The sequence below is a fragment of the Acipenser ruthenus genome, chromosome 18 (genome assembly GCF_902713425.1).
Source record: "Acipenser ruthenus chromosome 18, fAciRut3.2 maternal haplotype, whole genome shotgun sequence".
In the NCBI taxonomy this organism is placed as follows: Eukaryota; Metazoa; Chordata; class Actinopteri; order Acipenseriformes; family Acipenseridae; genus Acipenser; species Acipenser ruthenus.
Window position 1 is genome coordinate 3,408,231 of NC_081206.1, and position 60,948 is coordinate 3,469,178.

The window sequence follows — 60,948 nt, forward strand, 5'->3', positions numbered from 1 at the left end:
TACTGATTACAGCAGCACCTATTTCATTTTAAATTTTATTGTATCTGTTTTCACGGAAATGGTTTCCTCATTCTGAAAGCAGTAATGCTCCAGCACTGGGCAGAACTAGACCCCAAATCGCACAGTCCTTATTTATGACTCCTCTTTACAAAGCATGTCAAACTACCAGGTTAAGTAACAAAACCAGAGCGTTCCACGTTGGCTAAACTTTTCTGATGAGTGATGGATGAAATCTGGCATTAGTTTTTTCCCTGGTTTATCTGCTAATGTGACAATATGGCACAAATTTTTCTTTGTCATTTAATATTGGATAAAATCCATGATCTGAGGTTTGTGATAGATGTACTGACTGGAACACTACAGAGCTGAAGAAATGCTCTTGACATTACATAATTATTAACATATTGCTTCAGCTGTATGTTAATAAGTGTTTGGAATTGGTACATTCCTTGACTTAACCAGATGAGCTAAACTCCATTCCACTTGCCTACCCACTAAACCGGGATATGCAATGTTACTGGCAGTGTGCATTAATCACTGGAAGATAATATTAGTGTTAGTTTTATTAAGTATTACTATGGAGTTAACTCATACTTTTTTCCAAGCAGTAGTTTTAATCCCCAAATGTTTGTTTCTCTCAGATCTCAAGTTCTACTTATGTTCTTTAAACGACTGTAAAGTTGCACAATATTTTGCTGTTTTCGTTTAGAAAAAATCAATACCAATAAATCAGGTTAACACATTTATTTTTTTAGCATTATGGCATAAGGGATAAAGAAGCTGTTTGGCACAATAATTGATTCACCACTTTGTGTAGCTTAGCCTACTTAAAATGACTCCAATTCAACTAATAATTCAAAATGGGATTGCCAAATGGCATTGATGTTCCACCTCCAATTTTCAATTTAACCACGTTAGTATTAACAAGTTTAATGCTGACTTTCAGAAAGGAAAACAACCAATTTGCTGTTGCTTATTGTTTAGGGTAGTCAGTAAATGGGTGTATAATTGCCAATGGTATGTGAGCTTCTTACTGGCCACAACACCACAGATGGCCTGTAGCAAATTGAACAGATGATTGTATTATTACTTGTACTGTGATACTTGAAATGTATTTGCTTACGATTGTAAGTCGCCCTGGATATGGGCATCTGTTAAGAAATTAATAATAATAATAATAATAATAATAATAATAATAATAATAATAATAAAAAAATGACACGACTGCCTCATAAAGGAATTTCCCAACAACCGCAACCTATATGAGTGTTTACCAGGAATGCTTTTGTGGTGGATACGACAGGGTGTGCTTTTATAATGCCAGTCATCATTGCATTGTTAGTGTGGATTGGAAGTCTAATAGCATAAATGTATTCTAAACACCTTCTATTGTATTGGGGATGGAGTACTTTTCCTGTGACCTTGATTAGAATTGTATCAGTAACGGTACCACTTTTAAATTCTGCTAATGGTTCGATCCACAAGGTTGTGTGTGAAATCCAAGGTTCTTGGATCCATTGCTATGATGCAACTGAGAGTTTTTTTAAACAGTACAACTCTTGTTGCAACCAATCTGTATTCCCTCTGTGCAAGCATTCCAGCCATACTGTGTCAAGATAAAGTGTTGATTTAAGTGTGGAACATTATTTGTGAAAGCTCAGACTTGTCAAAGTGAATGCATTCATCAGTATTACTGTAAAACTGTTGACCAGAGTTGTTTTGATTCTAACGAAAGATCATTCTAGTCCTGTCATGCAAGTACAGTCAAGAATTTAAATAACATAGTGTTCCTTCGAAGGGAAAAGGTGATCCTCTTGCCACCTTTTATTAGGAACTGGATAAGGTTTCCAATAAATAAATATTAAACAAAAAAAACCAGATATGCACAATGACCAACTAACATCTAGGCGTTAAGCTGTGGGTTGCCCATTGCAGGAAAGTTGCAAAAGAAATACCACCGGTTAGCTGTTAACATTCCACATTATTACCCTTACTAACATTTTGGTGCTCGAAAATTTAGTGTGCATAAAAAGTGAGGCACCATGGCACTTGTACAGCCTGGCACTGTGCTGAAGCGTGCCACGGGAGCTCTCCCTGTAGCTTTTCAAGCACACCTCATGTACACACATGATCTGGCATTGCCAGCTGGTCCAGCTCCAAATGATCAAAGCCTATGCTGAGTTGTCAAACATCCTCATTCTAGATTCTTCCCCAGAGAATTCCAAAAATGGAAAACCTAGATACAAACGTTGCCTGTGTCCTGCCAAGTTATCTTACTGAGTCTCCGGAGTTTATTTTGTAAATTCCAGCAGGTTACCTGATTTTTTATGAAAAATGATCTGGGTCACTGAGCTTGAGAGAATGCAGCTGGATTAAGTGGCTATGGGTTACTCTTCAAAATGCGTGTGCATTAACTGCATGTAGTTCCTACTGTACATGCTCTTGACACACATGCGGGTGGGATTAAAGGGTTTCCTATCAAACACTTTTGTTGTAAGTACATTAATTGAATAATGATACAACACTTTTAAATACATTGTAATTATTGTACCTGTGTGTTTAAATGTATCCAGTAGTTGTGGTATAAAGATAAGCTATGCAGAAAGTTCATTATTACCCCCAACCCTAGAGTTGATTTATTATGAAGAATTTGTAAATCTAAAAAAGCAAAAATATTATTTAACAAGATTGAATATCTCTGATGGAAGCTTTAGCCAACAACTGCTTGTTTTTATCTCCAAACTCTTAGCTTCATTTTGTGCTGCAGCTTTCAAATATGAAACATACTGTGCAGTGTGTGGCGCTGTGTCACTAAAATGAACTTTAGTATAGGGTAACATGATCGCTCAGCAATGATTGTTGTGTAATTAAGGAGGGACTGTCCATATTCTGGTGTTACTCATTTACTGTAAAATCCATCATTTTTATATCGTGCATCCGTGTTTTAATTCATCGTTTTGATTGTGACTATTGTAATCAAGAAAATGAAAAACCAAATCTCCACCAGCCAATTAGGCTACCCTCTCCCATTATCTACCCTCTCCCATTAGCTACCCTCTTAGATGATCTACCCTCTCACATTAGCTACCCTCTCCCATTAGCTACCCACTTACAGTGTTTTCGGTCAATGATGAAAAGACAAACAAGCTTCTGAAGTGCAGATGTTTATTTGTATTTGATATATTTTAAGGCTGTAATATAATGCAATATATATATGAATATAAAAATATATGCAGAGTCAGACATTTTAGCCCATTTACCTTTTTTTTCTGGAACACCTCAATAAAATGCATGCTAAGGAATTAATATTACAGTTTTGGATCAATGATTTAATAACACTTGTGATGGACAAGATTGCGTTTGTGTTGTAATGATTCTCAGACCAGGGCTTTGACAGACAGATTACCTTTTCAATTTTATACAGTATACAAGTGTTTTATTACTTGGTTACTTGATCGATTTCTTATAGTATAAACATTTAAGACACACTGAATCAGTACAGATTGAAATGTACCAGCAAAGGTTTCTTCATGATTGACCTAAGTAAACATGAAAATAAACTTTTGGTTTTTATACTCTAAAGATTACAACAAAAACAGAACTATGTATCTTTCAAAGGCACTTCATTATCTAACACAGAGCTAAAAGTCATCATTCTGGATTTGGTATGCTTCCATTTGAAATTCATTCATTCTTTCTTTCACATTTTGTTGTTTCTTGTAGTTCATTCACAATAGAGAGCTACAGCGGGGGATATAAAATATACAAACGTATCCTTATTGGCATAAATTCTTAAGGCGAGTGCTAGAGCACTCCTGTCAGAAAGAGTCTAAAGAAGACTCTTCACATGAAGCTAAAAAAAAAAATTGTCTAAACAAAACTAAAAAACTTGCAACTGAAACCACAAGCACTGAAACTGAAATGCAAATCACATTTTGAGCATGCTTACTCCTTAGAAAAACACTTCACTGAGAAAAACAGAACATGCATTTAAGATTACATTTTTTAAAAAAGCAGATTTAATATTAGTGAAATTTGTAAAATGTAATAAATGTACACAATATTCACTTAACATATTTTGAAAATAACCACCAAAATTGACACACTAATTATTATTAATTGCATGAAACATTTCTGGCACAATAATAATAATGACATAAAACACACACCCAGAATCAAACACAAGGTATAATGGTGATATTGATTCCAGATGAGTTATCAGCACTTTAGATATGGGTTGGGCAACACACACACACACACTGTTGAAACAGTTTTAGAGCTTGCTGAGATTCACAGTGTGAGCATTGTTACTGTTACATGATAGCCTGGCTGCAATTTTACATACATAGGCCGGTGGGGTATTGGTTGATCAAATCAACACTTTAGTTTCTTAACATTTTCTACCCTGGTTGTAAATATCACAAATTTGCTTCAGAACAAAACATACAAATGCCACCCTTCTTGTTTCTGAAAGGTTAGGGAGTCTTGTGATTTGGTTCACAGTTTAGCGCCCCCTCTCTTCTTCATGTCTTGCAGCTGACAGCCTATTTGCCGATGATGATGTTCTTGTAACCCTTGACATCACGCAGCTTGTTGCTGTTGAAATCCACAACCAGCTTCCTGAGCCCTGACTGCTTTGGGGTGAAGTACACCTTCACCTTGGCCTCCTGGCCAGGGCTGACCGATGCAATGCTAAAAAGAGAGAAAAATAAAAATATTACCTGATCTACTTTGGCAAGCCAAATGGTCATTTAGAGATCTCACTGCATGGCACAGTCCTGCATTTCTGTATTGGAGGTAACTTACGGTTCTTGGATTGCCTTTCCATCAGTGAGGTTGGCCCCCTCCACACAGAACAAACAGCCTTGCAGCGGCTCAGACAGGGGGTTCTTCAATGTGATCTCGGCAGCCAGCTTGCGGTTCTGTTTCGGTTCACCCAGTATCTGAAAAGAAACAAACAAACTACAGTTTCCTACCTTGAAGGACCAGCAAAGTAGACATTTTAATAACATAGCGAATGAGAAGGACCTTATTCAGTGTCATGAGACTTGAAGACAGGCCACATCATGAGAGTGATACGATCATTGCACTGATACTGCACTCATTAATATCACCAAGCAGTCTATTTTAATAAACCTCCAAACCTCTGTGAAATTTGTTGGAAATGAACAACATTCTTTAAAACAGTAAGGTTTTGTGAATAGTGATGTTTATCCAGGAATCTCAAAATGTTCATACTTCAAGTTGAATCTGGGTGTGGGTATTAACAATGCATCTACCTTAATTTTAATCTCGGGGTTCTCCAGATAAATGTCCCTCACTGCCAACGTAGCATCCTTGGTTTCATAGTCGATGAGAAGAGCTACCAGCTTGATGAGGTTGTCCTCTGTTATGGCTTCACAGTACTTGCTGTAATTTAGTCTTAGGGAGATCTGCTTCTCTGAAATCAAAGAAAATCAGTTCATTTTCACAGGCAAGATCTTTACAGCATGTACAACAAACATGAGATGTTGTTTGGTACCAATCTATCCCACTCGTATAGTAAAACAAAAGGTTCAAACCTTTAAATAAAAATGTATATGTAATCAAAAATACAAAAAGTTAGTGGGGGAGCTGGAGGTTTCAAAATAGTCTCTCATTTCTTTTTTGCTGAAGTCTGGGAAGTCTCAGTATGACATTGGGGAGAGTGTATTGCAGTGGACCTCACCTTCGTTAGGTGGGATCTGCATATTGAGCAGGTCCTTCATGCCACACTCTTCCCCCACAGTGCTGTTGTAGCGGGCAGCACGGGCACAGAACATCAGGCGGCACAGCTTGGGCTTGGGCGTGTTGTTGGTGACAACTGCGTAGACATCGAAGTCACACCCATTCCTCATGCCCTCTGTCACCTTGATCTTGAGGTGCAGGCCTGGTGCGGGCTTTGGTTTCAGCAGCATGTTCTGGTGGTTGGCTTTCTCAAACACATGCCTCTCCTCCTCAGAGCCTGGTGTAGAGTGAAATGTATAGGTAATCGTATGAAAGAAAATGTGTTGGTTATGCTAAACCAGTTTGCTGGAGCTGACACTGGCATAAGTAGAGTTGTCCACTTTGCCTTCGGATTGGAATGATAGATTGATAAGGCATGTGCAGGAATGAATGAGGAAGTAGAAGACATGGTAAACAATCAGCCACAGTAACCCTGTAAAAGAGAGTAGTTTGTGGTTGGTTGCACCTGAATGGAGTCACAGCTGAATAACTAATTATTATAATTAAGAGAACGACAACTGTGTAAATATAAAATTAATATGAAACCATTCTAAAGTGCTTAGCATTAGCACTTTTGAGGATGCATTTGGAGGAACTGCCCCTTACCTTCAGGGTACTTGTATAAATGTGTGATGTCCTCTCTGCCGTCTTTGCCCACGCTCTTGGTGCTGATGCTCTGGCCTACCCGATTAAAGAAACTCAACTTCTCCTGGCTGCCGTCTTTGCGCTGCATCCAGCACACCACGTCTGCATTGACCTCTGCAAACACAAAGGGGGCGTCGTACTTGAAGGTCAGCTCTCCTTCCTTTATTGCTTTTACTGAGATAGGCCCACAGCAGAAAACTCCTAAAGAGAGGGAGAGAGAACAGGATTTGCGGCTGATAGACTGTATTGAAAGTAACCGCTATACAATCTAAAATGAAGACTGTATCAAAGACTTTTACATAAAATGTGGCATACTTTTTTTTTACAAATACGTTGCAGACAAACTGATCAGGAAATTACCCGGGAGCATAGTTAGGACTGCAGCATTAATTCTTAAACCAGCTATTCAGAAAACTCTGTAAGCCTTGTAATTCGAACGATAAAATCGGTCTTGCCGTCTTTTTTTCTGGGACGTTCAAGGAAACTGAACCTGTCCTGATTGGATCAAGTGGAGCTAAAACATTACCTTCACTTCTCTCCTGGGGGGTCGGGTCACTCGCCTGCCATCCATCAAACCCTGGTTTGAGGTCTGGGCGGGTCATCCAGGACTCTACCCAGCAGTGGAAGTTCCTGCAGGGGGTGGTAAACAACGTTCACTGTATTGTAGGGTCTCCTATACTAAAAAGTGGGGGCGGGTACACTAGTGGCTTCGATGGTTCAGTAGGGGACCTAAAAAACATGTGGTGGATAAACTTGATAACCCACAAACATATCAGTTAACAAAAAGTGTATTTGGTTGCTAATATGAAACATGTATAGGCTAAAAATAAATTAAAATATGGGTCTTCAAGTTCTTCCAGGACAGCCCTCCTGGATCTTTCCTGCTTCTATATCAGTGTAGACTATGTCTGTGGCTATGTATACAATTAATTGCGACCTGTGTTGAACTTTAACGTAAATATTTTGATAGTGCGTTCCACATGCAATGTAAGCACTGAGTGAGAAGGATGAGCATTCAGAAGGAATTACATCGACAGTAATTAGCAAGTTGGAAGCTACATGAAATAGAAAGCGGCTAAACATTCAGCAAAACGTTTTATAAATACAGAACTGTGTGCTTCATTCCCAAAGCTCTTTACATCATTATTTCTTGAAGGAAAACAAAAGCAGTCTTCAATTTTTAATGTAGTAAAACTTTAGGGTTTCTTACCATATAGAATCTCGAGTTTTTTTGATTATGGTCCCGTTTTCATCATAGTAGCGCTCAATGATCAAGTTGCTGTTGCTGTCGTGGGCAGACAGGAAGTTTGTGACAACACGACTGGGGATCCCCAGAGCTCGCAGAACTGTGAGAATCAGATTGGAAAATGGCATTTAAAAATATCACCGTCGGTTAGAAATGGTCATCTTATCACGGTTCTGCTTCAAGAATCTGATGCAGAGCACCGGTAATGAAAACATTGTACCTGTACAACCGACTGCAGCGAACACCCAGCACTGGCCGTACTTGACTGGCTGGCAGGCCAACCCAGACCAGTTCCGGAGAATCTCCACACTGCCATTCCAGCTCATCGGGCTCACCCCGTCAGAGCAGTCACCCCAGTTGCCAGCCAGCACCCCCTTATCATCATTGCAGTTTATCTGGAAACGAGAAATCACACCTGCATTCCACTGGCTTCCATCTCCCAAGATCCAGTAGAAAGTGGCACTGATAGAAACACCTGCCACTTGTACCACGCTGTTTTGGGTTTGTTTTACTGTCTTATTGTGATGGTCCCAGATCGTTGATATGTTACTCACCATCACGTGTGTTCAATGTGTTACTCACCATTGCGCTCACCACCCTGCTCACATAGATCGGGTCGTTTCTTTTGGAGCAGTCCTGGTCTGCGTTACTTAAGTATTTAGGGTTCATGTCCAACAGCTGCAGGCAAGCATCCAGGATGCCGGGTTCAAACTAGACGAGGAGGAAACAGAAATACACATCCCAGTGAACGAAAGTCACAGAAAGACCTACATTCACCCTAAAGATGTGTTCTTGGCACGGTCATATTTGAAAACGAGACTGGTTTTTTTAAACCCATGTATTGATTTCTGAGGTCAGAAAGCGAAATAAATTAGTTAGGAAAGGCATCTCTTCCTTTGGGTGATATTTTTAATTAGGTTTATTATGACTTGAAAAGAAGCGTCACCAGAATGATCAATAACAAAGCAAGTTGGTGGTGTGCCTACACCCTGTACTCGAACCCTGATACCTGTCCGAAGTTCCAGGCACAGTGTGTAATGTGTTTTTCAGTTCCGCGGAAGATCAGTCCATCCTGAGTCAACACATACTCTTTGAGCTCTTCCTCGTCCTCCATGTACACGGAATCACCTGTAGATAAAAACAGCAGAAAGCAAGGTAGTAGACAACATGTGACGTTTCTGTTGAAAGCTTTGTGCTTGTATTGTGTGTGCCGTATTGATTAATGTACAGTAATGCTCTTCTGGCTGGCCTGCTGAAATCGGCCCTATTGAAACTTCAGCTCTTTAACAATACACTGCCCACATATCCAGTCCACCAAATTTCCACTGGCTTCCAGTATAATTCTGAGGTGTCTGTGTTAAGTTATCGGAACATTCTTGGCTCACTCCACAGTAGTCTTCAGTAGCTGATGTCGCTCCACTCTATAAATGCTCTGCGGTCTGTTAATTCACCTTTGCCAGCAGCATAAGCTGGTGGCAAACCTGCTTTCACATTGAATGAACTAGACGTACTGTCTAATTTAAAGGCTGCACCTCTACCAAACTAGAAAAGAATGTTACCTGGACACCAGGGGTTAAAGAGCAGGATGAAGTCTCCGAGCCGGGTGCTGCCGCCCTGCGTCATTGTCAGCGAGTAGCGGCCAATCCTGGCGTCGGGCGGAGAGCAGATGGACAGGGACACGGTGTTGCCTGAGTGGCAGGACACCGCCGCACTCCACTGGTTCAGATCGACCGCGCCCGAGAGGGAGAACTCTGCCTTGGTGCCGGCTGACTCGCACGGGCAGGGGCCTGCAGAGTAGAGGCAGAAAAAAAGAATGAATCACTGTTTCTAATAATATTCCAGTAAAAGTAAGAGAACCCGTGAAAATATCTAATCTGTTTGTAATAGTGGTTTTGCACATGCATTTCCTAAATGTTTCCTCCAGGATCTGGAGACTTGCTGTACAAAATCGAATTATGTAAAATCCATGCTCAAAGCATCTACAATACCGATATTCCAGCACTGACATTGGGTGATCAGATCTAAGGAAAATCTATCAAGACCCGCCACCTACACAATAATACTTTTTTCCAGTCTCTTTCTAATGTTGGATACAGTGCTGTGTATTGAGGCTGGCAGCATTGGTTATTTATGTTGGCAGTCTAGACTAGCCAGACTGCTTCAGAAAATGTCGTAATTTTAACAGAGAACCGACACGTCAGTCAAGTGAATTTGAGAGTTACTGGCTGAATTTGAACATTGCAGTACTGGAAAGAAACACAGGAAATGATGTGACTGTTTTGATGAGATCTTATAATATTTAATGTCAAAAAACAGTTAAACAAAGATGACATTAACTATTACTAGTTGAACAAATGCATTCCAGGGCTATAGTAATAACCATTTAAGGCTAATCAGTAAGTCTACAACTTTCTCAGATGAGCAGCAATGTCATGTTACATTTGTGATCGCTTACAGTATACTGCCTTGTTTATCTGCAAGTGGAGCCGGCATACACTTCACTTTCTATGAAGTCACCAAGCTTTCTGACCGGAGAAACGTTGGTAACCATTTCACCATTGTGTTCCATTCTCATGGCATGGTACTTGTTACTGCTTCATGGCTTCTCTAGTGCCCCGTTCACAAATCACTTTTTTTGTTTTATGGCATGAACAGCCGACAAATGTGAAGAACACCTAAATGTATTAAAGAAGCCAACATATGCAGGTCTGGAAATAAGACTCCAGTTGCATAGCAGTTTCACCCATTCCAGGTTTTACTACGAGCTTGATAAGCCACAGCCACTTCCTGATGTGTTTCCTGAACAGTAACTTATGAGTTAAAGCTTTTTGATCAGAATAAAAAGCACCTGGACCCAGTCCAGCTTTTGTTATTGATGTTATGATAAACTGATGGGCTATTTTCTCACTGGGTCTTGAAGTTCACAGTTCATGCCTTTCCGGTGGAAGCTCTCAAAGCATGTATGTGTTTATACTTATTTTCCACTGGAGTATCAGTGGGGATGCCAATAATTATATATATATATATATATATATATATATATATATATATATATATATATATATATATATATATATATATATATATATATATATATATATATATATATATATATAAATAATATAATATTCTTTTTTTAAAGAGCCTTTTTTAAAATTAATTGTTTAGTTCATTCCAATCTTCATATTCTAGGTTTTAAGAAGGTGGAGATATGTTTACAGTTAAAATTCTGCTACAACATGTGTGCACTTGTTACTGCTTCATGGCTTCTCTAGTGCCCCGTTCACAAATCACTTTTTTTTGTTTTATGGCATTAACAGTCGACAAATGTCAAGAATACCTAAATGTATTAAAGAAGCCATCATATACAGGGATGGAAATAACAGGTTGCATAGCAGTTTCACCCATTCCAGGTTTTACTACGAGCTTGATAAGCCACGGTCACAGCCACTTCCTGATGTGTTTCCTGAACAGTAACTTATGAGTTAAAGCTTTTTGATCAAATTGTTTTTTTTTTTTTTTCTAAGACAAAATCAGGAGGGCAAGCAGTGTTCCACTGTGTTCACCTTATTCTTTGAAGCTCTCCAGAATAAAAAGCACTTGGACCCAGTCCAGCTTTTGTTATTGATGTTATGATAAACTGAAGGGCTATTTTCTCACTGGGTCTTGAAGTTCACAGTTCAAGCCTTTCCGGTGGAAGCTCTCAAAGCATGTATGTGTTTATACTTATTTTCCACTGAGACTGGAATATCAGTCGGGATGCATATTGTTTCCTGAGTGCAAACATTCTGCCTATATATATATATATATATATATATATATATATATATATATATATATATATATATATATATATATATATATATACGTAGGGCAGCTGGCTCTTTGAGCTATATATATATATATATATATATATATATATATATATATATATATATATATAAATAAATAAATAAATAAATTTAAAAAAAAAAAAAAAAAATTATATAAAGTGTTTTTAAAGTTTTTAGTTCATTCTGACCTTCATATTCTAGGTTTTAAGATCCTAAAAGGTCTCCTTTTAATTTGAGCTTCCGCAGTATTGTGAAAGGTTACCTGTCTCGGCGACAAAGCTGAAGGTGGTCACGCCAGGCTGGAATTGCCCAGAGCGGAGATGCAGGGTGATGGTGAAAGGCTGGCCCCTCCTCACAATCAGCCGATCTCTGCCGTTCAGGTACGTTCGGTGACCAAAGTTGTTTATCTCGCATTCCAACTCGCACCTCTCAATGTCCAGAGCTGTGAACCAGAGAAGAAAATAGAGCGTCGGTTATGGGCATCTGTATCGGGCATTGTCCAGGATTTACCAATAATATCTATCTCATCTAAAACACCTTGAGGTGCTTGTCATGAAATCAGCCACAGGAATGTGCAAGGGGATTAATAAACAGCTGTTCAGCATTACTGTGCTGCTGTTGGGGAAGAAAACATTCCTAAGTGATTGTGAGGAAGCTAATCATCAGGAGGTGCTGTGTGCCCCACAGAAAGTGCATCATTAAACAGGCACAGAAGTGGTTTATATTCAGAAATAAAATAGTGACCGTGTCCACTCTGCACAATATTTACACTATTTTGAATCCTGTCTCCTGAAGCTTTGCATAAACGTGCTAGTGAAAAGCAGGCATTCTAAAGCTGTAAAGTCTGGAAAACTCTTGCTTAATAGAAGGGCTTTTATATGTTAGTCAAACAGTTTCCAAGCCCCATGCTCCTGCCAGTGCTGGCAACGAGTGCTAGGTATATAAACAGAATGTTTGTTATTTAAAGACTATATGCAAAGACTTGAATGGTTCAACAGAACCTGTTTGAAATGATGTGCAACCCTTTGATACACAATTGCATTTCAGTGTTGAGCATGTCAAAATAGTGTTATGTTAATGAACCAAAAGAAACTGTGCATTTGGAGCTGTGGTAGTAGCAGTAGTCGTAGTCATCGTCTCAGTAATTGTTTGAGAGTGTAACCAAAAATAGAAAAGATACTCTCTTTGAGTCTCTGGTGTGGCGATGATCAATCACCCTGTCAGCACCACAGGTAGCGTGATGGATGAAGACTTTCGCCAAAGTGCACAGCAGACCATGATAACATCACACTGTTGTCTAAATAGGATTGGCGCCTCTGGCATTGCAGTAGTTGATGGAAAATGAACAAATAAATACAAATGCAGGTGAATGCTCTAGGCTAACTAATATACCATAGTGGCCTAATGTCAAGGTACCTCATTTTTGGAACAAGGTAGTTCTCATTTATTTGAATTGCTAAATTTGAGCTTGCACTCCAACTTTGAAAAGCTGTTGTTTCCATTTGTCCTCCCAAAAGTCTGTAAATCCAATGCAGAACAAAGGATCCCGATGATACAGGATCAACAACACGGCTAAGTAGCCTTTTCTATCAATATCCAGCCAGCACCTTTTTGTTTTTTTTGTTATCAGAAAGTCAGTCCATTTACACTATGTTGTACTCGGACTGTATACAGCACACTTTCATTAAATAAAATCATTGTAAAACAGTCGGGACGGGGGGACGGGGGGGGACGGGGGACGGGGGGGGTGATAGTGAAGTTATTCCTTGTTGTGCCACTAGAACACTGCAGTTTGTAAAGCTGTAAATACTGTATCTGTGAAGCTCAAAGAAGCTTGAAAGAGAAAAAATACCCTAAACTTTACTTTGGGTTTTTGAAATTCTCAGCTTTTTTTTTTTTTTAGTTCTGCTGTTATAACATCTTTCAGTTCAAGGACATAAATTATGAAGGCTCACATTTCACACTGCCTGATAAGGTTGGGCTTTAAGGTCGAATTTTAGCAAGAAAATGAAGGCTCAGGGGAGATCTACTGTGGTGCTGGAAAGAGCAGAGGAATCTGTATTGATTGAATGCTTTAATCCTGGGGCTGGGAATGCAACTCCCCTGGGGTTCATTAGGTTTGTAATCTGCTAGCCCTTGGAAAGTTACTGATTGGAGTTGCAGCTGACGTTTTTAGGGTACCTAATCAGTGGGGTTTAATTGTAGGTAATAGAAGCTGCAGGCACTGTGGCGGCTGGGCTTGCAGCACTGCAACGCAAAGCAGATTGCACAGGGACCGATTAACCCTTATATACGTTTATCATAGTGAAAACACACAGTAATAAAGCACAGTGAAAGCATAATAAAGTATAGGTAAGCTTTGTAAAGAATAACGAGGCATGGTATTAATAAACATGGCAAACCAGGGTAAAAGTTGGGAGAGAAATGCTAAACAACAATTTAAATTCAAAACGCTGCAGCTTGCATTTAAAATTGATAACTTTTTTTTTTTTTTTTTTTTTTTTTTTTTTGGCAGGGCTAGTTTTAAGTAAATATTAAGATAACACCAAACCCAGCTGCAGGCAGCTCACATTCAACTGTTTACACTTTAGCAAAGAATTATACACAGTGACAAAGTTTATAATCTACAGATGCACAGTACATAGTATTTCTTGCTAACTGGCAATAAATAATCTAGATTGTATACATTTGTCTGTATTGGAAGTTACCGAAAAAAATCTTAAAATCGATTTGTTTTGTTTTACTTTTACAATTCAGTTCTGTTGCCTCTGTATCGAGTCTGTATGATTTTCCTTTAGCGGTCTCACTCTCAAAGCATTTTTAAATTAAATTCAGCGTAGAGTGATCTATACTATACTATACTGTTCGAGACACTTGCCTAGCAACCCATTTTAGATAGTTGTAGTTTGCCTTTCAATAACATATTAACACATTACCCCCAGTTTTTAAAGATGTGGCGGCTGTCATTACAGACAGCTTTCCTTATTATTTTAAATGTCACTTCTGTGAGCTAAACTATTTTTCGAGAATTGCTTTGCAGTAATTTTAGCGAGTATTTGTCTTACAGTATATGCGTTTCCAGACCAAACTGTAAACTGCATAATAGTGCAGAATTAATACATTAATTTTCCATGTAGAGTTTTACATTGCATTGAAAAAAGAAACGTTTCCTAATTAGAAATAACTGACATACAAACAAAAGTGAAGTTTACATATTTTGAAACACTTTTCTATAATACCAAACATGCTTGTTGCACAATTAAAGATTATAATAATAATAATAATAATAATAATAAATTATTATTATTATTATTATTATTATTATTATTATTATTATTATTATTGGTTAGAAAATGAGTAAATGAAACGGTGACTAAAATAGTTGAGTACCCCATTTAGTCAAATTAACTTATGAACTTAGTTTTTTTTCGTGTCTTCTGGTATATGCTATATTGGTGGCATCAGTGTTAGTGTGTATTCCTCTCCACAATGAATCCCTGCTTCTCTCATAGCAACGCACAGTCCTAGGCTGCATTATAAATGCTTCCATCTTCATAATTAACATGTATACAAAATACCCGTTTTTAGACCCCAGGGAATTCGGAAACAACACGCTTCCCACAACCCTTTGGCTCTTCAAACATTCTTCAGATATTGCTTATTTTCAATTTCAAATCGTTGCCTTAAAAGGTATTTTTAACGCGCAAATAATCATATCCACAACGAAACGATCACGTTTTCTTGTTTTTAATACACTCAAAACAAAATAAATCTTTTAACCACGCGTTTGAATTATATTCTTTAGTTCATTGCAAAAGCTGTATTAACTACATATCCGAGCTGAAAAAAAGTCTTCAAATAAACAGTGCCAGCATTATTACGATGCAAGCTGTCCCTCCTAAATAAACGTGGATCCAAAGATCGCTATTTATATAACTTAGTTAAATATTTTCCAACAGCTGCAAACAGATTATTACTGTGTAACATGCACAAAATTTGTATAACCTTAAAATTAGTCTATTCCCATTTAAAACTGATTTGATACGTTTTCAGAAATAAGCAAGTCTTTAGTTTACTCACCTGCCATTGTCGTTATCCGAGGGTGATTTAACTGTTTGTTCTGAACTACAGTAGGCTGCTGCTTCTGTACCTTGCAGGACAGTGTGGTTGCTGTGCTGTTGGTTCCATTCATTTATAGCTTGAGTCAAACACGTCACAGTGCTGCCAGATGTATACAGCCCATTGAAATCCGAGAAATGCATTAACCAACTTCTTCCAAGAACACCTGTCCAGCTCTCCCACTTCCGTCCCACAGCCCACTCGTGTTTCCTAGAAAATGACTTTTAAAAAAAAATATGTTGTTTATTCGCCTACTTTTACAGTTATCCAAAATAGTAACAGTGACCTCTAGTGAATAGACTTGACAATTGTCACTTCTCGGTAATATTTAGGATTTGTGAATTACAGTAGCTTATCCTATGGACTGTATCGATGAATAAAACTGACTTGGCTTTAGGCTTTTTTTTTTTTTTTTTGCCAAATTGGGGAAGCAAAAAAAAAAATAGTAGTCAGGTTTGAAAGTTAACTCTCGGCTACTGCCCGCAACTTGTATATTATCTGCATTAGGAGTATTGTTCTCATAACAAAAATACAATGCAACACAAACTAGCATGTGGTTCCATTATAGCAGCGACTTGATTCATTTTAGAATGCGAGATATTTCATAATTCTGTGTTTTGGCAGATTTTGTGGGAGGTGTAGGAATAAGTACATCCTTTAATTTAATTGTTCAGGGACTACCAGCGGTGTTACTCTGGAACCCGGATTTTTGCACAATGAAATCACACACTCTCTGAATTAAGAATTTGACTAAATATAACTGATTTCAAGGCATTCTTGAAAGGCATCTGGCATACATGGCCAGTGTGTTGCAATACATCTGGGAATAAACGAAAAACATATTTTGATTTAATTTTTCGAGAAATAAATTAAAGCCTTTGTTTTTCCTAGGAATGTTAATTTCTTTTTAATATCCTTAATGTTTAAACTTTAGGATTTAAGCACTGTTTAAAAACGTTATCCCTGTAAGGAATCTTTGTAACCAATCAGGAAAACGCTAAATTGTTCGATAGGCCTATATTTAAATAAATACAAACACATAAGAACAGACGAAGTAACGGATTGTAATAATGACCAATTAATTTACATAAAATGCATTTAACTTTGTTTGAATACACACCTATGAAGGCGTCTAGCGGCAACGTGTCTGCCATTTAAAAAAAAAAAATTAAAATGAAGAAATAAATCAAGTTGTACTTATTATATATAGCAGTTTGGAGTAGTGGTTAGGGTTCTGGACTTGACCGGAGGGTCGTGGGTTCAATCCCAGGCGGAGGACACTATATAATATATATATAAAATTAGTGACTTTACTGATGGGCGCATGAATTGGAACACCTCAATAAAATGCATGCAAGGAATTAATATTATTACAGTTTTGGGTCAACGATTAACAACACTTGTGACGAACAAGATTGAGTTTGTGTTGTAATGATTCTGACCAGGGCTTTGACAGTCACAGTAACAGACTACCTTTTCATTTTTATACAGTATACAAGTGTTTTATTGCTTGGTTACTTGATCGATTTCTTATAGCATAAACATTTAAGACAGGCTGAATCAGTACAGATTGAAATGTACCAGCAAAAGTTTCTTCATGATTGACCTAAGTAGACATGAAAATAAACTTTAGGTTTTTATACTCTAAAGATTACAGCAAAAACAGAACTATATCTTTCAAAGGTACTTCATTATCTAACATTTAAAAAAGTTAAAAGTTCATAAAAATCAAAGGTCATCATTCTGGATTTGTTATGCTTCCATTTGAAATTCTTTCTTTCTTTCTTTCTTATTTTGTTGTTTCTTGTAGTTCGTTCACAATAGAGATCTACAGCGGGGGATATAAAATATACAAACGTATCCTTATTGGCATAAATTCTTAAGGCGAGTGCTAGAGCACTCCTGTCACAGAGTCTAAAGAAGACTCTTCACATGAAGCTAAAAAAAAAAAAGTTGTGTAAACAAAACAAAACAAAAAAAAAATTGCAGCTGAAACTGAAATGCAAATCACATTTTGAGCATGTTTACTTCTTAGAACAACAATTAACTGAGAAAAACAGAACATGCATTTAAGATTACATTTTTAAAAAGTAGATTTAATACTAGTGAAATTTGTAAAATGTAATAAATGTACACAATATTCACTAACATATTTTGAAAATTAACCACCAAAATTGACAATGTTTAAGTACTATTAATTGCATGAAACATTTCTGGCACAAGAATAATAATGAAATAAAACACACACCCAGAATCGAAAACACAAGGTATAATGGTGATATTAATTCCAGATGAGTTATCAGCACTAGATATGGGTTGGGCAACACACACACACACACACACACACACACACACACACACTGTTGAAACAGTTTTAGAGCTTGCTGAGATTCACAGTGTGAGCATTGTTACTGTTACATGATAGCCTGGCTGCAATTTTACATACATAACCCGGTGGGGTATTGGTTGATCAAATCAACACTAGTTTCTTAACATTTTCTACCCTGGTTGTAAATATCACAAATTTGCTTCAGAACAAAACATACAAATGCCACCCTTCTTGTTTCTGAAAGGTTAGGGAGTCTTGTGATTTGGTTCAGAGTTTAGCGCCCCCTCTCTTCTTCATGTCTTGCAGCTGACAGCCTATTTGCCGATGATGATGTTCCTGTAACCCTTGACATCACGCAGCTTGTTGCTGTTGAAATCCACAACCAGCTTCCTGAGCCCTGATTGCTTTGGGGTGAAGTACACCTTCACCTTGGCCTCCTGGCCAGGGCTGACCGATGCAATGCTAAAAAGAGAGAAAAATAAAAATATTACCTGATCTACTTTGGCAAGCCAAATGGTCATTTAGAGATATCTCACTGCATGGCACAGTCCTGCATTTCTGTATTGGAGGTAACTTACGGTTCTTGGATTGCCTTTCCATCAGTGAGGTTTCCCCCCTCCACACAGAACAAACAGCCATGCAGTGGTTCAGACAGGGGGTTCTTCAATGTGATCTCGGCAGCCAGCTTGCGGTTTTGTTTTGGTTCACCCAGTATCTGAAAAGAAACAAACAAACTACAGTTTCCTACCTTGAAGGACCAGCAAAGTAGACATTTTAATAACATAGCAAATGAGAAGGACCTTATTCAGTGTCATGAGACTTGAAGACAGGCCACATCATGAGAGTGATACGATCATTGCACTGATACTGCACTCATTAATATCATCAAGCAGTCTTGGGCTTGCTAATAGCTTCATACTGATGACTTTTTTCCAATGTAAAAAAGGTCACATTGATTATTTTCTAAGAACATTAGAGTAAATGGGTTTTAATGAAGTTGTTCTAAATGTTTTCTTGTATTACCTGCTGTTTTTAAATAATTTTAATAAACCTCCAAACCTCTATGAAATTTGAAAATATCCAAGAATCTCAAAATGTTCATACTTCAAGTTGAATCTGGGTATGGGTATTTACAACACATCTACCTTGATTTTAATCTCGGGGTTCTCCAGATAAATGTCCCTCACTGCCAACACAGAATCTATGGTTTCATTGTTGATGAGAAGAGCTACCAGCTTTATGAGGTTGTCCTCTTTTATGGCTTCACAGTACTTGCTGTAATTTAGTCTTAGGGGGATCTGCTTCCCTGAAATCAAAGAAAATCAGTTCATTTTCACAGGCAAGATCTTTACAGAACGTACAACAAACATGAGATGTTGTTTATGTATATGTAATCTAAAATACAAAAAGTTAGTGGGGGAGCTGGAGGTTTCAAAATAGTCTAATTTCTTCTTTGCTGAAGTCTGGGAAGTCTCAGTATGACATTGGGGAGAGTGTATTGCAGTGGACCTCACCTTCGTTAGGTGGGATCTGCATACCTAGGTCCTTCATGCCACACTCTTCCCCCACGGTGCTGTTGTAGCGGGTAGCACGGGCACAGAACGTCAGGTGGCACTCCTTGGGCTTGGGCGTGTTGTTGGTGACAACTGCGTAGACATTAAAGTCACACCCTTTCTTCATGCCCTCTGTCACCTTGATCTTGATGCCTAGGCCTGGTGCGGGCTTTGGTTTCAGCAGCATGTTCTGGTGGTTGGCTTTCTCAAACACATGCCTCTCCTCCTCAGAGCCTGGTGTAGAGTGAAATGTATAGGTAATCGTATGAAAGAAAATGTGTTGGTAATGCTAAACCAGTTTGCTGGAGCTGACACTGGCATAAGTAGAGTTGTCCACTTTGCCTTCGGATTGGAATGATAGAATGATAAGGCATGTGCAGGAATGAATGAGGAAGTAGAAGACATGGTAAACAATCAGCCACAGTAACCCTGTAAAAGAGAGTAGTTTCTGGTTGGTTGCACCTGAATGGAGTCACAGCTGAATAACTAAATTGTATTATAATTATAAGATGACGACAACTGTGTAAATATAACATTAATATTAAACCATTATAAAGTGCTTAGCATTAGCATTTTTGAGGATGAATTTGGAGGAAATTTCGCGACGATATTGCCCTATTAGTTTGTGCTGCCCCTTACCCTCAGGGTACTTGTATAAATGTGTGATGTCCTCTCTGGTGTCTTTGCCCACACTCTTGGTGCTGATGTGCTGGCCCACCTCATCACAGTAACTCATCTTCTTCTGGCTGCCGTCTTTGTGCTTCACCCAGTACACCACGTCTGCATTGACCTCTGCAAACACAAAGGGGGCGTCATACTTGAAGGTCAGCTCTCCTTCCTTTATTGCTTTTACTGAGATGGTCCCACAGCAGAAAACTCCTAGAGAGAGAGAACAGGATTTGCAGCGGCTGATAGACTGTATTGAAAGTAACAGTGTACCGCTATACAATGTAAAATGAAGACTGCAATAGACTTTTTGTGTGCTGCTTATATAAAATGTGACATTGGCATACTGGCTGGCTGGCAGGCCAACCCACACCAGTTCCGGAGAATCTCCACACTGCCATTCCAGCTCATCGGGCTCACCCCGTCAGAGCAGTCACCCCAGTTGCCAGCCAGCACCCCCTTATCATCATTGCAGTTTATCTGGAAACGAGAAATCACACCTGCATTCCACTGGCTTCCATCTCCCAAGATCCAGTAGAATGTGGCACTGATAGAAACACCTGCCACTTGTACCACGCTGCTTTGGGTTTGTTTTACTGTCTTATTGTGATGGTCCCAGATCATTGATATGTTATTCACCATCACGTGTGTTCAATGTGTTACTCACCATCGCGCTCACCACCCTGCTCACATAGATCGGGTCGTTTCTTTTGGAGCAGTCCTGGTCTGAGTTACTTAAGTATTTAGGGTTCATGTCCAACAGCTGCAGGCAAGCATCCAGGATGCCAGGTTCAAACTAGACGAGGAGGAAACAGAAACGCAGATCCCAGTGAACGTAAGTCACAGAAAGACCTACATTCACCCTAAAGATGTGTTCTTGGCACGGTCATATTTGAAAAAGAGACTAGTTGCATGATTTTTAAAAAATATTTTTCATAAATTAATGGCCACCTTGTGAGTAATAAAAACTTTAGTAATACATTTTATGTTTCAGTAGGCAAGTCAAACACATTCCAGTGCACCAACTAGTATATTTGGCCTAACCACACCTGTTTAATCCCATGTATTGATTTCTGAGGTCAGAAAGCGAAATAAATTAGTGAGGAAAGGCAGATCTTCCTGAGTCAACACATACTCTTTGAGCTCTGCCTCGTCCTCCATGTACATGTGTGCCGTATTGATTAATGTACAGTAATGCTCTTCTGGCTGGCCTGCTGAAATCGGCCCTATTGAAACTTCAGCTCTTTAACTATACACTGCCCACATATCCAGTCCACCAAATTTCCACTGGCTTCCAGTATAATTCTGAGGTGTCGGTGTTAAGTTATCAGAACATTCTTGGCTCACTCCACAGTAGTCTTCAGTAGCTGATGACGCTCCACTCTATAAATGCTCTGCGGTCTGTTAATTCACCTTTGCCAGCAGCATAAGCTGGTGGTAAACCTGCTTTCACATTGAATGAACTAACGAGAAAAGAATGTTACCTGGACACCAGGGGTTAAAGAGCAGGATGAAGTCTCCGAGCCGGGTGCTGCCGCCCTGCGTCATTGTCAGCGAGTAGCGGCCAATCCTGGCGTCGGGCGGAGAGCAGATGGACAGGGACACGGTGTTGCCCGAGTGGCAGGACACCGCCGCACTCCACTGGTTCAGATCGACCGCACCCGAGAGGGAGAACTCTGCCTTGGTGCCGGCTGACTCGCACAGGCTGGGGCCTGCAGAGTAGAGGCAGAAAAAAAAGAATGAATTACTGTTTCTAATAATATTCCAGTAAAAGTAAGAGAACCCGTGAAAATATCTAATCTATTTGTAATAGTGGTTTTGCACATGCATTTCCTAAATGTTTCCTCCAGGGTCTGGAGACTTGCTGTACAAAATCAAATTATGTAAAATCCATGCTCAAAGCATCTACAATACCGATATTCCAGCACAGACACTGGGTGATCAGATCTAAGGAAAATCTATCAAGACCCGCCACCTACACAATAATACTTTTCCAGTCTTTTTCTAATGTTGGACACAGTGCTGTATATTGAGGCTGGCAGCATTGGTTATTTATGTTAGCAGTCTAGACTAGCCAGGCTGCTTCAGAAAATGTCGTTTTAATTAACAGAGAACCAACAAGTCAGTCAAGTGAATTTGAGAGTTACTGGCTGAATTTGAACATTGTAGTACTGGGAAAGAAACACAGGAAATGATGTGACTGTTTTATAGGGTGGGATAGAAAAATGTAGCAGAGAACTGTTAAATCATAACCTTCATGAGTAGTTCTTTTTATTTATTTCTTAGCAGATGCCCTTATCCAGGGCGACTTACAATTGTTACAAGATATCACATTATTTATTTTTTTTACATACAATTACATTATTTTTACATACAATTACCCATTTATACAGTTGGGTTTTACTGGAGCAATCTAGGAAAAGTACCTTGCTCAAAGGTACAGCAACAGTGTCCCCCACCTGGGATTGAACCCACGACCCTCTGGTCAAGAGTCCAGAGCCCTAACCACTACTCCACACTGCTGCCCTAAATAGTTAAACAAAGATGACATTAACTATTACTAGCTGAACAACTGCATTCCAGGGCTATAGTGATTTAAGGCTAATCAGTGAGTTTACAACTTTCTCAGATGAGCAGCAATGTCATGTTACATTTGTGATCGCTTACAGTATACTGCCTTGTTTATCTGCAAGTGGAGCCGGCATACACTTCACTTTCTATGAAGTCACCAAGCTTTCTGACCGGAGAAACGTTGGTAACCATTTCACCATTGTGTTCCATTCTCATGGCATGGTACTTGTTACTGCTTCATGGCTTCTCTAGTGCCCCGTTCACAAATCACTTTTTTTGTTTTATGGCATGAACAGCCGACAAATGTGAAGAACACCTAAATGTATTAAAGAAGCCAACATATGCAGGTCTGGAAATAAGACTCCTGTTGCATAGCAGTTTCACCCATTCCAGGTTTTACTACGAGCTTGATAAGCCACGGTCACAGCCACTTCCTGATGTGTTTCCTGAACAGTAACTTATGAGTTAAAGCTTTTTGATCAGAATAAAAAGCACTTGGACCCAGTCCAGCTTTTGTTATTGATGTTATGATAAACTGATGGGCTATTTTCTCACTGGGTCTTGAAGTTCACAGTTCACGCCTTTCCGGTGGAAGCTCTCAAAGCATGTATGTGTTTATACTTATTTTCCACTGGAGTATCAGTGGGGATGCCAATAATATATATATATATATATATATATATATATATAGTGAACAATCTGTTCTGTATTTTAGTGTGGTAGCCAACTGGCAGCATGAGAGGTGACACCGAGGCACTTGGTAGGGTTGAAGAATAGGCATTTTTATTATTTTCTTAAACAAAAGTTCAAAGTCTCAACAGAACGTTTATGAAAATAAACAAAACAAAAGAAACCCTGCCCACTGATCTCACTTCTTCAACCCTCTCTACTGCTTGCACGAGCTGTCCTCATTGCAAGGAAAAACATGTTGCTTTAGCATAGAGACCAGTCCAAGTTCCATCCCGACGCTGCTGGTAACAGTAAACCTGGTCTCGGAACAAAAGTCTTGCCAGGTAAGTGTCAATGGTTCACTTTCTTTATAATCCACAAGGGCTGTTGGGAAATGTAGTTTGTAATCCTTTTCCAGGGAACAGGTAAGTCTTCCAAGTAATCGGACCCTTGGTCGCCCTCTGCTGGTGAACACTGACATTGACAGCCTGCTGCTTGGCCGGATCCTGACGAACTAAAACAAACAAATAAAACACAACTACCACCGTCCGTGTGGTTTGTTTCCTTCCTGGGATTAAGCAACCAGCCTCACTCAAATAAAACACAGTCCATGAAAAGAATGTAGTTGCTTAAAAGAACACGTAGACTAACAGTCCACAAAGCACAGGCTTTTATTAACTCAGCGCGTGCACACTATAGCGCTGGTATAAAACTTTGCCTGTTTAAACTTATTCAGTTTGGCAACAATTAATACAGCTGTAGAAAACGGGTTGAACGCTGCATACAGCAGGCACATAAGCAGGTGAGTAACAGTCCATTTCATATGGTGACTTTCTTTTAAAACAGGTACACACAGAACGCTGTCTTTCTTTTCAAAGAAACCAAGCACAAATGGATCCCGCAAGTCTGCGGTCTCGGTTACTCACTGGAGAGATCTGTTTGGCGAGTGCACCAGCTTCACTTCATTCCAGGCTGCAGACGCGTTGCAGCTTCCTCCGGCCAGACCAAAATATAAGCCCTACTCGCTTTTTATTTTGCAGTCACTCCACACAGGTACCTTCGGTTCTGGAATAAAGTAATCCTTTCTGGTCACCAACACTGTCGCCTTTTTTTGAATCTCTGTTCCCGTACTTCTGCACAACGAAGCACGCTGCTCTTGTCTCTGTTCCACACCACTTAGAACAGTTGCTGTACAGTCTGTACCCAGCTAATGAAACGAACCGACAACACCACTCGGTCTTTCAAAACTGCTGCTATACAACAAGTACCTTTCACAATTACCTCCCTCTTTCTAATTGCTGACCTGCCTTTTAAACCCCCTGGATTAAAGAGCCTTTTTTAAAATTAATTGTTTAGTTCATTCCAATCTTCATATTCTAGGTTTTAAGAAGGTGGAGATATGTTTACAGTTAAAATGCTGCTACAACATGTGTGCTGCATTTAAAAATGCTACATAAAACTGAAAAGCTTATTTTTTAAAAAAGGTCTCCTTTTAATTTGAGCTTCCGCAGTATTGTGAAAGGTTACCTGTCTCGGCGACAAAGCTGAAGGTGGTCATGCCAGGCTGGAATTGCCCAGAGCGGAGATGCAGGGTGATGGTGAAAGGCTGGCCCCTCCTCACAATCAGCCGATCTCTGCCGTTCAGGTACGTTCGGTGACCGAAGTTGTTTATCTCGCATTCCAACTCGCACCTCTCAATGTCCAGAGCTGTGAACCAGAGAAGAAAATAGAGCGTCGGTTATGGGCATCTGTATCGGGCATCATAGGGAGTCATTCTAGACAGTCTAACTTGGCCAGGATTTACCAATAATATCTATCTCCTCTAAAACACCTTGAGGTGCCTGTCATGAAATCAGCCACAGGAATGTGCAAGGGGATTAATGAACAGCTGCTCAGCATTACTGTGCTGCTGTTGGGGAAGAAAACAAGTTATTGATTGGAGTTGCAGCTGACGTTTTTAGGGTACCTAATCAGTGGGGTTTAATTGTAGGTAATAGAAGCTGCAGGCACTGTGGCGGCTGGGCTTGCAGCACTGCAACGCAAAGCAGATTGCACAGGGACCGATTAACCCTTATATGCGTTTATCATAGTGAAAGCATAATAAAGTATAGGTAAGCTTTGTAAAGAATAACGAGGCATGGTATTAATAAACATGGCAAACCGGGGTAAAAGTTGGGAGAGATGCTAAACAACAATTTAAATTCAAAACGCTGCATCTTACATTTAAAATTGCATTTACATTAGACAGCTTTCCTTATTATTTTAAATGTCACTTTTCTGTGAGCTAAACTATTTTTCGAGAATTGCTTTGCAGTAATTTTAGCAAGTATTTGTCTTACAGTATATGCGTTTCCAGACCAAATTGTAAACTGCATAATAGTTTACATTGTATTGAAAAAAGAAACGTTTCCTAATTAGAAATCTGACATACAAACAAAAGTGAAGTTTACATATTTTGAAACACTTTTCTATAATACCAAACATGCTTGTTGTACAATTAAAGATTATTATTATTATTATTATTATTATTATTATTATTATATTTATTTATTTATTTATTTATTTAGAAAATGAGTAAATATAACGGTGACTAAAATAGTTGAGTACCCCATTTAACCAAATGAACTTAGTATCTTTTAGTATCGTCTGGTATATGGTGTATTGGTGGCATCAGTGTTAGTGTGTATTCCTCTCCACAATGAATCCCTGCTTCTCTCATATCCAAAGATCGTTTTTTATAACTTAGTTAAATATTTTAACAGCTGCAAACATATTATTACTGTGTAACATGCACAAACTTTGTATAACATAAAAAAATAGTGTATTACCATTTAAAAATGATTTGATACGTTTTCAGAAATAAGCAAGTCTTTAGTTTACTCACCTGCCATTGTTGTTATCCGAGGGTGATTTAACTGTTTGTTCTGAACTACAGTAGGCTACTGCTTCTGTACCTTGCAGGACAGTGTGGTTGCTGTGCTGTTGGTTCCATTCATTTATAGTTTCAAACACGTCACAGTGCTGCCAGATGTATGCAGCCCATTGAAATCCGAGAAATGCATTAACCAACTTCTTCCAAGAACACCTGTCCATCTCTCCCACTTCCGTCCCACAGCCCACTCGTGTTTCCTAGAAAATTACTTTTTTTTTTTTTAAAAAATGTTGTTTATTCGCCTACTTTTACAGTTATCCAAAATAGTAACAGTGGCCTCTAGTGAATAGACTTGACAATTGTCACTTCTCAGTAATATTTAGGATTTGTGAATTACAGTAGCTTATTCTATGGACTGTATCGATGAATAAAACTGACTTTGCTTTAGGTGTGTTTTTTTTTTGTTTTGTGTTTTTTTCTTTTTTTTTTTTTTTTTTTTTTTGCTAAATGGGGAAAGCAAAAAGGAAAGAAATGTAGTCAGGTTTGAAAGTTAACTCTCGGCTACTGCCCGCAACTTGTATATTATCTGCATTAGGAGTATTGCTCTCATAACAAAAATGCAATGCAACACAAACTAGCATGTGGTTCCATTATAGCAGCGACTTGATTCATTTTAGAATGCGAGATATTTCATAATTCTGTTTTGGCAGATTTTGTGGGAGGTGATGTTTGCACAATGAAATCACACACTCTCTGAATTAAGAATTTGACTAAAATATAACTGATTTCAAGGCATTCTTGAATGGCATCTGGCATACTTGGCCAATGTGTTGCAATACATCTGGGAAGAAACGTAAAACATCTTTTTGATTTAATTTTTCGAGAAATAAATTAAAGCCTTTGTTTTTCCTAGGAATGTTAATTTCTTTTTAATATCCTTAATGTTTAAACTTTAGGATTTAAACACTGTTTAAAAACGTTATCCCTGTAAGGAATCTTTGTAACCAATCAGGAAAAACGCTAAATTGTTCGATAGGCCTATATTTAAATAATTACAAACACATAAGAACAAACGAAGGTATTGTAATAATGACCAATTGATTTACATAAAATGCATTTAACTTTTGTTTGAATACACACCTATGAAGGCATATAGCGGCAACGTGTCTGCCATTTAAAAAAAAAATGAAGAAATAAAGGTGTACACATTATATAGGCCTATTGTAGTGACTTTACTAATGGGCGCATCAATTGGCGTATCAATTGACCACCTTCATCTCCCGTCTGTATAATTACTTTGTTAATGGATGCTGTCAATTGCACCCTTTCATTTGATTAACAGTACCTGCTGCTAATAACTGTTAATGCACTGTGGGGGGTAGATTAAAAGGGACTGACAATGGTTGAGGAGAGCGGTAGGACGGGTGCTGTATATGTGCTATTCGTGTAGTGAAAGAACTGATGTCTGAACTTTATGAAACCACGGAATATTGCGTTTGAGGGGACTGAAGTTGTGTGGTTGTAACGCAAGGAAGTCTAGAAAGACGATCTCCGCTGGAGTTGAAATCGCGCAACGCCGGGGATCTTACCGGATAACAACGATGGTGGTAGCGGTCACGCCACTCGGACCCCAACGTGGCATTCACAGTGACTTAGGTGGGTGGGTATCTATCTCTATCTATCGGGCTGCGTTAAATAAGAACTACAGTAGGCTACTGCTTCTGTACCTTGTAGGACAATGTGTTTGATGTGCTGTTGTTCCCATTCATTTATATCTTAAGTCAATCATGTCACCGTGCTGTCAGATACATACAAATTATTATTATTATTTATTTCTTAGCAGACGCTCTTATCCAGGGCGATTTACAATCGTAAGCAAATACATTAAGTGTTACAGTACAAGTAATAATACAATAAGAGCAAGAAATACAATGACTTTGGTTCAAGCAAGTACAAGTGTGACAAAATACAATTCAATAATACAGCAGATAACAGTGACAGTTACATCAGGATATGATTAACTACAAAAAAGTGCTTTATTTTGCTCTTATCTGCCCCCTATTTTACTGCATTTAATCCTGTACTTCAGAATACTGTAATCTGCCAAGTGTTTAACCTGTAGTACTTTGTATTTAATCACATCCTGATGTAACTATCACTATTTAATCATATCCTGATGTAACTATCACTATTATCTGCTGTATTATTGAATTGTGGTTTGTCACATTTGTACTTTGCTTCAACAAAAGTTATTGTATTTCTTGCTCTTATTGTATTACTTGTATTTGCTTACGATTGTAAGTCGCCCTGGATAAGGGCGTCTGCTAAGAAATAAATAATAATAATAATATCTGCTGTCTGTAAAACACACCAAGGCACAGTGTGTTGCTTTCAGCCAGAAATGAATTTGGCTCTGGCTACGGGCTACGCTTTGCTGCAAAAGCGTCACAAGTTGTGGTTTGGCAAAGTGTACTTTCGGAAACGCATTAAGCAAATGGTCCAGTGATGGGTAGCAAAGGAGCCCCAGAAGAGCGATAAGGGATTGAAACATCTTCATTATATCTATATATCAAAAACGATTGCTGCTGCTGCTCAGTGTGTGCGTTCTTTACTGAGAAGTTCTTATGAAATGACCACCAGACAGAAGTAGTGGTAACAAGCCACTTCTCCATTATTGTTGCGACAGTGGTGAACTGGGAACAATGATATATGGCAGTGTGTTTTTTTTTTTTTTTTTAAACTTTACCCCTTGTGTCTGAAGCTTTCAGCTCAAGTATAATTTTACTTTAATATATAATTAGTCACAATCGTTATGGACTGACAAACTGCTGGTTTCGGACAGAATACCAGTGTCTTAAAACTTTTAATTGGCTGCACAAAATCAAAAGGTATTATTTGCTGTGTGGTCCAGTGGTTAAAGAAAAGGGCTTGTAAAACTAGAAAACGTTTTATTGAAGGCAAAATAAAAATGATCCCAAGGATAACTTTGTCGCTTTGCAGTTCCTGTAGACTCTTTTTGTGCGTTTTCTTCCTTCGATTTTCTTTTGCAAGCATAAATGTATCGGGTTTTTTTTAACTTGAGAAACACTACGCAGGTGAATCTGGATGTACTCTATCAAACACTGAAAACAATTAAACCAGCCGCTATTGTTACTTATGCAGCCGCGCCTGAGTAAGAGTGGACACACGCTTAATCGAAATCACGCACTCTTACAGGTGGATGAGAATTGTGAAACTAGTCACACTGTAAACTTTGTGCTGCTAAACAAAAACAAATATTTATAGAGAATATATAATACCATTTAAAAAAACAAACAAGATTTATTTTGTTTTACCTTTTCATTTTTATTTTGTATTTCAAGCGTTTGCATAAACCCATTTTTATTGTGAGGGGAAACCGAACCAGAAGCTGCCCGATCTCCACACAACCAGCCAGAAAACAATTTCAATAAATACATAAGTTGTGGGGTTGAGAAACGAGATGAGGAAAACATACGGTACTAATGTACAACAACTCTACCACTCAAAGAGGAAGAGACACACACAGAACAAATCGGCACCACATACATGTAATACAACCTTTTAGGATCACTGAACCTAAACATACATTAAATTATAGTGAATGAGAAAATACAGGCACTCCTTTAAATGCGGAACAGTATCATTTCAGAACATTAAGGGACTGTGACATAACCCCCCTATTGTGAAGACAGTATCTTCTTTACTCAGTGTTCTGTAGTTTTCGGAAAGCAGTTTATCACACTGTGGTTCGATAGTAGTACAGCAGTCCTGTCCAGGGCAAGGTTTTGTTGTAATCAAATCCTAAATTATGCATATAAAATCTGCATACCTTCCAATTGCACACAAAAAGGAGTTGCTTAAAAAAATAAAATAAATCTGCCATCATTTGTCTGGGTGTAGCCTGTAATCTAATTTATTTAAAATGTTATATTGGGATATACAAAACAAAAATTGGGCCCAGAAGAACTTTGTTACCCGACTGAAGTCGGTTACGATGTGGTGACATTGCTGAAGAACTGGTGGCTTATTACTTCCTTTTCCTTAGTCATTCACTTGCAGTTTTTTTTTCTTTGACAGTATTGCAGCAAGTATGTTATAAAGTTCTTCGACCTGCTGATCAGCAATTTGCTATAAAGTATGTTTTTCAGATTGCCTTAGTGTTCATGTTGGTCTACTTTAAAACGCAAAAACACAATGTCACTATAGAGTCTCAAGTAATCACATTAGCTTTGAATAACCCAGGAACAAAAGCATCTCTTGTGCGTGCATCACCCCAAGAGTTAGGAAAGGTATCTATTAGTAATTCCTTTCAGCCATGTTGTAAATAGTGGTCAACTTCAGTGGTTCCCTTCAATGGAAGAGACTAGTATTATAAGAGAGGGGGGTTGAAAAAATGTTTTACTTTGAAATGCTGTTTTAATTGTTTCAGTCCATGCTTTTTTACATTTTGTATTTAAGAACAGCAGTGTTTGGACGACCCTTTTGTAATCAATATAAATGAGTGGGTTTGGATTTAATAAAAACATATCAATAAAATCTGCCTCAAGAAGCAATTGATCCACTAAAAACTTAAATGTATTTCTGTTTAAATCAAAAGCAGTGTTTTCATAGTCTTGGATATTTGATAAAAGTACAAATGTAATGATAAAAAAAAGAAAAACAATAACTTCAGAAACTGTACTATGAATCAGAAATTCGGTTTCAGAAATACAGACTCTTAGTAACAATAAATTAAAAACAAACAAAGCTAGAATAGTAAATCCATTACTATGGAGATACCATCCAAAAAAACACAGCTCTTTTGAAATGATTGACCAAAGTTTAGACACAGTGGAATTTCTTACACAAAAACAGTGGCTCAAGATTGGGTTTGGTTTGCCCACAGCAATAGGGTTCAAGTCTGTATACTGTATCTACTGTAACCAGGTACTTACTGTCATGACTTGTAGTGGTATCCCACAAAACACTGAGATATAGTATTGGTTCCTAATTCTAATAATTCCTATAGCTAAAATGTATGCAACTACGCCCAACACTCTATATACAAAGAAACGCTGTTAAAGATGTGTAAGAGATTATTTATTTTTACCATGCAATAGTTCCACTTTTCCAAAAGGAAATGAACACTATTTCCATGATGTATTTGAATGTAATAGTATGGTCCAGATGAAGTATTCGTTTTAAGGTTATCGTAATACCTGACTCTGAAAAGTTGAGTAAGTTTTGCACCAGAGCCTTTGACCACGAGCGTGGTTTAATCTGATTGTGGATTTAGCTGCTCTACTCACTCACCCAACCAGATGCCATCCAAATAATTCCAAACAAGCACCACTGCAAATGAAAACAAATGCAGCACACAGTACAGTGAGACTCAGTGCAAATTAAGGAACTCTTTTGCAGGTACGTGTGTACAGTATGCCTGTATGTCAGGGTACTGCAGAAATGTAGCCTCTTGTTTTCTGTGTCTTCCCCTCCACATTCTCCGCCCAGTGTTGCTGTCTGCAGTTCTGCCCTAGGGTTAGAAGGGCAAACTGTTAGGAAGCACAGCAAGCAAGGTTCAGCTTCACAAAATAATTAAAACAGGCCAGGACCATGGGACACACTTAACTAATCCCAAGGCAAAAGGGTGCGAGGTGAAGAGAGCCTATTGGGTGTAGAAAACAGAAGGTTTTTAAAAACTTAGTTTAACAGAATAGGGTTTCAGGTATTCTAATATCAACTTATTATCAAATAAGATAATAAATCAATACATTAATAGAAGCAGCTGTAAAACACTGTTTGGTATTATTGCCTAAGACAGGTCTTTCGGACAGAGAATGTTTACTTTAGGTTGTAGATATGTAAACTACATCTGTAAACAACTACAAACTGCCTCTCTCTAAACTACGTTTAAAAAAAAAACATGAATTTGGCATATTTATTGGCAGTACAACCAGCTCTGTGTTCTTCCACAGCTTCAGATTCAGTACCTCTTTGCACTGCTCCCATCAGACCTCTGTGGAGCAGCCACTCAGTGCACCGTCAGGCTTATTCTGCAATTCAAATAAAAACACCACCATTGGGAAGGTTAACAGACAGCAGTAATGCACCATGGCAAATGGCTTCCTGAGACTTTACACTGGCAATGCATAACTGAGGTGATTTTCTAGTACGGTAAGCTTTCTCGTTAATCCGAAACATTTGGGACGGAACCCTGTTTATATTAGTGATTTGTTTGGATTGCTGATTGTAACCTGTACCACACTAACATGCCATGCTTTCGAGAGCTGTTGTGAGCATGCATTTCTTTTGAGAACAAGGCATTCAACATTTAAGTGCATGAGAATGTGAACAGAGACACTGAATTTTCAAGTACGGTTCAAAACGTTTTGTCATTTTTTTTATTGGTTCAGTGCAAAATCAAAAGCAAATAAAATTATGGGTTCGGCAAACATAGCTGAAATTAAGAGGTAATGAAGTGGATTTTGAATTTATTTCACTTCAAAATCAGAATTCTGTATTAGATTACACATGCTGCTTCAATATTGCAGCGAGGACATTCAGAACTGAATGTTGAGATCATGCCACTTTCATCCAAGCTTTCATTTTTTCCATTCCCTTTAGCTTGGTGACATTTTGGATGCAAAAAGCAGGAGAGAAAGAGAAATGTCTTTTGGTTTTTACAATCCTTCCAATACTACGCATTTAATAAGTTATAGGCACGAAAGTGTACAACTCGCTTTCACTGAAGAGGAGGAGGGATCTGGCAGTAGAACAAGCCATTTAAATTCTGCATGTCAGAATGGACTGGGCTCTAGCCAAGTGGAAGCTGTGTCTGTCTTTTAAAACAGATGTGCGCTCTCTTTGCTGGTACAAGAATCGGCAGCTGGGTTTTCAATCAGTATCTTTAATGTCCTCTGCAGTCTAACATTAAAACTGATCAGAGGTCCGAATTGAAAAAATTTCAACCCTGAGCTTTTCTGCTATTCATCATATTTTTTAAAAAAAAAGCAAATAGGGGCTCCCGAGTGGCGCATCCAGTAAAAGCACTCGCTAGAGTGCAGGATGCGCTCTATAGCCTGGACGTCGCCGGTTCGAGTCCAGACTATTCCACAGCCAACCAGACGGGAGCGTCGAGGGGGCGGCGCTCAATTGGCCAAGCGTTGTCCCTTCGGTCGGCCAGGGTTTCCTCGGCTCACCGCGCACCAGCGACCCCTGTAGTCTGGCTGGGCGCCTGCGGGCTTGCCTGTAAGCTGCCCAGAGCTGCGTTGTCCTCCGACGCTGCAGCTCTGAGGCGGCTGCACGGTGAGTCTGCAGAGTGTAAAGAAGCGGGCGGCTGACGGCACACGCTTCGGAGGACAGCGTGTGTTCATCTTCGCCCCTCCCGAGTCAGTGCAGGGGTGGTAGCGGTGAGCTGAGCCTAAAAATAATAGGGCATTTAAAATTGGGGAGAAAATAATAAAAAAAAATTTTTTAAAAAACTGATTGGCAACGACTAAATAAAAAAAAAAAAAGAGCAAATAACAAGACTTTCTCACGCCATTGAAATGGTTGCCAATTCAATAGGAGAAGTGAACATTCAGATCGATGGATGCATGCATGCATGCATGCATGCATGCATGGACTATTCAGATACAAGCAATGTTGCTGCTGCAGTAGCTCACCGTCCCAGCGTGCTGTGCTGCTGTCTTTGTCTCTGAAGTTGTGGCGGAGGAGGACCTGGGTTTGTAGTGCAGGTGAGGGGCTCGTCTGATGAAGTCATGCTGGGGCTCAGGGGAAGGGCTTGGTTTGGAGCACAGGGAGGAGACGGAGGATGTCTCTTCAGCCTCTCCTCCAACCACAGAGAGGCAGCTGTGATCCGAGCTGCTGAACCCACTGATGCTCTCGCCAGAGGACTCAGAGCTGTCCACTGCAAACCAAAAGAGGGGGGTCACAGTACAGGAGCCTGGATTCCGCCTTTCATTGGGGTTTGGATATCTGCTTTAGCCTTGTGACCAACATAATAAACAGTGGATCCTATTCAGAGAACATTAAGGGCTTTTTAAAAAGGAACTGTTATTTTAGACATTTTAAACATTCTCTTAAACATTGAGTAAGTTTAAACCTTGAGAATAAACACTAAAACCCACAGATTCCCAAAACTGCAAGCTTAATTTAATTAATCAACGATGGCTTTTAGTCTTGAACTAAATGACTACAAGCTGTTTCCTCAAGGGAGCCAAGTTTTAATGTGAAAGATTATAAGTAATGCCGGCACAGAACTGTGGTAAGGGCAGGTACAGGTAAGGATCGTGCTTACACAAGAGGTGGAGGGGCTCAGCCTCATTGTCCAGCTCATCCTCCTCCAATCCGCCCGGCGCTCTGTAGCAGCTCCAGCTCACCTTGCCTCGCCTTGATTGGCTGTAGTGATAACCGTGGGGAGGGAGGGACCCCCGCCCCGAGGAGGATGAGGAGTGGCTGCCAGAAGATGACGCGCTGCTTCCTGAGCCAATCGAGTTTGGTCTCTGAGAGAGGTGTTCATAGGAGGTGGGGAGAATGGCAGGAGGCAGTGTTTTACATTCTGGAAAGAAAGTGCAACGAGAACGTCGTCAAAACTAGTTTTGTTTCAGCATCGCCCAGTTCCTTTAAACAATGTGACACTTACAAAATAGATGGATTTATAATTATCTGACATTTATCATGGAATTTGTAAGTAGGTGGTTTTTATTTACAAAATGTTTCTTTAACCAGTTCAGAGTTATCGGTTGAATCATACAATGAATCAACTAAAAGATCAAATGCTTGGTTAAAAGATATTACAAGGCATAAACAGTTGTCATTGCAATTCTATTAACTAGGTAATTACCAGCGATTCCTGCTATAACATGGTAACTACTGTGCAATTACACTGAAGTAGCCTTGAACAACATTTTGTCACTTAAATGATAAGAGCATGGAGGAGGCCATTACAATTACACACTTGGTATCATGCAAGAGCAACATTACATGATCACATCCCGTCATTGAAAGTGCCATCTCTAGCGAGGTACAGACAATGTATTTTGTTTACTTTAGCATTTGCTTTTCATTGGAATAACTAGGGTAGTCATCCAGGCCAGTGGATGGCGCTGTACCTTTTCCTGCCGGGACGCAGTTGATAGCCCTGTCACTGATGGCCGCCTCGCTGTGTTTGATGTCCATAAAGGGTTTGCTGCCGATTCCCATGAACACCCTCTCTTGCATTCGGATTTCTATAGGAGAAAGGTGGATAGGAAACAACAACATAATAAAACTCCAGTCTGCATTTCTAAAAGGTTAACCTTTCCAATCAGGTTTCACAATGCTAACTGTGCTTACTTGGCACTGTTTACAGGGCAGAGAGGCTTGGCATTCTTGGCATATTTTTGGTAATTATATGGCATCAGTAGCATAATACCCTGTTATGTGAATTATTGTCAAACATTATCTAGAAAGTAGCATTAAAATAAATAATGTTATAACATACAGAAAATATTTTTCAAATCTAACCCAGATGTGTAGCTCGTGGGCATTAAATCCAAACCAGATTGTGACTAACACTTCATTATTGTAGACAGGCTTTGTGCTATTTCATGGCAGATCTAGGCTAGAGCACTCACCTCTGTTGCGGAGGGCTTGTTCCCAAAGGATCCTCTCCAGATCCTTGGTCCAGGCGTCCTTCACCTCTGCTGAGGCTGCCTGAAAGGTGTAGGTGTCCTGGGATTTCCTCCGCCGGAACCAGATCTCGAAGCACAGCCCGCTGTCTCCAGCGTTGTGGGTCATCCCGATATCAGAGGTCTGGGGGGGGGGGGGGGAAATAGGTTTCCTTAATTGATTACGGTAAATTATCAATATTAAATCTGCACCAGCATATACCATGCAAGTCCTCATCTATAAATGTATACATATGGAAATGGAACCATATAGAGAATTGTAATCCACCCACAGGAAATTGAACTGGATACGCTTATCACATCTCAGTCATATTTTGAACTTGAAAACTTTTGTATGGGAGTTTGTATTTTATAAAACCTTTTCTGGCTCAAAACGGATATTCAAATGGAGTCTTACTTCCAGACCTGTGACAGCAATGCCCTGGCACTGTCCACCGATGGTAAGATCAAGGATTACTGTATATACCGTGTGTTAGAATGCGAGACATCATTCAGCTGTACCTTGAAGGACTGTTTGTAGAGGTATACATCGTTCCCCACTTCTGTCTTTTTGGTTTTGCTGAAGAGGATTAGATCCTGGAACAGGAAGATGTGACGGAAACACTTCCTCTTCCTGTAGGACACAAGGAATTCGTCCTGTCGGATGAGCTGGCCCTGCTCCTTCATGTTCACCTGCAGAGAGATACAGGGCAACGTTCAGTACCGTGGAGGGATCCCACAAACACATTTCTACCATTTTTTAAAAATAATCAAATCTAAGAAAAAAAAGTCATAGACAAATGTTTCAGCTTGTGCCTTTTTAAATCAGTGCAATTGGAATCTTCTGTTAGAAATTCCAGAATGTCGAAAATAGAGAGCTGGTCCCAATTGAGGATGATCTTTAACAAACTGAGTGACCAGATAGTTAGTGGTTAATAGATGGTGTGGGCAATACTGCACAGACAAAAGGTGGAGAAGCCAGCAGTGTGGTCCTAATTAACTGGTACATGTGGTTCCCCCTAAGCAAGCTAGTATTAATACCAAGCCAGTTACAAGGAGCAGCTGTATGATAACAGGATAACAATAACTGATGGCTGAAGTGTGACAAGCTTCCTCGTGAAGGCTGAGGAAAGTTTCTGTGGACACATGTGGACACATCTGGGCCCCCCCCCCCAGCTGGTTACAAGCTGCTCTTACGTCGCAGTCGTGGATGTCGTCCATGGCAAGCAGGTCGTTTCCATGGCGCAGCTGGAAGCGCACGACCTCGAGGGCAGCCTGCAGCTCGGCTCTCTCCCGGCCCCGCTCCGGCCCGCACTTCTTCACCATGTCCTGCAGCAGCAGGTTGTACTTGCTGATTCTCTGCACTGGCTTCAGCAGGTACGACAGCAGGTCCATCTTATCTCCCAGCTCCAGCTGCTTGTTCTGCACTCAGTAAGGGAGAAAGACAAGCACACCACAGGTCACACACTTCATTTTACATGGCAAAAGAGTTCTAAAGTTTCAGTATCTTGCATGGAAATCATTTATACAAGCATTCTAAATGGCATTCCCGAGACTGTGACCCATTAGCTGGCCAGTTGTTTTTAGTTATTTTTTCCAGTATTGCACACGCAGTTCTGCAGTGTTGAGACAGGTTCAATTGTATGTCAGAATTCCAAATGTTTTGTTTATCTGCTTATATGCCAGTTGAACTTGGTCTAGCTATGTAAATGCAGAATAATCAAGTAAAATTGAAGTAGTAGTATTCTGAATAAAGATTATTTGCGTGTCTGTAAACAGCATGTAGACAAACAAATATCTAGAAAAATACTTTACACCTTATAATTCGGATTACCTTAAAGAAGTCCTGAGCATAGTTTATCAGCAGAGCATCAGACCGGGGTTTGTTTTTGCTGTACAAAGCATAAAGACCAAAGCTTTCTTTCTGAAAAGTAAAAGAAAATTCAATGTGAAAAAACAGTTGAATAATGTTTCAGCTGTGCCACCGGTAGAACATGAAAATGAACCAGTGTAAAACCTGGTAGGACTACAGCAAGCGAGGGTAATAAAGCTTCGATGAGAGCGTACTCTATCGTGTGTATTGCTTACATGTCGGAGGAAGCTTCGGCCCACCCGCAGCGGCTCTTTGAGGCTGCCCTCCAACTCCTTGAGGAAGAAATGCCGGTGGAAGTCGTACAGCTTCTCCAGGTTGCCGAAGATGAGTCCTCGCTGGCCCCGCAGATCCTGCGGCAGGTCCAGGCGCTCCATCTCTGGGAAGTAGTGTGTGATGATGTACCCCAGCGAGCGCACATAGTCCCTCTCCGTCAGCAGCAGCTCCTCCATAATGCACTGCAGCTTCCTGCAAACGCACAGAGCGAGCCCCAGTCAGCCACTGTGGACTAGAGGTTAGAGACAAGGAACACGAGCCACGGGTTCCTGAATTGAAATCCCAGCTCCGTCACTGGATTCACTGTGAAATCTATGAATTATAGCATCATTATGTCATTTTTAAATTTAAAAGTCTAAGGCTGGGGCTAGATGTAAACAAAAACACTTCAAAACAAGTAGGCGTTGGATATAAAATATGTAAGAGTTTTACCGTTTCTAATGCCTAGCTCCACAAAACATGGAGTATAGCAACTGAAACCTTTGGATTAATGTCACCGGGACTAAAGGTGAATTCCTGGATCTCAAAGCATGGTGGAGAACTTGTGAAGATTGCAAATCCTGGAGAATGCACTGCCCATGGCCATCATTAACCTCGGAGGCAGGTCACAGACCAATGTTTCTTGGTCTGTTGTGGGACCGACACACTGGCAAGATAATTTGACAGCACAATGTTTGTTGCTGGTTCCACAAGATCTACTAAACAAGCCATTGTGTGACCGCCACCCCCTTTCTGAGCAATACAGAAGAAAATCCCAGTGAGGAACCAACCCACCCAAATGAGCACAACAATAGGGAGGCAGTTACTGCCCTGTACCTGTGAAGCTTCCTTGTAGGCTTTGTAAAAAAACAAAGAGAGGAAGAGATTATGAGTTTGAAACACAGGCACAGATCTTAGGAAAATGAATACATCGGCATTAAAAACCTGTGGTGAATATAAAGAATTTAGTTGAAAATTGTTGTAGCGGTTGTATTTCAGGTATTTAATACAAAACATGCCATCAGAATTCTTGAAAATCTAAGATCTTTCTGCTAATGCCACCATACAGGCTTATTCAATACATTCATCAGAAACATGAAAGCAATTTAATCCACAGATTCCAATCATGGCTATGGTAACACAAGCAATATAGTTAGGGGTAATGACTTTCAATTGCTAGATGGTTAATTACTTTGTGTCACTGCTGAATGGCACAGTATTATTTATAAATGCTCTTTAACTTTGGTGCACATAGTAAGGATACTAACCAATAGTTCCCAGAGTGCTCCCCTGGTTCTTCACTAGGCTCTGGATCCCCTGATGTTCCCAGTGTCTGGGGAATCCTGGGACTGGCAGCTGGCAGTGAGCACACTCTGGTCAGGTCATCCGTGCAGTCGCCCGTGGGCCTGGAACACGAGTCTTCAGAGCAGAAGCTGCCGTGTCGAGATATCTGGAACTGCTGAGCAGCCTCTAGGATCTTCCTCGAGGGATGACCTCGTATTCGAGTGGAAGGAGAGGCCAGGGGGTCCGAATGGGAGGACAGGGAGCAAGACTCACTGGACTTCTCACTGAGGGACCTAACCAGGCCCTGCTGCCATGAAAACCACTCGCAGGTCGGGGAGGCCACACGTGCGAAATCCAGGCCTTTGCTGGCTTCCCCGGAGCTCTTTGGAGTTGCCACTTCAGTCTTGTTGGATACTTGGTGGGCAGCCTCTTTTTTCAGGTTAGGGCCCTTTGAATCTTTACTGTCTGGCTTGAATTTTAACTTGAAGCAAGTTACATTTGCGTAATCGTTTTCACTGTGTTGGTATTTTCTTCTTTCAGGCAGAGATTTGGGAGTTTTGACTGGGTGCTGTTGGTGTACAAGTCTTAAGTTCTCAGGGCCTTCACTGGTAGTGGGTGCTAATGGTGCCGGGCCTGCAGGAACTGGCCTCTTAGCCTCGGGTGAAGCTACCCTAGACTGCTGGGCCTTCTGTATGTCCTGCAGCCTCTCCTCAAGTTGCTGCCTGACTTCCTGGCACTTGAGCCAGGCAACATTCCAAATCCGCATCCCCCTGGAACCTTTAAGGGTGTAGGCCTGAACCTTCACTTGTTGGAACTGCTCTGCTGAGAAGGCAGTGAAGTCCAGTCTGTACTTTTCAAGGGTCTTTAAGCTTTCTAGGCTGGTTGCTGAGCCGTTGCATGGATTGACTTTTTCCAGGAACTGTCTACAGTCTTTGGCAAGCTGTGTAGCCTGGAAAAACAAAGAGACAAGTATACCAAATCAGCTTTAAGATGTTTGTTTTATTAAACATCTGCTGCAATATAAAAATAATCCAAAACGTCCATCAGGAATTGGCAACACAACTTTCACTCTAGTATCCAATTCTTAGCAGTTCAGTAAAATTAGAAAAAAATATGAACTCTGGTGTTTAAAAGCCGTTCTGTCGAATTCACCCACCTTCTCACAGAAGCGGTACAGGTTCACCATGGTCTCAAGCTGAGCCCGGCACTCCTGCGCCCTCGTCAGAAAGTCTGCCAGCCCTGATTTGAAGGTGTACACCATCATCCTGAAGACTTCGGCCTCGGGATAGGAAGAGCCTTGAACCTTCTCTGCCTCGGTCACCAGTGCCATAGCCTTGTGTTGCTGCTCCTTAACAAGATCAAAACCCAACGTTAAAATGGGTCAGCGTTTAAAAACGTCAATATGCACCATCTCTTGGTAGCTCAGTGGTAATTCATCCTTTTTTGAAAGTTTACCATCACAGACTAAGTTCATATGTAAATCTATGGAAGCCTAGGTAAATACAACCATCTCTACCCAACCAGTAGTGGCTTAACTCTGTGGCTGGAGTACAGACACCATCTTGTACGTACATCGCCATCAGAAACACAGGGCCACCACTGATTCAGACTCCACAGTCACAGGGGCCCCTCACAACTTACTGTGGCCTGGTCGAGGAACTGGTTAAAGTGGTGCAATGTCTGCTCCACTCTGTCCAGGGAATCCTCCACCGAATCGGCCTCCAGCAACCGCTTCTCCCCCTCCGCATCGAACCACTCTCTGATCTGCAGGCAAGAGAACACGGACAGCACGTCAACAGTCAGTGCGTAATGCTAATGTAGAAAAAAGCGTGTACAACCTGTTGTCGTTGGTAACAGAACAGGTGTTACCTTTTTAAATCTTCCCTCCAGCTCCCGGAGTTTGAGCAGAAAGTCGAGGTGCTGCAGGCCCTTGTTGGATTTCATCACCAGCATGTGAACCCTCTCCTCCAGCTGGTTATACAGCATGGTCACCGCGTCCATCGCATCCCTAGGGACAGGCCAATTGTATAATCCTTAATTGGGATACCAGAAAACTCTTCCTTAAATAACAAAACTAAAAACCTATGCTGGAAGGGCCCGAGTTGCCCATCCATGCCCTAAGGTTGCTCAGTTGAAATTTATATTTTTAGAATATATTCACTGAGGAGTTTCTGAAGGTACAAAACTGTAGGACAGCCATCTCGTCTATGCCGCACCACTCCTATTCACGTACATCATGCTTTCTGTATTGGACAGAGGAAGCCCCATTTCTAGTTAGATCCCTACTTGACTTCCTCCCATGATGGAATAGTGGAAGTAGAATAATACTTGTCCTTTAGCCCAAGATTCCCAGCCCTATAAGCATTCTGATCCAGTCTCTCTCACCGGTAATCCTCGGAGTAAACTAATCGAGACTCCTCCTTCTTCAGCCTGGCAAGTATAGCTCCACCCTCCCGCTGCAGGCCAACCAATCGTGCATCCTGCAGGACTGACATCATCATGGTCTTCTGCTCCTGAATGCACTGCTGCACTTCCTTTTGACAATTAACATTGGAGTCAGTGAGCAAATACAAAGGTTGCATATAGAAGAAAGGTGTTTAAGACAATATATTCCTGGGTAGTACTTTTTATCCAGTGCTTGCACTCAGCAATGCAACGCTAATATCCACAGAATGTGTTAGTAAGTCAGGCATCACTGGGAAGATTGGTTGTTCCTCGTTTTTTTTTTCAGGTGTAAATTGCCTTTAAGCAAAGTGGAATGAATTCAGATCATTCAGATAGTCACCAAGGTGTGGCTGTCAATTTAACAGAGAACATCCTAATCTGCATAATACAGTGTATGATATTGCTGCTGTCTTGAGTTATCAGTTCTGGATCCATACGAAAATCAGAAAGAGGAATTTGTTTAGTTTTTTCCCACCCAAAACACATTATGATCCCTAATGTATTATTAAAACCATTTTAGCAAGAAGTAATAAAGTCAGAATCCACACACCTGAACAGTGTCAAGGCGTTTGTTGCTCTCAAACGTTCGGATGGCTTTGTGCAGCAAGCTGGAGGCCTCTCGTAGGTCTGAGAAGAAGGGATCCAACTTCTGAAATGCAAACATGTGCAGGATATATTAACAGCAGACTCAGTGGTTCAACTGCTGTAGGTGCAAGAGCTTATGTGATTTAAAAGTGCAATTTCCTTACAGGTATTGTAAAGACTGAGGTATCTCCTCCATCATGAGACTATTATTGAAACCCTATGTTTATGACTGTCTAATCGAGGGTGTAAATTGGTATTTCGGAGGGAGATTTTCCCAGTTTAAGTGAGAAAAGGTTCTATTTTTCATGACTCCAGTGGGCCCCTTTAGTTATCCTAGTAACGATTGCTGCATAGTAATCTTTTTCTAAAAGGTCCTACCACCTCTCTCTCCAGCCTAGCCTCCTCGTACACAGTCCCCACCAATGCTCCCAATCCTGCCCTCCAGTGGCGAGTAGTCTGCGCTGTCCCAGTGAACCGCTGAAGGGATACAGACCTGCGGGAGCTGGAGCCAGTCGCTGTGGCTGTATGGAAGAGACCCATCCAGATCTGCCGTCAGCTGGCTCCCATCAATGAACTTGTGTAGAGCCTTCAGCGAGGTCAGCACCTCCACCTGATAGAAGTGCATAGAAGACATGACAGTCTTGTGTTGCTGACTGAGGAGTCTGCTATGATATTAGAAAACGCCAAGGATTGAGATCAGTCTCTGTTTAGATCAATTAAACAGCCACCACTGTGTGCATTTTGTCTAAGCGCTCGTCCAGAGTGAATATAAATTACAGTACTCACCCTTTATAACGCTATAGTGGGGAGCCATAGCTACAAGACCGTGCTATTTGTGTTCCACCTTATAACGAGTATAAAAGGGCTACTGTAATGGCATTATGGAGCAAATGGGAGCCACGACCCTACCGTGTTATAACCGATTCCGCACTATAACAGGGTGCGTTATAACGGGCGAGCACTGTATAAGTTAAAGTACTAAATTGTGATATTTTAAAAACTTTGAAAATATTGTTGTGGATGTACTCACGGGGAGGCCTGGTTGTCTCTCCAGTCGAGTGCCGGTCTCCTTGTCCACCAGCACCAGGACACAGTGAAGCATGCGAGGGACCTGCTCCTGTGACAAGACAATACAGTACTTAACATGCAGTCCACATACTTACACATCATTGTCACACAAGTGATTTATCTACTGTTGATCCAGCTCATTTGTCATGTCATTTGCCCACAATTGAAGATTAGGAATTGGCTGAAATTGGATAAAAGCTCACCAGCTGCTTTTTTTTCTTTTCGTCTAGTACCAATTTATGATATAAAAAATTAAAGAGCTTCATAAATATTACAATAGACTAACAGTGTTTGGCTCTAGGAGCTGTATCAATCTTCTTTATATACCCTTCCCTCACCAATGTGCTTCAATACTGCCCCCCTGTGGTCAGAAAGGGTAGTTCGCTAATTATTCTATTTAGTCCTTTTGTTTTAGAGCGTGATAACAGTGTTAGCCCTGTTGGAATGGCATGCATACAGTTCCCAGTGGCTCCATGTCCCTGGCTGTGGTTTGAAGGAGGTAAGCCCTGCATACCTGTGCCATTGACAAGGCTTTATACAGGGCTGGAGGAGGGGGCTGCTTCCTTGCATCTACGACAATGGTCATTCCACGCTCTCTGACGTCTTTCCTGGAAATGCACAGAAAACAAAGTTACACATGCTGTGCATGCAGAACATGACCACCTTGAGAATTAAAATGAGAATGCTTAACAAGCAAAGACCAGGCAGGCAATGAGCAAAAGGATTATTTTTCTTTGAAATAACCAGCTTCATCACACTCGTTACATTATTGAACACAACCTACTGCAGAGATTAAAAAAAAAATAGTGTAATTTGTTTCACAGACAAGGTGTGCTGCCCTTTGCTCCCCCTTTGAACTTGCAATTACAATACCCCTTGGACAGAGCCTTTCAATTCCATGGGCTATACTGCCACCTTGTGGCATAGAGATATAACTAAAACAACTGCAGCGCAGTGGATTGATCCAGTACACACACGACACAGAGTGTAACTGCTATGAGTCATACCTGGGAATGGAGTGGAAGTAGAGGAGGAGTTTGGAGAGCTCGGTGCTGGTGGTGGCTGCTGATCTCCAGGCTGTGTGATCGCTACACACCTGAACCACTGCCCTCCCTGCCTTGTCTCTGCTGCCTGCATGGGGAGGACTCCATTACTGCTTTCTCAGAACAGGGATTCACTCTGCTGGGGGGTAACCAGCCTCAGCCGTGGCAGGTAAGACTGGCTGGATTCATACAGCATCGCAACATCTTATAAACAGTGCAACTCCAAATAAAGCCCAAAGTAGAATACTTTTAAAGCCATGTTTCCTACTTTGCATCCATGTTTTAATGTCAGCCCCATCTTTAAACAATATCTTTTAATAAAGTACCGCGTCTCGTAATGCTGAACGACACACCGAAGGCTGAAGTTGTTAATGATGTTGCTCACGTTAAGAAATAGATGCAGGAAAAATGAAAATCACCAAACATGCACAAGTGGGCCTGCATAAGATGTAATACACATGAGAAAAAATACACAATGGTAGTTCCTTAAAGGAAAATAAATATGTATTTTTTGGCCGTCGCTTATTTTTGGCAAAATCTCCAAATTTGGGGCCCTTTGGATGTAATTAAACTGGTTCGTAAATATGCAAGTGTAATAACAAACTTCACAATAAAACCTGTGACACCGCTTAATCTCCAGTTCTCCCGCACCTGGTAGACACATGATGCCCGAGTGAAGAAGCTGGCTGCACGGCCCCTGAGAAGTGGCTGGCGCCGCCCTCCTGGTCACTGTGGTCCGCGGCCTGTCTACAGACAAGTCCTGTGGGCCTTTCTCACTGCCTGCCCCGGCAAGGGAGGCGTCTGCTTGTGCCGTACAGGTGGGACTGGCATCTTTGAAAGAAAGAAAGAAAGAAAGAAGCCACAGGTATTGTGTTTCATCAGTTACCAAATGTAGGCTGACAATTTGATCAAAGCTGTCTTAGGGGCAAGTTTTTGAATGAAGGTATGACATCATTTTCCTGTCTGAGAATCCAGCCTATGTGAAACGAATAATTGTGAGAAAACTGTACAAAAAAAACCCTTTTTTGTCATGGATTAGCAGTTGTAGGTTCTATGCCTTCAGTATAAAACTGTTGAACCTGACAGAAAACACATATTGTGATCGAATAAAACTGCAGAAGGAGAAATCACACGCGCAAAAGGTGAAGTCACAACTAACCCTACTGCAGCTACAAGTAGCGCAAGCAGGGAAAAGGTTGCCCACTCAGTCATGATCTAATACAGGGGGGTATGGCACACACAAACACACACAGGGAGCCACAGGAAAATGCATCCTCCCACAGTGCCAGCTTCCCTTTTGTTGTCCCCTCTGAAGCTGTGACATGCCCTGGTAAAGTGATGGATTGTTTTACCCCCCCCCCCCCACCCACCAGGTGACCAATTCATCTAAATATAAACCTCACAGGCTTGCCATGCTTCAGGGCTTTTTATGAGGCTCTGTAAAAAGTTATTATTACAGAGGGATGCATGCAGCTCCGAGCAAGAAGCCCACCAGTGTCCCTGAGGCATGTAACACAGGGGGTGGGGGCGGGACATGAAAGGGCATGGGGGTGAGGTCACATTACAGAGGGAATCGGAAGCCTCTACAAGCATTCTGCAAGGACAATAATAATAATAATGTACAATAGCAAGACAGTTTGATTACTGACCAATCCTGTCATCTTTTACAGTGGGTAACAGGTGATGTAGGATTATGTTGTTCCACAGCAAATGGTACAGGGAGATATTTAGCATTGCGTTAAATACATTTGGTTATCATTTCCTAATTATTATGTACGTATCAATGTAATGTCATTCTCATTTTCCGCAGTATTTTATTCTTTAAATAGTCAATAAAAATAATTAAGATTAAAAGTTGGCAGGAAACATACACTGCAGCTCATCAATCCCAGCAACAACCAGCAGGTAGCGCTACACCCCACAAATTCAATATATATATATATATATATATATATAGCCCACTTGGACTAACTTTAAATAATACTGTGTAGTTTATTTGGAGACATTCATGGGCCCTGCCTAGTGTCTTGATTGCCCATGCTGAAGCAGCTGCTTAGCTGTTTAAGGCAAACTGTCCACTGTGTCTTCCCCCCCTCCCCACCCCACCACTCGTTTACCCTGATCTCACCTAGCAGTAAATCGCTCAAGACTCGGGCAAGACTAATTATTGGTTAAACCTGAACACCACAAGGTACAACAAGCCTGCAGGGCAAGTGGTCCCATCCCTACAGTGACCCTTTCACGTGCCATCAGAACATCCGATTCCCAGAACACATTGGATCAGCCCCGTCTGTTCACTTACATTTTTCACATGCTGCTACCGGAAGTGCTATTTGGTGACTCCACTTCACATACCAGATACTCCAATGTAGAGTAACCCCAGATATTTTGGTGGGAGTGTTGTTTTTCTTTGGTGTGGAATGCCCCTTTCTATATATAAAAAGGCACTGAGAATGGGCTGCTAAGTGCTATGATTGTCTGGGTCTTTGCTGTCCCACAGGACCGCTAGTAACAGCACGGTCTCTAAAGTAAAGGAATGCAGAGTGAACAGGCAATAGACTCAGTAAATTCTATTTTGGCCCTGCCAGTGCTCAGTGTCTATTGGAACTGAATGCAGCCTTTCCTGCTGGAGGTTGGGTAAAGAAGGCCAAAGAGGCTTCTAGAACCTCTTGAACAATCAGCCTTTCTTTTTAAAGTCGGCAGGATCACAGAGGGGTCTTTCTAAGTGTGCTCTTTGAGGGGGCGTTTAAATCGCTCCTACATTTCACAGGGCCATGCTATTGAGATTCCACTTTGTGTATATAAAAGGGGAAGGGTCCAGCGCTGTGATTCTGGTGCAGACAGCAGTGTGGGAGGTGGTGGATTTTTATTTTTTTTTATGGTAAAAGGGTGGACGTTTCAGGTCTCTTAAATGATTTTTTTTTTTTTTTTTTTTTTTTTTTTAATATCAGGTTCTCTTGATTTGATCAATCTAACCCCACCGGGATGGATTTTATTAGATAATTTTGAAGAACCAGTAAATCCACCTAGGATTGCAATAACCATGGATAATCTCTAAACATAAGTGGTTGATGCAATTCGGGTCCATTGCATGGTGCTGTGAAATGCTCTAAAAAAATGTCTGCCCTGGATTATCCCCGAGGGGTACAGGCTGACCAAATCAAATCCTAAATTCAAGTAGACAGCCGTCCACTCAGCTTAGGTCCTTATAAAACTTTACCTTATGTTTTCAATTCAATTGAGAACATCAGGATCTGCATTTAATTCTGTCCATTTTACCACTGGCTATAGGAAGTACTACAGATAATCATTCTATCACATTTGGAGAAAGAATTGCTGATTCACATTCTAAGTTCTGCTCAGCCTTTAAAATCAAGAAAGCAAATTGTGCATTACCTCTTTTGGCCATTTTATGTCTGTCCACCTTTGGAGATAATAATCCAAATGTTGTTTTCTTACACGGTGCTACATGGAGGGCTGGAACCACTGAAACCCTGTCACTTATATTCGTCAATGTTTTTTGTCCACTCGAACACTTTATGGAGGCACTAGGTGTCCCTGATCCTGTGTGCAAATTCCTGTCAGAAGCAGGAGGAGAGGGGTGAGCACTGCTCTTGGACTGTCGTTCCCCTGGCTCCCTCCAGCTAACAGAAGCAACACTGTCTGAGGCACAGGGGGACCGATGTTCATGAACCACCTTGCAGCAGGGGGAAGGCTCTGGCTGGGGACCCCCGTCACATATGGAAGCAGAACTTCCACTCAGGTGGCCAGACTCCTCCACTGTGACCTTCATGGTTCCAGATTCAAAGTTCACTGGATTCTGAAGTGCAGCCATGTAGGACTCCCGATACCTACATCTCAGTTCCTGGAGTTCCAAGTCCTGGCCCATCTTCCTCCTTAAACATGGGGTGCAGGGCTCCGCAGAAAACTTAATTGATCTGCCACATGGTATAGGATCTCCACAGACTGCTGGAGGGGACTGGACTGGCTCGAAGTGAGGTGGCTCTTGCTTAGTCCACTGAGGAGCCTGTACTGTCCTATTAGTTTTGGGCAATGCTTTATCTGAAGGGTGGTGGCCACCTTTAGAAAACTCTACCAGGTCCACGTAATCCCCTTCCAAGTCTTGGTTCCGGCTGTCCCACGTGTTTGGCGATACCCAACCTATGGGCTTGTTAGTCGCCCTTGTCTGGTCCACCTTGATTAATCTCCCACAGTTACCGTCGATCAGTCTCAAAGAGACCGCTATGCCATCCTTGGCTGGAAGAATCCGGGTTTCCACAGAGAACCCAGACGTCTCTTTTTTTGAAGGCAAACGGGCTGGGACTTGAGGGGCCTCAGACCGCTCTGGGGTGGCCGGAGAGCTGGCCATGACTTTAGGCTTATCAATAAACTCTGGCGTGGCTACTTGAGCCCACGGCACTTTCACAATTCCCTGATCCGTGGACAGAAGGCAGGTATGCAGTGGAGGCCCATGGCGCCCCTGGTTGATCTCGTCCAGCCAGTCCCTGGTGAAGATGCTGGGATAGGAAGTCTCAGGGATGGGCGTTTCCTCCACCTCCTGCAGGTCCTCTAGAAGGCTCTTGAGGACAATGCGAGCCGACTGCTCCCCGAAGGGCTTCACCTGCAGGTAGAAGTCTCCTGGGCGCAGGAGGAGGGTGTTCACAGAGGCTATCTGGATCACCACTCTATCGTGAAGACACAAGGGCCAGCCCTCACAGCGGAACAGCACATCAGAGTATGGAGCCTGTGGTTATACAGGAGTGGGACAAACATTACTTCAATGAAATACCTTCCTAGTAACTCAATCAAGAACACATTTGAATTTACAATGGGGAAAAGGGAGATGTGGGGGCCATAACCAGGTCTTACTTCTGTATTCTTCAACAGCCAGACAGCCCTTCAGCCCATTTTTCATAAGGTCAGTACACAAGGCAAGGGTCAAACACTAAAAACGTTTCTAGTAATGGTTAAATCAATCCATGCTGGGACCAGAAGGTATAAAGTGATGCTTTGTTCTTGCAGGCTGCCTATGAGGATCTGACTGAACTGGTGATGGTATATTTCCTATACTGTACACTAGGATTCCAGGTTTAAACCCTAGAACCTTGGGGAAGGGGACAGACATTCCAACATCCCCAATTAAACAAATATTCTAAGGTTCCACTCCAAGAACCCCGCAAATTAACAGCAGGTGCCAGGGCATTGGACATGCCCAAGTGTTTCTGTTTGGATACCGGTTCTTGCTGCTTGGTTGGAATCAGAGCTACTGTTATGTCAACTGTCTCTTTTCCTCCTTGATGGTGGTAGGAGGAGGGAAGCAAGATTGCACTGGGGGGCCTGCAGCTGCTTCAAGCTGGTTTCTCCAGGCAGGTCTTACTTTTAGGCAATGGTTTTTGAAGAGGGGCATGCTGACTATTTACTACAAATGGTGCTATTCTGAAAATAGATGGAAATACTTTAATAAATGCTGTAGTGACACACTAAAGTATGTGTGGGGTGAATAAACATTTGAGATCTCTTTTGAAAACGTGGCCCAGAATGCCACAAAAAACACATTTCCCCACTCATGGATAAATAAGGTGCCCATTCATTCAGATTCAAAGCCACTATCTGTGGGTATTTCTCACTCCTTCTGGTGGCTGCTGATGTATAACTGGCCCTAGCTAGAAGCACTTGGTTAGGGCCCCAGCAGCTCAAAAGCATCCAAAAAGATTTGGGGGAAAAAAATGAAAAATAGAACTTCTGGTGGCGTTGGTGTTTCATTAGCCAAATAAATGTCAATGAAGAAACTTTAGTGGAGAAGACAATGGTTTTGGCCAGGTATATGTTACAATATCCTCATAAAACCTTTTGAAAAATAGTCTACAGAATTGGCATCTGTGGTTTTATTAATCTGAAACAATGAAACAAAAGGAACTGAAACTCCGAGTTATTCTGTAAAGGAACATAATTAAAGCATATGACAAGTGTATACCCTTGATGACTGTGCCAATGCTTTGTGGCTGGTGCCCAAGCTAGTTACTATTACCACCCAGAAGATGGATCTATCTGTGATAAAGGCTGAGTTGAACTAGACTTCAATCCCACCTGCAATTATCCCCAAGCTACCACTACAAGAGGGGAATGCATGGAATGCTGCTCCGCTTTCAGATTCATATCCTTGAGAATAAACAAGCCACTCTGCCAGACCACAGGCCTTTTCTACAGCTGTCTGCCTGCCCTCAGCTGAACATTTTCTCAACATTCAAAACCAGAGAGATCTCAGAAGTGCAAACAATAGTTTTATTCTTTTGTCTGTATACAGCGTCTTTTAAAGAAGACCTTTGTTCAAATGCTGTATCAAATAACGTTAAATTTCAGATGGCTGTACACCAGGATATCAATCTTTGTCAGATGTGCATGGGTTTTTATGTATGCATATTTCAATTTAATACAGTAGGTCATATGATTGCAAGTAGAGAAGAACAATCTTAATCATACAGCAAAAAGAGATCTTTCGCTCCAAATAATACAGAAATATATTTAATGTTGTTCAATAATGCCTCCCCTATTGGCATTATGATATTATTTGATCAGGAATGTGATAATGTTGAAATATTAAGGGAAAAACCACAAAGGCATATTTATGTTAAAATGTTACAGGAGAAATGTAAAGTAAAAAAGAAAAAAAAATCTCACAATGGGATGTCAAACAAAATATTATTCTTTGAATAATCATTTGAGTCTTTAGTTACGTGAATAAACAAACAGTCTGGACTCTCTCAGAATAGGAAGTTCCCATGACTTGAATACTGTAGCTCAATTCCTAATAAACAGAGCACCCCTAGAGAGATGTGGAGTGTTTAGAGAAGGGGTGCAGTGGCAGAGGCAGGGAGCTGGTGTGCGAGTTACTCACGCAGGCAGCCTGCTGCACACTCTCCAGGATGTGCTTGACGGGAATGAGGAAGTCCAGCAGGCAGCGCAGAGCATCTCCTTGGTAACGACCCTCTATCACCCGGAAGAGCTGGCTCAGGACGGTGGGCGCAGTGGTGTCAAACGGCGGGTAGAGGGCCGAGAGCACACTCTGGATGGAGGTGTCCAACGAAGCTGGGTTCTGCAGAGAACAGAATGCAGCGTCAGGAAAGCAGAGAGGGATCCTGCCTGGTGCTTATTCAGAAATGTAATGAGGAACAATGCTCTTTTGGTTGCTAAAGATGAGACCAACCAAAACATGATTAGCTTGTTGGATCCAGTGACCTTCTGTATTGCCAACATATCTTTCAATCTGAAAGAGGCTAAACAAATATAAGCAGCATACTGATGTTAAACCCAAGGCATTCCAATAACCTCCACCGCTGAATCGGATACATGGTCACATACAAAGTTACTCAGTTTAAAAATGCCAAGGATGCTCTTTCCAATGCTGATGAAGCACACGTGATACAGTTAGTTTACAGTAGTGCAGATTCCACATCAGGGAGAGGCAAAAACAAGCTGAATTTATAAACTGGCAGCATACTATGCCACTGTGTACTGTATCTATATACAGAGTAAATTAGACTTCTGTAACGTTACTACAGACTGCTACTTGAGTAGTTGTCAGGAACAGGGAGAGTTATGAACAGAATTCCAGTCCAGATCTGACCCTGTGACCCGTCTTTGGGGCAACTAGACTCCAAATTTAGCCATTCCTGATTTAGAGGGACCGTTGGAGGTACCAGACCCCCCCTCTCCATTCTCAGTGCCTCTGCAAAGTCCACAGAGGGAACAGGGCCAGAAAAAACAGATTCTTAGACCCACATATTTCCATGTACAGTAAAGATCAGCAATAAATGAACTTTCTTACAAAGGATTTTGGGAAAATACTGTATTTTACTCATATGTAACACACAGATATAGGACAGTGTAATCGATTGATTGCCATCGATCTATTGATCGATTCTGCAGTCCTTAAAATGCAATCTTTAAAATCCTGCAATGATTTATTTTGACAGCTGTGAAGCAAGCAGAGCTCCATGAGAAGGCGCACCTCCACTGGCCTAGCCTGTATAAACACTATCTAAAATGAGAATGAAGTCACTCTTACAATGAGACTGTAAACACTTGATTTTAATCTGGGGGTCATTCACAGTCACAGCCACTCAAAGCATTGAGGTACCAGTAGGAGATTGACATACTCTTCAATCTCATGTGAAGGGCTATCTGTTACAAAGTCTGGGTAAGACTGCTTATCTTTTCTTTAAATACCAGACTGCACCCTCAATAAAGAGATTATTTTTCTTAACTGAATAAGCAGTGCAATGCTTTTAGAGCAAGAGGGAGCAGAGGGTAAATGTGATGGCATCATTAAAGCATTGCACAGCAGTTGACATGAGCTGAATTAGGCATCTGTGCTTGGACACACCATGCATCATTCGTTCGTTCAGTTCACTTACAATCAGGAATCACTGACAAAAAATTGAATCAAGCTGTGTGCTGCAAGTAATTAGTGCCGATTAATTCCAGTGAATCAAAGGGTCCAGATGGGAATACTTCTGCCCTTGCTGAAGGGATTGTTACAACAGAGGGAACCTCTCTGAACAGTCTGGCACGTCTTCGTATCCCCTTATAGAACTCTGCATGCATTTTATGCATAGTAAACGGAACACACGCCTACATTACAAAAACACACACCTTTCATAATGTGGTGCACCAGAGTTAAAAGGTTAGCATAACGAAACATGCACTGCAGTGCTCTATCAAATTGGAAAAACTACATGTTAATTGTTAATGATCTTTTAAAAAAAAAAAAAAAAAAAAAAACAAACACACACACACACACACACACAACAACTTGGGTGCCTAATTTAAAAATGTGGTCCTTGCATGCTTTAAGACTGTACAATTTGTTTTTAACTTTCCATAAAATTACTGGAGGTTTCGTATTGATTTTTGACTAGTATATATTTAATGCCAAGTAATCTAACCCATTTTTTTTAATCAGTTGGCCTACCAAGCGAGCAGCTGCGACAGCTTTTGAAGTCTCTTTGCTGTTGTTCAGAGTAAACAGATGCTACGTGCAAGATGAAAACTCTTTCTTAGATCTTTCTGAATCAATGGGGACAGGAATTAATCGGCTCATTTAAAAAATTCATTTAAAAAGTGGGACCCCAAGGAATCATTTTAATGAAGTTGTTTTTCAAACACATCACCATCTGACTTTGAGAACTAAAATCCCCTGGAATATAAACAATAGAAAAAGATACAGCTCACAGTTCAGAGTTACTGATCTGACCTCAATGGTGGTGTTTGTACAGAAATTAGCCCTTACAACAACTGCCAACAGTCTTTATTAAAGGAGCTGCTTTTAAGATGCAATAAGCATCTAATGGTAAACAAAGTTTAGCACTGTTGAAACCGATCTATATTAACAAAAAAAAACTCATTATCCAAGGCCACAAAAACTGCACTTAATGGCATTAGATTACAATTCCACCCATTTGGTAATGCCCTATCCCAGAAGATAAGCAGTACGCTTGGGTACCATAATGAGTTGCTTTAATTAAGGCAATTACCCAAACTTTGAAGTCCTTTCCAAAGCCTTCAGGCTCACCGGACAAGCTTCATTGAAGCTGCTCATTGCAGAGGCCTTGGTAAGCCGATGTGGCCAGCATCACGCCCGACTGCATGCGGCTCTCAGATTTGACCAGTAATTAACACCAGGTCAAAGTGCGGAGACCTGGATTTGAACTGTCAACATTCCACACTTCAAACCAGAGCCTGAGGCCAGGGCCCCCTAAAACAACAGCACAGGCTTCTGTCCTTCACAGCAGGTATCCCCGAGCACTTTACAGAACACTGAAGACACCTAAATGAGCCACATCTGGAACGCCAAGGAAAACAAACACATTGGGAGCCCGGTTTAAAAAAAACAAACAAACAAAAAAAAAAAAAAAGATAGCCTTAATATCCCTGGGTGTACGTACAGTTTCAGTGTAGGAGCAAAGTAAAAAAAAAAAATATATATATCACCCAGACAAGTAGCTGGAAGGATATTCACCAGAATGACAGATTTCTTCATGTAGCCACTTGTTTTAATGCCCTGCAACTATTCTGTGAAGTCACAGCATTTTAAGGAGGGTCTTATTTAAATTTATTAAAACTGTATTGGTATTTAGATCCATCTCAGTTTAGATCAATTGAATAGATCTTCTTGTGCAAAACAAGCCCTCAGCCACCCCCATCACACCATGCTGTGGTGTTGTTACCGTTCGAGAACACAAAACAAGGTTAACTTAGGCAGAGACAGTGAGCACAGATCTGCATGAAATCGACTGGAGATAATCCTGGCCCATTAAACAGCCTTTAAAAGAATTCAGCCTTGTGAAGGGGGAGAGGTGGGTAGGTGATTCAGGCTGTGAGTCAGGGCTCTTGTAATGTCTGGTAGGGCAGGCAGGCAGGCACAGAATGGGCCGACAGGTATCACACAGAGCCCCTGTTCAGTTAGAGATACCTGCACAGCGAAACGCCTCCCACAACGACAGGGAACTGAAACAGCTGGCATTTTCAGTGAAGCTTCACCTTTAAAACCAGCTCCCTTGGGCTCCTCACTTTTTGTCTGAACCAGAACTTTGATACCGAGTTAATGAATATTTCCTATACTGTACTAGTTTGTACATTAATCTGTATGGATATAAATTAAGTTGCTCTTCCTAGCAGGGTGTATGCTCACAAAAGGATGGGGCACGTTTCCATATCAGAAGAACTGAGGGGGCACACAATCTCTCCTCAACTCCCTACCTGACCGAAAACCAACCACATGAATACTCCTCAGTATACAGCACAGTAACCGTGTGTATTATAAACTATGGAATTAAAAGACAATCAATTACATTCAGAGGAGCACCCCCCCCCCCCCCCCAGTAATTTCGAAGCAAATAGGAGGTCACTGGGTTTAACACATAAGAGAATCTCGAATTCTGTTTCCAAGTTAGATTATTATAAAAGACAATGGGTTGTATTTTCCCAAGAGTTTACTCCAGTCTTTAATGAACTCCTATTTCTTGAAAGGAGAAAAATATTTGTTGGCTTTACTAAACTAGTATAGAACACCCAAGTCATGTAATCGCAGGTATCTTCACCTCTCTCGGGTTGTTCGTTTCTCAGTTTTGTACACTACTGTCGGATTTTCATTTTTCAAAAAGCAGGAGTTAAAGACTGGTGTAAATGCTTTGAATATATGGCCCAATTAGTCTACTGAAAACCACCACCATGTTCCCAATTTGCAGTGTGAGAATAAAACACCCCTCTGCTGTTGGCAAGGCATCCACTTCCTTTCTTATTTGTCGGGGGGGGGGGGGGGGGGGTCGCACTTATCCCAGGGACACTGTGGTCTTTGTCTTTCAAGCTCTGAGACTTGGCAGAACACACACAATTCAATCATACAATTCAGCCACCGATTCAAAAGCCCTCTCCACTCTGAATATGGCTTACTGAGGAAAATAAAAGGGGGCTCTCTCTCTTTTTTTTTGAAAGATTTTATTAACTGTTTCATCTCTATGATGTCTGGCAATGTCTTCCGTGTCAATAAACATCATGCAGAAAGCTAAATGATGTTCTGATTTGCTTGAAAGGAAAGGCTATAGAAGGCCAGATTCCTATTGAAAAAGGACAGAAACTGGTTTGTGTCAAAGGTTATACTGCTCTCTAGCAAGGCTAAGCTACACCACACTTGCATGAAATCTGGCAAATAATTACTAATCTAATCTCTCCCTATACATATATATAAAAAAATCAAAAAGTAATACCAACTGCCCAAATTAAGGAATGGTCGGGTATCCCATCAGAACAGTTTTGACATCTTTTCAAACAACCAATCAGTGTCGTCCTTGCTCCCCATGGTGGCGTCACCTTCATTGATAGTGTTTTGGCAGGTGTTCAACTGTGGCACACTTGCATTTGCAAATGAGTCAAAGTCTTGGGTTTAGCATCAAGTCGGTTATTATTAATACACACCACCTCTGTGAGAACTCTGTTGGATTGTCACCACAGATAAGTTCCTGTCGCAGTTTTTCTTAATCATCCATTTATATAGGAAATACAAAACTGGAAACGGTAAGTGACCCAAGATGGATAAAGTGTGAAGATTACCAGAGACCCCAAAAAACAAACAAACACACACATAATCAGCAGCATAAAGAAGATGGAACTGGATTCAAGGGGGAAAAAGCAATAATGTACCTTAATGACTATATCTGCATTGCATACTGTATATCAACACAGCAATACAAATCATGGGCTTGCAGAAGCAGCACACCCAATTTAGTTTACGATTATATTGTGTTCCTAAAAAAGAAGACATGCCTCATCACTACTTTTCTCGATCTGTTTCTGCCGTTCAATCTGTATGTTTCAGCTCCTGGTTTGTGGTGCAGGTTATGAACAGTACTTCAGTGATGGTAGGTGTTTACGCCCTTTGGCTCAGCCTTAATAAGCATGTAAACGTCTAACAGATCTCCTTGTATATTAGGCATCTACAAATCAGCAACTCTTTCCAAGGGAAACAGAGCAGCTCACGCCTGCAGTTTTTGATGCCACTGGCCCAAAACGCAGCTTGTGCACTCCTGCAGTAGGATTTGCATCATGCCGACCACAACGTTGCAAAGCAAACACTCACATGATCCAAAGACCAGTCAACCCCTCTGAAAATATCAAAACAGCAGTGTGTGCTATAGTATATCTTACCATAGTAATGCTGGCAAACACACATGGGCTAATACTGAGGCAATGACACCCATAAAGCATTTAATTACCAGTGTGGTATGATTTAATTGTTTTATGTTTACTTTGATATCATGAAATACAATGTCCACAGGGTTTTTGTGAGGATAAGTAACTAAAGATCTTCATTTTTTGACAGGACAGCATTTGCTGTCTGTAGCTTAGACACTTTTTTTTTTTTTTTTTTTTAGGAAACGCCAAATGTCTTATTCAATTTCATGAATTATGAAGGAGGGACAAGAAGCAGTATTGTTCAGCTAAGCTGTGGCATTTACCGTGCTGGTCAGTTGTCAATGATAAGGGAGCCAAGTTTCCAACTTGGACTGAATGCTGTGCAAAACAGCTGTGTGTTACCAGAGCAATGGATTACTGGCTCTTACTGTAACTGGTTGGCTCCAAACCAATGCTGTCTGCCTTAGTACAAAAGGTTAACAATATTACAGCTTTAACTGTAATATTGTTAGATATAGATTCTCACGACAACATACAATTGCATTGTATCAATCATGGGATTTAAACCATGTATAAACACTTGTTGCACTGCATACTGCTCTGAAGGGTTGTGCAATATCCTAATAGACTAAACTTGTACAATGGTAACTACAGCGCCATTTATAATGGCAGGACAAGCACCTCCTCAGTACAGTCCAGGCATGAGTTTCAAAGCCTTTAGGGGAGAGTCTAGTATGCCTTCCAGGCATTAAACAGCAACAACTGCTATCTGAATGAACTGATGCACACGTTTCAACACACTCTCCTAAATAAAAACAGCTTTTCACAGACACAGAGCAGATTCCCTCGATTTCCTAGTATTTCAGTCTGAGCTTTTCCTCTTGGTCAGCACGTCTCCAGTATATTCTTAAATGCATAATCCAAACGTTTCCTTGAATGTCTTCATCAATGGGATTCAATGGCAAACTCAGCGAGTAAAGGTCATATTCAGCATGCAACAGTAAATAGGGCTGAACATTATCAGTATATCTTTAACTGCCTTGTCACACGCTGGAAGTTAGTTTATTATTAAGTACATAAACAGCATTTAGTGATAATCACATCTGGCATAAAGACTAATCTAACACAGCAATATCAATGTTAAAGAATGGTGTGAACATTGTCACCTACATGGAAGGTCAAATATACCAGTTCATATTCCTGTATTTAATATATAGGTTCAGCACATGTATTACATACATATTTCAAATAAAACATATAGAAAATATAATTATTGCACTCACTCTGTCTCAGGCTTTCAAGCAAGATTACTTGTACATATTACTTATTCATCTTTCTTTGTTACAGGGATCACGGCTGTTCACTTGTTTTGAAAAGGGGACAAAGTGTTAAAGCAGTGGCTACCACTGGTTATTCAACTCTAGTTCAGTTTACAAATCCAGTACGAACCTCACTGCATAATCAGTAAAACATCTACCCAAATAACATGCTTTATGAAAAGATGATTGTTAATGAAGCAATGCTGACAAACTGTTTTCATGTTTGAACATTCTTTCAAAACTTCAATGATTATTCTTAGATATTCAGTTTTCAATGAGTTGGAAAATTGAAGTATAATTGCTACCATATTTACAGTAAAGAAAACCTACCCATTGCCCGATCAAATTACCTTCCAAAGAAAGAACATGTGTGTATTTCAGACGCCATTTTTGCATTGGTTTCCTTGCAGGATATCCTTTTCATACAGTCTTTCAGAAATTCTGTTTATGAGCGAATACAAACATGGTTGCTTTTGCAAGCAGTGTTGGTCTGGATATTCAAATGTTTGTCACGGCACAAGAACAATGCAAATGTGGTTTCAACATGTGCTGATCATGCGTTTGTTTAGGGAGTGTGGATAGGGTGTAAGTATATGGAAGGACGACAGGTATGTGGATGCCCTGTACAAAAATTAAAAGCAAAAAACGATAGAACCATGCCTCTTCCTGTTCTAGAATAAGCTGCAATCTTTGCACCTGAACCACATGAAAAATATTTTCAAACTACTTCAACAGGTGAGTCATCTCTACAGATCCACTACAGCGTGCAATTAATGACAACAAAACAATTATTACCCTCTTATCTTAGGTGCCCTAGATTGCCACTTTAAAATCGCTAACTCCCTTTAGCAGTGCAAGACAGACTTCAACAGCGGAGAGTGGAAAGACACATTAAAAGTAGTTCTACAGTAATTAAAAACACTGTAAAAAAAGCACTCCATGGTATAATATACAACAAAATTAAAATCTACTTTAACTTAGTTTCTTTAGGTATTAATTCAGGAAATACAAGGAGGAAAAAAATCAATAGCATCTTCTGTGGAAGGTGATAAAGTCCAAGCTGCATGGCACATAAAAACTAACAATTGACATCAGTGACTTGATGAAACATAACTCATAACTAATACCAAAAAAAAAAAAATGTAATCATTTCATCAGTAGTAGCTCTTTTAATATTTGCCAGACAGATCGATCGTGCACCAGCCACTCCCTCTAAAACAGCGATATGTGTTTAAGAGCAGGTGCCACCTTGCATTCACACAGATAATTAAAACTTTAAAAACGCCTGTTACTAATGTGGAACTTTAAATTAAATTAGAAAGCTGTCTCGCAAATCTTTCAAATGTCTTCCTATCAGTGTTTGAATGGATACCCCCAAGAGACAGACAGGCAGACTAGTTTGGCTTATCATGGTCATTTAAAAATAAAAGCAAAGCAAAACAAAATAACCACTTTTTTAATAGTCCTTCAGCACTAACTAACCAGCTATAATTTGTTACCATATTTGACATAAGATAGAGTTAAGACAGAAAGAGCAGATTTTCTAGGGGAAAAACAGTCCAGTTACAATAAAAATGTATAAAAAAAATATATATATATGTTATCATCTTACACAGAGTACTAAATATCCTGTAAAAAAAATGCCATTTACCATGTAGATATGCAAGTCCAGTTTAACAAGTTACTGATAAAATTAGTTTTAAAAAAACTGCAGTTACCATCTTTCCTAAGGTGCCTGAGCAATTCCAGAGAAGAGTGTCATCTTTCGTTCGTTCTTTCTTTGTCAATGCAGCTGGTAATCCTGTCCCGAGGAATTCTCTGAAAGTTGCCCCCAGGGCTAGTTTAGCCTCCACTCCCCCACCGACCAAAGCCCAGCACTGTGACACGGTCGAAGGGCTCTCAAGGAGCAGCAACTCAGGGTGCAAAGCAAGCTGACCTGGCCTGCCCCCATAGCTGTGGATCTCTTAGTCATTCACACACTGAGCTCTCTGCACCGAGCACTGGAGCTGCAGCTGCCTGCTTCTTTCTGCAGGAGGTATGGCCAGTACTGAAAGGAGGAAGAGGGAAGGAGAGAAGGAAAGGGAGGGGGAAGAGAAGCACTTTCCCTTTCAGAGGAAACCCCCCTAAAAGGTTTGAGACTTCTCTCAGCTGCAACTCCAGGCCTCTCTAATTGCAAAACATTGCCAGAGAGGCCAGTGATTCTTCTGCAGTGTGTACAACAGGTCCCTTAGGTCACTTTCTCCACACTGAAGAGACTTGAAATCGTTAGTGGGTACTTGGATGTGGTATCTTTCTTTCTTTCTTTCTTGCTCTCACGCACTGCCTCTTCATTCATTCATAAAGGTAACCATATGGCTCCATGTTCACCGGGACAGTTTAGGACAGTTCAGGCTTTTCAACTCGCAACCCAATGCATTCTGGTAAACACAGTCCTGCTTCTCTTAAAGGAAAGAACAGTACCTGAGACAGGTAAAACGTATCAGAATGCACT

The 60,948-nt window shown here is 40.6% G+C and overlaps 3 protein-coding genes across 3 annotated transcripts; all 3 read right to left on the reverse strand.

Moving 5' to 3' along the window:
- Positions 1 to 3,148: 3,148 nt before the first annotated feature.
- LOC117421453 (protein-glutamine gamma-glutamyltransferase 2-like) lies at positions 3,149 to 15,767 on the reverse strand. The gene is made up of 13 exons (XM_034905677.2): positions 15,550 to 15,767; positions 11,732 to 11,911; positions 9,196 to 9,423; positions 8,646 to 8,764; positions 8,219 to 8,347; positions 7,857 to 8,031; positions 7,601 to 7,736; positions 6,917 to 7,020; positions 6,352 to 6,591; positions 5,708 to 5,983; positions 5,280 to 5,440; positions 4,807 to 4,943; positions 3,149 to 4,692 (listed from the first exon to the last, which is right to left on the reverse strand). Exons 1-13 carry the CDS (start codon positions 15,659 to 15,661, stop codon positions 4,545 to 4,547), a joined length of 2,145 nt encoding a protein of 714 aa, XP_034761568.2. The 5' UTR covers positions 15,662 to 15,767; the 3' UTR covers positions 3,149 to 4,544.
- Positions 15,768 to 16,975: 1,208 nt separating this feature from the next.
- LOC117964528 (protein-glutamine gamma-glutamyltransferase 2-like) lies at positions 16,976 to 26,361 on the reverse strand. Its single transcript, XM_058992159.1, has 11 exons — positions 26,261 to 26,361; positions 24,904 to 25,083; positions 21,621 to 21,848; positions 21,181 to 21,185; positions 20,804 to 20,932; positions 20,484 to 20,616; positions 20,110 to 20,349; positions 19,432 to 19,704; positions 19,063 to 19,223; positions 18,496 to 18,632; positions 16,976 to 18,379 (listed from the first exon to the last, which is right to left on the reverse strand). Exons 1-11 carry the CDS (start codon positions 26,265 to 26,267, stop codon positions 18,232 to 18,234), a joined length of 1,641 nt encoding a protein of 546 aa, XP_058848142.1. The 5' UTR covers positions 26,268 to 26,361; the 3' UTR covers positions 16,976 to 18,231.
- Positions 26,362 to 30,697: 4,336 nt separating this feature from the next.
- Positions 30,698 to 60,496, reverse strand: LOC117421405 (pleckstrin homology domain-containing family G member 4B-like). The gene is made up of 24 exons (XM_034905633.2): positions 60,176 to 60,496; positions 51,344 to 51,541; positions 47,845 to 49,192; positions 45,100 to 45,279; positions 44,413 to 44,536; positions 43,920 to 44,013; positions 43,368 to 43,454; positions 42,831 to 42,947; positions 42,303 to 42,401; positions 41,693 to 41,841; positions 41,177 to 41,315; positions 40,949 to 41,071; positions 40,464 to 40,655; positions 39,292 to 40,256; positions 37,987 to 38,236; positions 37,733 to 37,822; positions 37,096 to 37,320; positions 36,421 to 36,591; positions 35,866 to 36,043; positions 35,362 to 35,478; positions 34,548 to 34,808; positions 33,913 to 34,157; positions 32,239 to 32,301; positions 30,698 to 31,781 (listed from the first exon to the last, which is right to left on the reverse strand). The coding sequence occupies exons 1-23, from the start codon at positions 60,176 to 60,178 to the stop codon at positions 32,257 to 32,259; spliced, it is 5,400 nt and encodes a 1,799-aa protein (XP_034761524.2). The 5' UTR covers positions 60,179 to 60,496; the 3' UTR covers positions 30,698 to 31,781; positions 32,239 to 32,256.
- Between the last annotated feature and the right edge of the window lie 452 nt (positions 60,497 to 60,948).

Excerpts from the sequence above, each read along its gene's own strand:
- LOC117421453 (XM_034905677.2), bottom strand. The coding sequence starts at position 15,661 with ATGAATGGAACCAACAGCACAGCAACCACACTGTCCTGCAAGGTACAG. Across the intron at positions 7,021-7,600 it reads AAAACTCGAGATTCTATATG|GAACTTCCACTGCTGGGTAG; the intron begins GTAAGAAACCCT and ends CACCCCCTGCAG. Across the intron at positions 4,693-4,806 it reads GGAAAGGCAATCCAAGAACC|CATTGCATCGGTCAGCCCTG; the intron begins GTAAGTTACCTC and ends CTCTCTTTTTAG.
- LOC117964528 (XM_058992159.1), bottom strand. Across the intron at positions 21,849-24,903 it reads CAGCTTTGTCGCCGAGACAG|GCCCCAGCCTGTGCGAGTCA; the intron begins GTAACCTTTCAC and ends TCTACTCTGCAG. Across the intron at positions 20,617-20,803 it reads GCAGGGTGGTGAGCGCGATG|ATAAACTGCAATGATGATAA; the intron begins GTGAGTAACACA and ends TCTCGTTTCCAG.
- LOC117421405 (XM_034905633.2), bottom strand. Across the intron at positions 41,842-42,302 it reads AACGCCTTGACACTGTTCAG|GAAGTGCAGCAGTGCATTCA; the intron begins GTGTGTGGATTC and ends AATTGTCAAAAG. Across the intron at positions 41,316-41,692 it reads GTTTACTCCGAGGATTACCG|GGATGCGATGGACGCGGTGA; the intron begins GTGAGAGAGACT and ends GCCTGTCCCTAG.